Source organism: Trachypithecus francoisi, unplaced genomic scaffold (genome assembly GCF_009764315.1).
Source record: "Trachypithecus francoisi isolate TF-2019V2 unplaced genomic scaffold, Tfra_2.0 Lachesis_group10, whole genome shotgun sequence".
Taxonomy (NCBI): domain Eukaryota; kingdom Metazoa; phylum Chordata; class Mammalia; order Primates; family Cercopithecidae; genus Trachypithecus; species Trachypithecus francoisi.
The window spans coordinates 8,054,456-8,126,544 of NW_022681455.1; the positions used below are offsets into that span (position 1 = coordinate 8,054,456).

Below are 72,089 nucleotides of genomic sequence, written 5' to 3' on the forward strand. Positions count from 1 at the left end.
CAATCATGTGGTGTTGCTGGGAACTTGGGTTTTTGTTTTGCCAAAAACAGAAGCAGTGTAAGGTAGACGACATTAAATCAAAACTTTCTGGTCCTGAATTTGAATTCTATATCAATATGAACTTATGACGCTTTTATCTTAAGGAAAATGAAAAGTATTTCCTACCTAGTTCTGTTTACTTAAAAGGCCTAGAAACAAGGACAACTGAACAGCAATGAGCACCCCAGCACCTAGATTCTGGTTTCAAATACTATTTCCCACAAAAATAAATGAGGGCTTTTTGGAGATTGGCTGAATCCAGACCTGGGCAGGAGATCAGTCTGGACCACCTTGTTGTAGTAGAAAGGAAAGAAAGTATCTAAGAGTAATGAGGGGAGTCAAAGGGTAGGATCAGACCACTTGAGGGTCAATAATACTCGTTACAAGTTGAGGGTCAATAAGAATAATTGCAATGAATTGAAACATGTTGAATATGTTTAAATCTATGAGTTCATAATGATACTAAAAAAAACAAGAACAAAATCAAAATAGCCCTCATTGGTCATCTTTGGAGGATACTAGAGATCCAATTCATTATTTTGAAAAATTATAAAGAAACACATAAGAAACCAACATTTTTTTTCATGATTATTCTCAGGGAAACTAAACTCTGATGAGAAAAATGTCTTTATAGAATTCTAACTAATAAAAACAGAACAATAGAATATCACTGTTTTGCAGCTACTGATATAATAATGAATCTAGGTGACAATTATCAGTAACTATTCACATCATAAAAACAGAGACAAACAGACATAAAGTGCTTCTGAGAGAGGGGTAGATCATTGCCCAGTCTTGCCAATCGAATTGAATTTGACCAAGCCTTTTGATCTAACAGTCAATTTACGAGAAGTAATAGTGGGAAAGAGGATCATGTTAAATGAAGTCATGGAGATGCAATGAGCAAATTCTAGATCATGAAAACTATGGGACAAATGATCCAGTTTTTTCAACAAGTAAATTGCAAAGCAAAAAGAAAAGGCAGAGAGAGGTGAACCTGTAAGTTGAAAGCATTATAAAGGAACTGTCAACCAATTGCAATGTATAAATCTTTTTTTCAAGTCTGATTCCAACTAATAAACTGTTAATTTTTTTTTAAAGTGGATTGTCACGTCATGATTGTGGCCAATGTCTACTACATTTCATTTTATATACGATGGATATTGAATTACATGCCCAAATTCACATAACTAATAGATCTGTGCATGAATCATCTGGGGATTTAAAAAAAAAATCCATGTCATACTGGAGATTCTGACTCACTTTATCTGGGGTGGGACCGAGCGCTATTATTATTATTTTTTTAATCCCCAGTTGAGTCTAATATGTGGCCGGGGTTGAATATGTGGCAGATGGAGAATTTCAACTCTGCTTTCTGGCTTTTAAACCCACACCATTCTGACTTTCTAATGTCTCCTTTCTCTGTTGTTATGGTGAGCGGATACAAGCTTTACTTCACTTAACATTAGACATAAGAAAGAGGAGAAAGCTTATATTTTATTAGAAAGAATCAATAAATGTATTTTTAGATGATCTGCATATTTGATCTGGAGATATCTATATCAAGACAGCCTTACTCATAATAAAAGTAACTTGATGAATTGATTTTGTCAAATAGAACACTTCTCTAATCTGCTATTATCATAGTCAAGTTTTAAATCCACAGTACCTTAGGATATAAATTAAATGTCAAATGAAATTAATTTGGCAAGTGGAACATGAACTGGATGGCTTTTCTTTTTGGAGCATGCCTGACAGCTTTCTGTATGTCATACAGGCATCTGTTAAAATGAGCTGCATACGCCAGAAACTGTTACTGTATCAGATTGCTCTTAGCAATCCCATAATCTGCAAATTTTCAGTTTTAGAAGAGTTTAACTTTCTGTTTCAGAATATGGTAGGGTTTTAAACTTAGGTGTGAATGATATTAAATATGTGGTAAGTGAAGTGATGCAGGTGCCGTACATGCATTTTATTCTCTCTATAGATACCTCTCATATCTATGTATGTCTTGCATTTATCACACTTGTTTATTGAGGCATTACTATGCAGCAGGCACTGTACAATGCACTGGGGACCCATTGATGAACAACCCCCATCAAGCTTAGAGTATCTTGAGAGGAAAGACACTGGAAAAATGTTGTGATAAGGCAACGATCAGGAAGTGGAAGGCATGATAAGAATGCAGAGAAGGCACCCGGCCAGGTGCGGTGGCTCACGCCTGTAATCCCAGTACTTTGGGAGGCCGAGGTGGGTGGATCATGAGGTCAGGAGTCCAAGACCAGCCTGGCCAAGATGGCGAAACCCCGTCTCTACTAAAAATACAAAAATTAACCAGGTGTGGTGGTGGGCACCTGTAATCCCAGCTCCTCGGGAGGTTGAGGCAGAGAATTGCTTGAACCTGGGAGGTGGTTCAACCTCACTGGGAAGTTGCAGTGAGCCAAGGTGGTGCCACTGCACTCCAGCCCGAGTGACAGAGTGAGACTCTGTCTCAAAAAAACAAAAAAAGATTGCTTCCAGGAGGTCATGGTGTTCAAGTTGAGACTTGAAGGATGAATAAGAGTGGGTCAGGTGAGAGGTGGGGTGGAAAACTTAGGGAGAGTTCTAAGCAATGGGAATTGCATGTGCAAAGGCTGCAAAGTGGAAGAGAGCATGATTCTTTGGAGTAACTGTTCAGACTAGACAGATGAGCAGATGCTGGATCGGAAAGGTCCTTGAATGATGCCTCGCATCTGGGCATCCTTTATTTTTGGTGGTTAATTTTGTGTGTCACCCTGACTGGGCTTCAGGATGCCTGGATATCTGGTTACACATCATTTCTGGGTGTGTCTGTGACGGTGCTTCCAGAAACGATGAGCGTTTGAGTTGGTGGACTGAATGAAGAGGACCACCCTCACCAGTGTGGGTGGCCATCATCTGGTCTGTGAGGACCTGGATGAAACAAAAGAATGAAGGAAGGTGGAATTTGCTCCCGACCTGACTGCTGAGCCGGAACACTGATCTTCTCTTGCCCATAGTGCTCTTGGTTCTCAGGTCTTCATACTCAGATGGGAATCTGCACCATTGCTCTCCAGCTCTCAGGCTTTTGAATGGTACCCCCATGGATGAGTCTGTTTTCACGCTGCTCATAAAGACATACCTGAGACTGGGCAATTTACAAGAGGAAGAGGTTTATGGGACTTACAATTCTACATGGCTGGGGAGCCCTCACAATCATGGCGGAAGGTGAAAGGCACATCTCACGTGGTGGCAGACAAAAGAAGAGAGCTTGTGCAGGGAAACTCCGGTTTTTAAAACCATCAGATCTCATGAGACTTATTCACTGTCAGGAGACCAGCATGGGAAAGACACAACCCTATGATCCAATCACCTCCAACCAGGTTCCTCCCACAACATGTGGGAACTGTGAGAGTTACAATTCAAGATGAGATCTGGGTGGCGACACAGCCAAACCATATCACACCATCTTTCCCAGGTCTCTAACTTCCAGATCGCAGATCACTGGACTTCTCAGCCTCCATAATTGCGTGAGCCAATTCTTGTCTACAATCATATTATTTATATACACCTATCTCTATGTATCTATATCTTTAGGTATTGCATTCGCTGTTTGTATCTCCTATTAGTTCTGTTTCTTTGGGGGACTCTAAGGCCTCCTAGGCATCTCAGACTCATGTATGACCTGAACTATTATTTTCCCCCAAGCTGCTCCTTCTGCGCTAGTCTTGATCTTGCTAACTGACATTCAACCAGTTGCTCACATCAGAAGTCTACATGCCATCCTTGACTCTTCTCCTCCTTCATGTCCTATATGCAGGCAACAGTGAATGGACTCAAGCCCCATGACAAAGAAATCCTCCTTATCCTGCCACCCCAGCATGGAAAGACTGGCTAGAAGTCTGTACACTGGATTTGTGTTTCGGCCCAGAGCTAAGGTCCTTTATAACCTGATCTCTGTTGTCTTTTTCACGCTCACTTCTAGACATTTCCTGCCTGGCATTTTTTGCCCCAGCCCTGGCCATCTCCTCACAGTTCCTGGGAGCCCAAACTATTCTCTTGTCTCTGGGCCTTTCTGTCTCTGGTTCACTCCAGCAGGATTGCCCCCCTTCCTCTCTTAGGGCTGAATCTGAGCACTCAAAACAGCCTTGGGAATGCTCCCGATACAAGACAGACCCCAATGTGCTGAGGCTGCCTTCTTGGTGTCTGCCTGCCCTGGCTGGCACGCTGACTGAGAACACAGACCGCATCGTGTTTGTTACTGAGTTATCGCACCGGGCATCAGCCTTGGAACAGGGTGAGCACTGGATACATTCATTTGCTGAATGAATAAAGAATCATGCAAACATATGAAATGATGTTGAAAGCTAGGTCAGTGGGTCAAAACAACTAACATGCGAACTGTGAGGATATTATACAGTCTCATCTTTAAGCAAACATTAAAAACCAAAAATTAAAAAACCCTTATGTGATGGGTTGACCGGTGCAAATGAAAATGACTCAAAACTACAAGTCAGGAATGGGAAACCAATGTACTGAAAGAAAAATCGTTTTCTTTCATTAATCTCCCAAACCCTCATTCATTGATCCCCCAAACCACCTTCTTTGGGCTCAGGAAGTGCCCATTTACTACATTATCACCATCATCATCGCCAACATCCTCATTCTCCTCCCTCCCAGTATCCGGCTATCAAGCATTTATTGATCATTCCTGTGTGCTGGACTGTGTTCTAAGCTCTCGAATTAACTCATGAATTATCGCACCAGCCTTTGAAGCAGATACCATTGTTATCCCCATTTTATAGATGAGGAAATTGAGGCTCCAAGAAGGGTAAGAAAATGAATTTTCAGAGCATTACAGATAGAAAAATATCTTAGAAGAGAACAAAGTATCCCCCAGATTATGAGGCCTGTCCTGACATCCTCTCTGTAGCCTCCTAATTCTCCAACTCAGCGGTGACTCAATTTAGAACTCCAGGCTCTACTCGGGGATGCCAGTTCATCAAGGCTTGGGTGGATCTTGGCTTGAGAGCCACACTGGGGACCCTGCTGCACAGTGTCACTGAGATTGTTGCAGAGGAGGTGTGAGAGGGGAGCTGTCGGCACAGCTCCAACCACAGCCTTGGGGACAATGACAGCAGAGAGTCACAGGATTTTTAGCAGCAGAACATCTTTCCCACACTCTCTGGAGGAAGGCTCAAGGGTGGAGCATGTCCTTGGTGCCACCCTTCAGATGAAGAGTCAGTCTGGGGCCAGCAGGCTGGTGACAGGCCAATTCTTTCTGATCAAGAGCAGCACAGGCCATTGGAGGGACATGTGTCCTGAGAACTACTTCCTTTCAGACTGTGCCCAGGGTCACCTTCTCTCTGAAGACTTTCCTAATCCCTTTCTACCCTCACCCCCAACCCAGGCAGCACTGGTCATCTGTGTTGTGGGTTCTGCTGAAACCCTGTATTTGCTCCCTACAAAGAAATTTGCCATACTTCCTATTTATTCACATTTTGGACTCTTCCAAATGGACTCTAAGTCACTTGAGATGAAACTGACAGAGTAGGCATGCAATAGTATTTCTAGAATGAGTAAATGAAGGTTAAATGAATAGTAATCATTCGGGTGAAATATTAGAGGGACAGAGGAGTGTTGAAAGAGAATGGGGCTGGGTGTGGTGGCTCACGCCTGTAATCCTAGCACTTTGGGAGGCTGAGGCAGGTGGATCACTTGAGATCAGGAGTTTGAGGCCAGCCTGGCCAACACAGTAAAACCTTGTCTCCACTAAAAATACAAAAATTAGCTGGGTGTGGTGGCACATGCCTGTAATCCCAGCTACTTGGGATTACAGCTACTGTAATCCCAGCTACTTGGGATTACAGCTACTGTAATCCCAGCTACAGAAGACTGAGGCACGAGAATCACTTGAACCCGGGAGGCAGAGGTTGCAGTGAGCTGAGGTCATGCCACTGCACTCCAGCCTGGATGACAGAGTGATACTCTGTCTCAAAAAAAAAAAAAAAAAGAAAGAAAGAAAAAAAAAGAAAATGGGCTTTAGAGTGCTGCAAAGGCAGCTGGGCATGGTATCATGCACCTGTGGTCCCGGCTACTTGGGAGGCTCAGGCAGGAGCCCAGGAGATTAAGGCTGCAGTGGGCTATGGTTGTGTTGTGAATAGCCAATGCACTCTAGCCTGGCCAACAAAGCAAGACTTTGTCCTAAAAAACAAAAACCACAACAAAAAACCCAAAAAACAAAACAAACACAAAAAGAATAGAAAGGAAGAAAAAAGAAAAAGAAACAGAAACAAAGCAATACACGGGCTCAAGGACTAGCCATCCACACGCTGATGTTGAAGGGCTCCACATGTTCCCATCTGTGACAGGGACTGTTGGTTTCCTACCCCAAAGCTATTTTCCTCTCCTTTTTACCATATAATGGAGCACAGCTTGCATAATACTTCCAGGAAGTACAGGGGCAAAGCTTATAAAACAAAGGTTGATAACTTTGGTCCCAAGTCGGCAACTTATTCTTTCATGGCATTTCTCCGCTAATAATTTTTCAAATGGCTTTTAAAGAGTTACCTTAGAATCTTTTGTAAACTTCAGTTCATTTTAGACTTTTTCTTTCTCCATAACATTCATGTGTGTATTAGTTACAGTTGTCTTGATAACAAGTACTTCCACTGTTTAGGGGCTTAGCACGTAGAACACTCATGCCACAGTTCAATGTGGGTCTCTGATTGCCAGTCATTTAGGAACTCAGACTTACAGTCTAGTGATTCCATCATCCTCTAAGGCCTCAAAGTCCCTTTCTGGGCCCTAAGCTCTTGTCATTTGAACTATAGATGAGGCAAGAGGGAGACCATTGAGGACTAAGTATTATGGGCTAGGTCTGAAAATGTTGCACATCACTTCTGTCCACGTCTCATTGGCTGAAACTCAGTCAGGAAGACACACCTGGCTAAAGGGAGGCTGAGTGAAGTGATCTGATCTGTGTGTCTGCTGGTTATTCTGCACCTGCCACACAGTTTTATTCTCCATTCTCCTTGGCCCTGCTCTTTGACACAGAAGACTGACTCTGTGGATGACATTACCCAGAGTCTCCTACCTTCTGGCTTCCAGATAGGTTCAGTGTGGGAGGCACAGTTAAGAGATTGGAGAGCACGAGTTTGGAGTATTTATGCCTTTCTCCCTTCCTGCATTTGGCTGTGCAGTAGAGTCTGACTCTGTTTGTAATGTTTGACTGTTCACAGCATTTAGGCCTCCACCCACCCTTGCCCTGCCCACCATCATGCATCTGGGACTTCATGTAAGGAACCCCCCATCCCCAAGCTCCTGAGCTCTTGATGCAGTAGTATGTTTGAACCCCTCAGCTTCATCCAGCTTGCACCTGCCCTTCCCCAGAAGTCCTCCGTGTGTTAGTAATAGACTTTCTTTCTTACTCTCTTGGTGCATGAAGGAGGGTCATTAGTCTCCACATCTGATCTATTCATTGGGAAGAAGTCTGTACCCTGTTGGAGGAATGACCAGAAAACAGGCTGTGTTATCTAAGAGCAGTTGGTAATCTAGAAGTGGTAATGGCTTTCTATTCTTGCTAGTCCATGGGCACCTCAGCTTCCCGGATTGATTTTCTTAATGCTTTCCATGCTTCTGTATCTAGTACTTTCTTTAGAGTCTCTTGAAGCATCAGAGTCAGATTCTGTTTCCTGCAGGAAACCTGATGGATATGGGAAGAAGAGGAAACTGGTTTGGTGAGCATTTAGTCAATTGCTGCCACATTATGGTCAGTGCCAATTTTTAAGTTTTATCCTTGGTTTGCAGTGAATGTGGATATATATGGTCAACATCATTTGTCTTATATAAATGTACATATATATATATAAAATACATGTACTGATGAAAGTAGATGGACTTTTATGAGGAAATTTAGTAGATGAGGGTCTTTTTCATATTGAAAAATTTTACTTTCAGATGCTTTTTGACGTTAAAATGGCATTTGAACGTTGGGATGAAGACTACTTATCTGAAACTGGGCTTTAGCTAACTGGGGACAAGCATGCTTTATATAAATTTTCACTGTAGGGTCCAAAGTAATTCTTTTCTTTTTTTTTCTGAGACAGGGTCTTGCTCTGTTGCCCAGGCTGGAATGCAGTGTCGCAATCTTGGCTCACTGCAGCCTCCGCCTCCTGGGTTCAATCAATTCTTCCACCTCAGCCTCCTGAGTAGGTGGGATTACAGGGCCATGCCACCACACCAGGCTAATTTTTTCATTTTTAGTAGAGACGACGTTTCACCATGTTGGCCAGGCTGGTCTCAAACTCCTGACTTAATGTGATCCACCCCGCCACTCCTAACCTCAGCCTCCCAAAGTGTGGGATTACAGGCATGAGCCACAGCTCTCAGCCAGCCCAAAGTAATTCTTAGTGAAAGAGTACTGCTGTAAAAATGAGTCTGCAAACTAGATGCATTTCCCTCTCCAATTCATCCTGCTGAGATGCACGTAGATGTGTGTGTCTCAGAATCAGCTGTTGCTGGGAATAGGTTCCTTGTCATTAAGGAGGAAGATGCCAAGGGAGTCAGGAGGAGAGGTATGTGTTCCCACAGTGCTGCGTGGAATTCCACAGATGACCCAGCTGCTCGTGTCTTGCTGTCAGTTTCTGCAGTTAAATCAGGCAATTGTAACTGGTGTTTCTCTACTTTGTTTGATTTCATATCACGCATCCTGCAAATTGGCGGGCATTTTTCAAATTCTCTTAAAGTTTGTGAACAAGAATCTCCAAAGAGCACTTGCCATCTCTGTGCCTGATTTGTGTGTGCTCACTAGCTTGCAGCTTTTTCCAGGCTCTCTGGTGTTAAATTAATAACAAATGATGTAGAGCTGACAGGCAGGTGAAACTGGAGAGAACCATGATATTAAAAAAAAAATCTCAATCTATTATGTAGCACAATGTGCAACACTTTGTCAGATTTTGCCTGTAGGTATCTTAATTTTACTTAAATATTTTGCTCATATCTTTTTAACCCAGAGGATGGGAACATAGCCCTTAGCATCTCTCAAGCAGACTGTGTAGCATATGTTAGTGTGATACAGAATACCAAACTCTGCCAGTTATTTGGCATTCTTTGAAAAGGCACTAGATAAAATAAAAATAAAGAAGATAAAAATACTCGCATGGTGGAGGAATTGTCTGATTCTCACTCGAAGTTATAAGGGGCATATTTTGGATCAATATAAACATTATTTTCTCACAGGCAGAGCCATCCAATTATGACTGCCTCAAAGTTAGTGTACTGTTTGTCATTGGAAGTATTTAAGCAGTTGGAGATCATCTGCCAAGATTCTTTGGAAATGATTCGTTGCAAGTATGCAGAATATTGGAAGAATACTTTGTAGTTTTTAAACTACATACATTAATCTGTTTTACATATTAAATATAAACATAATCTTTTAAAAAATACTGTGGAAAATTAATATACACACAAGTAGGGATAACAATATAATGAACCCTTATTACTGATCACCCAATTTCAGCAATGAGAACATTTCTTTTAAAGAATATCGCCACTGCTGAAAACAAATTTAGAAGCTTCTGGATTGGATGATGCCTGAAGTCCCCCAAATTATATTTTAGAGGCAATATAAGGGTCAGCTTTTCTGTCTTGCAGGTCATTTTCTTAGTGTAAATTGAAAGATATTTTGATTGTTCCCCCTGTCCCCCAGAGCTGTCCTCTTGGTCAGTGGTCTTCTTAGTCTCCACTCCCAGCTTTGCTGGGGACAACTACTTGTTTCTCTGCTGGCTAATGTCTAAAAGTTCTAGATATAATTCCTGGATAAATATTGCTCTTTCTCCATGGTGACTATGGAGGGTGAAGATGGAGCAGGCGTCACACCCCTTTTCTCTCTCTCTTTTTTTTTTTTTTTTTTTGAGACGGAGTCTCGCTCTGTCCCCCAGGCTGGAGTGCAGTGGCCGGATCTCAGCTCACTGCAAGCTCCGCCTCCCGGGTTTACGCCATTCTCCTGCCTCAGCCTCCCGAGTAGCTGGGACTATAGGCGCCCGCCACCTCGCCCGGCTAATTTTTTGTATTTTTTAGTAGAGACGGGGTTTCACCAAGTTAGCCAGGATGGTCTCGATCTCCTGACCTCGTGATCCGCCCGTCTCGGCCTCCCAAAGTGCTGGGATTACAGGCTTGAGCCACCGCGCCCGGCCCCTTTTCTCTCTCTTGCTTTGTTTCCTTCCACATCACCAGGCTTTACTTTTTTTTTCTATTTGCAAATCATTTATCTGCAAAGGGTCTAGAATCCAGAATACAGACCTCTTACAACTCAATAATAATAAGACAATAACCCAACATAAAAGTGGGCAAAGGATTTGAACAGACATCACTCCAAAGAAGATATACAAAGCTGGACATGGTGGCTCACACCTGTAATCTCAACACTTTGGGAGGTTGAGGTGGGCAGATCACTTGAGGCCAGGAGTTCGAGACCAGCCTGGCCACCATGATCAAACCCCATCTCTACTACAAATATGAAAAAAAAAAACAATTAACTGGGCTTGGTGACACACCTGTAATTCCAGCTACTCAGGAGGCCGAGGCACGACAATGCTTCAACCCAGGAGGCAGAGGTTGCACTGAGCCCACATCGCACCACTGCACTCCAGTCTGGGTGACAGAGTGAGACTCTGTCTCACAAAAAAAAAAAAAAAAAGATGTACTAATGGCCAAGAAGCACATGAAAATATGCTCCACATCACTAGTTGCTTGGGAAATACAAATGAAAATCACAGGTGTACTTCACAGTAACTAGGATGGCTATGATTGTTTTAGAAAGGAAGAACCAGTATTGTTGAGGATGTGGAGAGATTGGAACACATATATACTGTTGATGGGAATGTGAAATGGGGCAGCTTCCGTGGAAAACTGTTTGGCATCTCCTCAAAAAGTAAAACATAAGATCATAAGCCCCAGCAGTTCTACTCCTGCACGTATACCCAAGAAAAACAGAAGACGTATGTCCACACAAAAACATGTACATGAATGTTAATAGCAGTATTATTCACAGTAGCCAAAAAGTGAACACCACTCAGTGTCTATCATTTGATAATGAATAAACATAGTATGTCCATACAATAAAAAAAATCCACTGGACTTTACTGAAGGGTTGAGGCAACTGCAGGGAATGACAGCAAAAGGAAAAAGCCTAAAATTTCCTTCCAAATTTGACTGTCCCTTTCACTCAAGAACTGGCCCCATCCAGAAGTTATACCTGTCCCTAGGGGTCCCCTCATGGACATTCACAGACCCTAATTTCATTTCTTCTGTCCACAGATTTGCACAATTTCATAAAGGTGCTTCTTTTTGCTAAACTTCCATGATGTGGTTGTCCATTGGTCTTTCAGAAAACCACCTCTTAAACACCCTAAGATTGATCTCTCTCTTCCAGTCAGTTCATTTCCCCAAGGCTGGTCTGACTTATTCAGTTTAGAATACCACTCCAGAAGAAGGGCTCCGGGATGACAGTCTATTTTGGCCTTGTCTTGCCAATGACATGGAGTAGTTCAAGGAGATATGACTGTTCCAAGCCCACCGTCACCAGCGGGGCCACTATCTCCCTTTATTCCCCATTTTATTCAATGAGGAACTGTTAAAACAAATATAATTACTCATTTCCTAAGGATAAACCCATGTAACTACCCATTTCCTAAGGCGGGTTTAAGCTGTATACTTGAAACTGAAGGTCACAAACTCTGTAGCCGGCAAATTGGACCTAGTATGTGGATATGTTTTGTTTATCCAGTATGATATTGGCTTATATAGTTAAAAGAAATTGGAATAGTTGGCAACCCTTAAAGTCGAGAGATTTTACATAAAAATCCAGATTTCTGGCTTTTCTTGAGGAATAGGAAAACATGGCCACTGAGCGTTCATTCCTGCTTTAGAACCAAGTGTCTGCAGGTGAGCGGGTTCTACTTCTTCTGGAAGAAGGGTGATCTCTCTGGTTCGACTTAGACCTCATTTTCTCCTTAGTATTCCCCAGAAATAAGGCAGTGAATTAGTTACTTTTTATCATCTTGCACCGGGCCATTTCTCTTTCTTACCTGGCCCCTTAGGCATTTGAATTTGTGAGCCTTGATTTAAAGCCATAAAGAAGAGCAATATTTTCCTGACTGCTCTGTTAGCACCCCAATGTTATTGTCTGCTTCTTATGCTAAGAAGTGTAGGTCCTTTTTTAAAAAATATCCTCCCCATGCATTCAAATTTGTCTTCCCCAGTTCTGCAGCTATTTTTTTTTTTTTGAAAGGCTCATTACTGAGCAAACATCTCTTTACGACCCACCTCCGTAAATCCCTAAATGAGTAACGAACTTTGAAATGACTTCATGAGGTTCTCAGCTAAAGTAAATTATCAACTGTACAATCTGGGGAGAAGAGACTAAGGGGAAAGGAGTGACTTTATTTTTTAGTAATACATGACTCAAAACCTCAGCTATTCATGATATCACCCCTACCCATGCATGGCTTGCTTCTGGGGTCTCTGAAATAGAATGAATTAATATTTCCATTTAGTTTTATTCTTGAAAGGGTGAGTTTCTCCACACGCAGCATGACTTTGTCTTCTGGACAGAGGCAGTAAATAAGCAAACAGTAAATAATTTAAATGATTCAGTAGTGATAAGTGCTGTTGAGAAAATAAAACAGACATTTATGTTAGGAGGTGGGTTCAGGAAAGGTCTCTCTAAAAAGGTGGCACTTGAAGTGAGATCTAAATGACATGAAAGAAGGTTTCTGTGGTATAGCAAGTACAAGATTCCGAAGCACAACAGATGTTGATTGAAATGTGGTTGAAGAGAACTTGGTGAATAGAGAGGGGGAGAGATAGGGGATGAGGTCAGAGTGATGCATAAGGACCAGGACATCAGGAGCCATGATGGGGTCTTTGGGTTTTATTTCAAATACACTGGGGAGCCTTCAGAAGCCTTAAGCAGGGGCATGTTGTAATTTGCTGTACACTTTTAAAGATCATACTGGTAGTCATGTGAAGAAAGGATGGTGGGGCAGAATGAATGGCTGCAGGGAAATGAATTTGCAAGCCATCCACGGGGTGCAGGTGTGGGATTACACAACTTGGTCTATCATTTGGGATTAGGATTATGATACTAATGGCTGATTATGTCATAAACTCAACTACATTGGCTTCATCAAAGGGGTTTCTCACATTAAATAACAAGTCTCTTGATGGCAGTCCATGGCAGTCTATGGTTGCTTTTCTTTGCCTTTAGAGCCCAGGCTCTTTCTGTTTTCAGCCTCTGTCATTCCAACATGTTGCTCTTGTTCTCATGGTTGACAGATGGCTGCTGTACCTCCATTGCATGTGCCTTTTTAGGCCAGGAGTGCAAACGGGAAAAGGCACTTCCCTTTTATCAGGAGAATATTGTACTGGTTATGATTATCTGCAGAAAACTGAATTTACTCCAGCAATACTACTGCAATTCTACTTGGCCCTTGTGATGTTCAAGACCAGATGCTAAAGCTTCGTCACCACTACTCCTGGAAGATCCAGATCAGACTGAGTTCCCAGCACAGCTACCTCCCCTCTTCTCTTCTTCTTCCCTAGTAATGGAAACCCTGATTCATACATGGACTCATGACTGTCCATAAGAAAGACTACATTTCCCAACTCCCATGCATCTAGGTGAGGCATATGGCTTGGTTCTGGTTAGTGGGATTTAGGCCAAAGTGTCATGTGAATGAGCCCTCCCTTGTCTGACCTTCTTCCTTTTGCTGACTGGAAAGCAGATGTGATGGCTTGAGCCGCAACAGCCATCTTGGACGATGAGGAGGAAGCCATACATGAATGTGGCGGAAAAACAAGAGAAGAAGCCTGGCTCACTCATGACTGTGGAGTTGCCACATCTTGCTTTCTTCAAGAAGTGTCTAAATGGTTTTCTTTCTAGTCTCCAGTGAGAATTCGAAAACTGCTATTGTTAGGAAAAGCCCCATCTAGAGGAAGGGCAGAAAGCAACTGAAACCTAGCTCCCCTCCTCACCCCGTCCCTGTTCCCCAGAGACTAAAGGTTGGATGGGCCTGGGTGATATGATGAAATATGCCGATCTTGATCATGTGCTAGATGACTCCATGTCAATCTTCTGGCTTCCCTGGGTCACTTTGGAAGAAGGATTGTCCTGAGCCACACATAAAGTACACTAACACTAACAAGAGCTGATGAGCTAAAAAAAGGAATTGCAAAAAAATCTCATAAGTTTTAAGAAAGTTTATGAATTTGTGTTCAGCCACATTTAATGCTGTCCCAATGCATCCTGAGGGCCGTAGGTTGGACAAGCTTTTTCTATGTAATCAAGAAATAAAATTTGTTTTGTTTATGCTATTTAGTTTTATGGGTTTTTTTTTTCTGCCACATATATAGCTAAACCTAGTCCTAATTATGTCAAAGGTTTTATTTGAATGTCTTTTGTCTACCTGGCAAAATCTTATTTGTTCTTCAACATTCAACGCAGTATAAACTCTCTAACTACTTTTTTGTCTTCTCCACGATAGAACTATTCACTCTCCTATTTCTTGTTTAAAGTATTGTTTCAGCCATCTTTTCCAGCACATATATATCTCTATTTTTTTTTCGGATGGAGTCTTACTCTGTTGTCTAGGCTGGAGTGCAGTGGCACGATCTTGGCTCACTGCAACCTCTGCCTCCTGGGTTCAAGTGATTCTCCTGCCTCAGCCTCCTGAATAGCTGGGATTACAGGTATGCACTACCATGCCCGGTTATTTTTTGTATCTTTTGAGTAGAGACAGGGTTTCACCATGTTGGCCAGGCTGGTCTTGAACTCCTGAACTCAGGTGATCCACCTGCCACGGCCTCCCAAAGTGATGGGATTACAGGCGTGAGCTACCATGCTCAACCTCCAGCACATCTTATATTATGTTATATTAATGGCTTATATCATGTCACCTTTGCCTGTCAGTGAACTACATGAGGATAGAGACAGTTATTTATCTGTGTATATCTGGTCTTGTAACAGTGCCAGATAAATGGTAGATATCCAAAGCTAACTTGAACGTTTACTTTTTTTTTTTTTTTTGAGGCAGGGTCTTGCTCTCCCCTCAGGCTACAGTGCAATGGCACCATGACGGCTCCCTGCAGCCTTGACCTTCTGGCCTCAAGTAATCCTCCCACCTGGCCTCCCAAGTAGCTTGGACTACAGGTGCATGCCACTGTGTCTGACTAATTTTTAATTTTTATTTGTAGATATGAACTCTCGCTATGTTGCCCAGGGTGGTCTTGAACCCCTGGGCTCAAGTGATCCTCCTGCCTTGGCCTGCCAAAGTGCTGGGATTATAGGTGTGAACCACTGTGCTAGGCCTGAACTTTTAATGTTTGATTTTTGTCTTTTTCACATTTCAATCATGGTTCTATGGTTTTGATTTTTTCTTTCTTCTGGTGGGGATTACTGGAGGAATCTGAAAGCATTATGCATGAGAAAAAAAGTTGCTGTTTTATATAGATCGATGACATTTTGCAAAATTTATTTGTAAAATTACCCAGAAGTGGAAGTCTTACAGTGTCATTTCTGTCACACGCTGTTCACCGAGGCTGCCCAAATTTAAAAAGAAAGGAAATAGATTCTACCTCTTGAAAGAGTGGTGGCAGCCAGATGCAGTGGCTCACGCCTGTAATCCCAGCACTTTGGGAGGCCGAGGTGGGTGAATCACTTGAGGTGAGGAGTTCGAGACCAGCCTGACTAACGTAGTGAAACCCTGTCTCTACTAAAAATACAAAATTAGCTGGGCATGGTGGCCAGCGCCTGTAATCCCAGCTACTCTCAACCAGGAGAGTTGCTTGAACTCAGAAGGCAGAGGTTGCACTGAGCTGAGATCGTGCCATTGCACTCCAGCCTGGGCAACAAGAGTGAAACTCCATCTCAAAAAAAGAAAAAAAAAAAAAAGAAAGAAAGAAAAAAAAGAAAAAAAAGAAAGAGTGGTGGCAAGATTCTGGAAGGGCACAAAGGGGCTAAAACTATTGTTGCAGCCAGTTTTGAAAAATGCAATCTGCTACCATCTACCTTCTGGCCACAACAATGCATATCCCTCACACATTCAAAATACATTTGCCCTAAAGCTTCATCCCATTTGGACTTCAGGCTGTGTCTCAAGGTCTAGACTCCCAACACCTAAATCAGGTCCAAGTGAGGATAAGGTTCTTCAAATATTGTTCCTCTCAAACAACTCCTTGAGAACTGTTCCTTTTGATTGGAAGACCTGTAACTAGAGTGACACATTATCTGGGCCTCACTTTCTCAGCGTGCAATGGTGGGATAGGTTTGGAATGGCCACTATAGATACTCCTGTTCAGAAAGCGTGAAGGGACTCCCTTTAAAAGAAGTATGTGAGTTTAGAGGGTTTATGTTTAATCCAACCTTAGCCATCTTATCTTGTTTTCTTCAGGAAACGTTTCTAACTTGCTTTTTTTTCTAACCCTCAGTTGGAATCCTAAAATCTCCATTTCCAGGGAAACTCTTGTTTAGAGCAACAGCAGAAAGTAACTAAAATCTGGCTCCTCCCGTTGCTCCATCCCATCTCCCCAAAGACTAAAGGCTGGGTCAGGTTGGGTGAAAACCAAGGGAGTGGAGGGTAGATAATTTTTTGAATTAGACTTATTTGAGGGAAGGAAATGTGCTTGTAATGCACTGGTGAAAGAGAGAACTGGCTGGGTGCAGTTCATGGCTGTAATCCCAGCACTTTGGGAGGTTGAGGCGGGTGGATCACCTGAGGTCAGGAGTTCAAGACCAGCCTAGCCAACATGGTCTCTACTGAAAATACAAAAATTAGCCGGGTGTGGTGGCACACACCTGTGGTCCCAACTACTCGGGAGGCTCAGATAGGAGAATCACTAGAACCTGGGAGGTGGCAGTTGCTGTGAGCCAAGATCATACCATTGCACACCAGCCTGGGCAACGGAGCAAGACTCCATCTCAAGAAAAAAAAAAGAGAGAGAGAGAGAACTAAAGTGAACTTTAGTCATTATGTGGCTTTAAGCTTCCTCACCAGGGAGGTAAGGTCCTAACCACATTCTTTCCAAAGCAGCTGTCTGATTTGAAGATACCGTAACATCTGTGGGCTGAAACTCACCTTTCACCTGAATGCAGAGATGTGAGGGAGGAGTTACCTTATCTCAGTGTTAGACTCAAGGAAAGTACTTCTCTGGCAGGGGAGTGAGCAGGTGTGGGGTTCTGCAGTATGGTGAGGAGACTTCACCCAGTTGGACAGTTAGTGGATCTGGATCACTTGGAAAGGATGATGAGTCTTCCTTGGGCTTACTAGCAAGACAAAAATGATGGCTGCCATGTGAAATGATGTCTTTGTGACGAAGACGTGTTGACAGCACACTATGAGGGAGACATGTTCATTATCTTGATTGTGGTGATGATTTCACAGTTGCCACTTATCAAATTGTCCAATTTAAGTACTGTAGTTTTTCTATGTCACTCACGTCAACAGAACTGTTTTCTAAAATGTAGAAAAAAAAGAAAAGAAAAAGAAAAAAAGGGTAAGGGCACACAGCAGTTATAGGCACACAATTCTGAAATCCAGCATGTGCTGCCAGCTCTGTGATTAGGGCTCAATCCTAATGTCTAGGTCGAACACTATGCTAATGTCTAGGCCTTAGGATTCACTGTGGCTCTTGGCTCCATCTTCTGAAATGCTCTTTTTTTTTCATAAAATGTGGCCCCTGTGCACACTTGAGTAATTTTCTCACTCTGTTTCCTACTCACAGAAATTTGAGGTTTTAAAAGCTTCATTTTATTTTTTTACTATCTATCCCTTTTATTTCAAGTAAGGTATTCCTTTGAAAGTGTTGTATTTTATTGTGTGAATCAATTTGTAGTTCATTCCATTAGAAAAGCCACAAATCTCTTCCCAGATATCTCTAGCTTAGACTCCCTATAAGGCATCTGAGGGACAACGACATGAAGACTCATCTTACAGGGACTTTTCTTCTGTTTGGAAGGGCAACGCCTTCTGAGACCATAACACATGGTTTTACAGTTACATCCTTGGCTTCATCTTTCGTTCATGCTTCCCTGATAGTGCCCTGGAGGTTTTTTTTTTTTTTGTTTTTTGTTTTTTTTTTGCATAGGGGAGGGTTGGGTCTGGAAGGTATTTCTTACTTTTTATATTTTTTGTATTGTTATCTGGAAAGCCAAGGAAGGAAAACAGTTTTATTTTTAAACCTAGCAAGACCTAGCTCCTTTATATTAACAATTCTTTCTTTACTTTATTTAGTTCAGTTTGTTTCTCTACTTACATTTTACTGTAAGTGGCAAATCGAGCCAGGCATCAGCCTCAGCCTCCCAAAGTGCTGGGAATACAAGCATGAGCCAGTGTGCCTACCCCAAAATCAGTTTTTAACTTGTCTATGTAGTCCGTAGCACAGCACCTGGTTATATTTGCTGTAGAATTATATTTTTCAGTTCTTTATTTTTGTTTTTTTTCACATTTTAAATGATGGGCATAGGTAGTTATGGTTATTTTCATGTTTTCGTATTAGATGGGTTCCAGTGGGGAATCTTGAAGCTTTCTGCATGAAAAGAGAGTCATAGTTTTTACAACAGATCTATGACATTTTGAAAAATTTTTCTTTTAAAACTACTTGAGCACACAATTTGAGACACTGTAATTTGTTTCTATTCCACAAGGACATTCACAGGGGCCAGGTAATAGTTTATAAAATAAACACGGAGACCAAAGTCATTTGAAATTCAGACTGATTTTCTCTCTTTTTGGGGGGAGATCACGGGAGGTTGTTGAAAAAGATAAACCTTTCATTCATTTTTATTTAGGGCCATTCTTGCTAGCAAGGGAAATTTAATCCATTCCAACCACCAAATCATTGACTGTACATTTATTCATTAAAGTAATCAATCAGTAGGAACAGGGTTTTCTTTCTTTTAATATATTAAACGGTAAAAATGATGGTTTCATAAAAGTGTCTAGGAATTTTCATTTCTTATCTTAGGTCAGCTGTCTGCAACAGTGTAATCCCAACTGTGGGACTTTGACATAGCTTGCCTGCTTTTTCAGTTGTTTTATGTGCACATGTGCCATTTGTCCATATATGTAGCTTCCTATACGCCCCGTGCAAGAGGAGAGTGCTGGCAACAGTAATTCAGATTAAGGGCACAAGAGAGAACAGAAGCATCAGAACTGGCACATATCTGGAGACAAACACGGGCACTTTAGTGTCAGCAGTTGTTGCACTTCTCCAACTGTCCCTGCAACTGCTCAGTCCTGGTGTCTATGACTGACAAGCCCTGTGGTCTGTCCTCTGTCATAGACCCTGGCAGGAACAAATCCACTCATAGTCTTTGAATTTCAAAAGCAGATCATAAATGAATGCAATCACACAATTATTTTTCTGTCATCATAAACAATTTATGAGGATGGTCTTTGATATTTTTTAAGATGGTTGATATTTTAAAGAAAATAGCACATTTGGCCAGGCGCTGTGGCTCATGCCTGTAATCCCAGCACTTTGGGAGGCTGAGGCGGGCGGATCACCTGAGGTTGGGAGTTCGAGACCAGCCTGACCAATATGCAGAAACCCTGTCTCTCCTGAAAATACAAAATTAGCCAGGCGTAGTGGGAGGCACCTGTAATGCCAGCTGCTCAGCAGGCTGAGGCAGGAGAATCGCTTAAACCCAGGAGGTGGAGGTTTCGGTGAGCTGAGATTGCGCCACTGCACTCCAGCCTGGGCAACAAGAGTGAAATTCCATCTAAAAAAAACAATAGCACATTTAAACAGTTGTTATTGCTGCAGAACTTGCACACAGAAAAGCGTGCCAGTTGTAAACATACATCTCAACATTTCACAAAGAGAACACACCTGTGTAACCAGCATCCAGATCAAAAAGCGCCCTCTCATGCACCCCTTTCTAATCCTTCTAGTTACTGATCCTAAAAGTAACCACCACCTTGACTTCAAATACCATAGATTAGTTTTGCCTGTTGCTAAAACTTTATATAAACATAGTTATATGGTAAGTAGCTTTTTTAAAGCATTTATTTTTAAAGCTTTGTTCAGGCATGATGTTGTATGATACATTCCACATATTTAAAGGATACAATTTGATGAGTTTTGACATGTGAATACACCCATGAAACTATCACCACAATCAAGATAATGACCATATCCATCACTCCCGAAGTTTCCTTATCTACCCTCTCCCTGCCCCTCCTCTACTCTCCCCAGGCCACCACTGATCTGCTTCTGTCACCATAAATCAGTTTTCATTTTCTAGAATTTGATGGAAGTGGAATCATAAGGAATGTATTCTTTTTTTGGTCTTTCGCTCCCTATAATTATTTTGAGATGTACCCATGCTATTTCGTGTATCAGTAGTTTGTATTTTTATTGCTCTTTAGTATTCTGTTGTTTGGACACACCACAATTTCTTTATCCACTCCTCTGTTAGTACTTTTTTGCATGTGGCTGCCTTTACTTAACATTATGCTTGTGAGATTCATTCTTAGTAGGACATTTACGGAAGAAAAGGGAAAGATACTGAGTAACATACCAGGGGATAAAACTCTACACCAGAAAAGACGAATCAATCTACATTTGTGAGGCTATGGCCAACTTAAGTCATTCATATATTAGTTCAAAGCATTTATTGAACATCTACTTTGTACAAGATGTGTGAGACAGTGAGTACACATCTCACTGTATAGTGGAAGGGTAGATTGTATTACTGTTCCTACTTGTTTTCTGCCTTCCCTTGTAAGGCACTGTGAAACCCCGTCTCTACTAAAAAATAGAAAAAACTAGCCGGGCGAGGTGGCGGGCGCCTGTAGTCCCAGCTACTCGGAGGCTGAGGCAGGAGAATGGCGGTAAACCCGGGAGGCGGAGCTTGCAGTGAGCTGGGATCCGGCCACTGCACTCCAGCCTGGGCGACAGAGCGAGACTCCGTCTCAAAACACACACACACACACACACACACAAACTTCTTCAATGAAGCATTCCAGAATTCCTTCACATCCTTTAATAATCTCTATTTCCCCCTGTGAATTTCCAGGCTACTGTGCACATAATTTGGATTACACAATTTAGTCTTTAATTACATATTGCATTGCAACGCTGGCTAGTTCTTTTGCGTGCTGGTATGGTTAACTGATCGAGTAGGAAGCCTCCCGCTCCTTCCTGGGGCATGTCCCGGCACCTAGCACAGTGCTGAGGATATAGTAGGTATCCAACACTTACTTGTACCAGTACAGTCACTGTATACAGTACTGCAGTTATGGACCCCAGCTTTTTAAAGTCTGAAGCTTACACAATTTGAAGGAGCCTTTTCCTTAAAGGAAAAGACTACAAGATTAAGAATACAAAATCAGGAGCCAAAGTGAATATTTAAGTGAATATATCCCTAAGGCCCCATTTTGGGGAAGACACTTTCACAGGAGAGACTCTGGAGCTCCAGCAGCCCTGAAATGGACAAATCTAGAGGTGCTTTTGGCCTTCGCAATCCACATCTGTCACATACAATCTGAACTTCAGGCCTCATTCTCTCTCCCAAAGGCGCACCTTCCCTACCTTGGTAAACCGGCAAGGACCTCCCCCGATTTAGTCTGCACCAGCTCACAGGGCTGGGTGTGTAATTGCTACGGAGGAAAACGCTGGTTGACAATTAAGGATCAACAGTGTCATTGATCTTTTGCGCAAGAGAAGAGGAGCTTGTAACAGCCAAAGTATCTACACATTTATGTATTATGTATTTATTCTATAAATGTATTTATGCCTTATATGGCATATGTCATTTAAACTGGAACAGGCAGAGTGTCAATTTATCATCTGAGCACGGTGCAGGGGGCTGAGCCATTTCCTCTCCATCTAAGCTGTTGTTTGGAAACTGACCAGCTGGTGTCACTATGGGACCGTGAATACAGGCATCTTCAGGAGCCCTTGGATCAGAAGAATTTTGGATTGGCCTTGTAGCCCTGGGAAAGACACCCTTCCTCCCACCAGGCGCCAGCTTCCGCCCGACCTCCTCTCTCCCCTGCCTGTATCGTTTGTAAAATTGAGAACTAGCTGACGGATTTAATTTTGATGGAGAATTACCTGTAGGCAAGAGGGCAATCAAACCCATACTGTTAAGGGTGGGGGGGCGGGGGCGGGGACAAAGGTAATGAATCTGTTCTGTACGTTTAGCGAATGGAGAGTGTCAGGCTAATAATCCATCAGTTCCTTTTTCCTATGCAATAAGCTTCCGTTACATCTTGTTAGGTACAATGAACTCAGCACCATCTATAAGGGGTTGATTAACCAAGCAGTGCCTTTTCCAAGCTTCTCATTTCCCGCGTCCTTTTTGCCACCTGCCCTTCATCATTTGGACCATCAAGGAGTCCCAGGTCTCTCAGTCACCAAGTGTTAGCAAATTATGGAGGTTTGATATGGGAGAAGCTTGAGAATAAAAGTAAGAAGTGCTTTGGAATTCACTGCAGGTGGAAGGCATTTCTGCCTGCGTTTCCTGTCACTACTGAGAATCATGCACAGTCTTTCATGGGCCACAGGTGATCAGATAAAGCTCTCTGAGTTTAAATTTTGTGAAAAGAAGAGTCCTGCTGACCCAGGATCATTAACTGGCATCCCCAGTTTGCCAAGGCTGCCATCGTAAAGTACCACAGACAGAGCAGCTTCAACAGCAGACATTTATTTCCTGACAGTTCTGTAGGCTGGAAGTCCAAGAGGAAGGTGCAGGCAGGGCTGGGTTCTGGTGAGGCCTCTGTCCTTGTCTTGTAGGTGGCGCCTTCTCACTCTGTCCTCATGCGGTCTTGCCTCTGTGTGCTCCCACCCCTGCTACCCCTTCCATGTCCAAATTTCCTCTTCTTATAAAGACACCAGTTAGCTTGGATTAGGGCTCACCCCAGTGGCCTCATTTAACCTAATCACCTCTTTAAAGGCTCTATCTTAAATTCATCTCATTCTGAGGTACTAGGGGTTAGGGCTTCAACATAAGAATTTGGGGGAAACATAATTTAGCCTCTACCCCTGTCCCCATCCCTTCACTGGTCTGGATTGAAGTTGACCAGTTTGAGATACTGATTCTCTGACTGAAATGTGTCTCCTCAGCTTTTATTTTGTTTTATTATTGTTTTTCAAGACAGGGTCTGGCTCTGTTGCCCAGGCTGGAGTGCAGTGATGTGATCTCAGCTCACTGTAGCCGCTACCTCTTGGGTTCAAGTGATTCTTATGCCTCAGCCTCCTGAGTAGCTGGGACCACAGGTGCACCTGGCTAACTTTTTGTAATTTTTGTAGAGATGAGGTTTTGCCATGTTGCCCAGCCTAGTCTCAAACTCCTGGGCTCAACCAATTCACCTGCCTCGGCCTCCCAAAGTGCTGGGATTCCCTTCAGCTTTTATATGCCATTTTGAGTAGCATGGTTCATACTCACCAACAGCCCATGATCCTCCTCTTCAGAACCATGAGAACATAAAGAATTTCTTCTTGATGCCCAGAGACCCTCCCTGAAGACCACAGAACCTGGGAAGACAGAGGGACCTGTTCAGGTGATAGGACCTAGGGCCTTGCCCAGGGTCCCTAAAGAGTTTTTGATTGATCTCAGGATTCCCTAGCTTGGTCTTCTTTCTTTTGTCTTCAGGTTTTTGCTGGAGTGCAGTGGTGCGATCTCAGCTCCTGCAACCTCTGCCTCCTGGGTTCAAGCAATTCTTGTGCCTCAGCCTCCCTAGTAGCTGGGATTACAAACATTTGCCACCACACCTGACTAATTTTTGTATTTTTAGTGGACATGGGGTTTCACCATGTTGGCCAGGCTTGTCTTGACCTCTTGGCCTCAAGAGATCTGCCCACCTCAGCCTCCCAATGTTCTGGGATTACAGGTGTGAGCCACCGTGACCAGTCTTCAGGCTTTAGATATGCATTTTAAAGAAATTATTCTGCCAAGATGTTGTAAAGTTAACTTATAGAAAATAGAATTGATGTAAAAATAATTGAATTCACAATGTATTTTTGCTATGCAGTACAGAAAGCTTTCACCTTTTACCACATAAAAGTAAAGCAATACGAATTAAAATAATGTGCCGATGTTATGCTGTTATCAAATTAGAAAGTAATAATGTTCATGCTAGAAAATTTAGAAAGTATAAACAAAAGGAAGAAAAATCAATTATATGCAGCTCTTAATATAGAGTTATTTATCTCTTCTTTACTTCTTTTTAGGTATAAACATATTTTACAAAAAAATATATAGAGAGAAAGATTATACTATAATACTGCTTTTCTTGGGGGGGGTTGTGGAATCTTGCTCTGTCGCCCAAACTGGAGATCAGTGGTGCCAACCTCCAACTCCCAAGTTCAAGTGATTCTCTCACCTCAGCCACCTGAGTAGCTGGGATTACAGGCACGTGCCATCACATCCAGCTAATTTTTGTATTTTTAGTGGAGACAGGGTTTTGCCAGGTTGGCCAGGATGGTCTTGAACTTCTGACCTCAGGTGATCCACCCACCTCGGCCTCTCAAAGAGCTGGGATTATAGGTGTGAGCCACTGTGCCCGGCTTATAGTACTGCTTTTTAACAAAGAGAAAAAAATTACCCCCCCCACCCAAATTAGCAACTTAATGGAATTAATGAATCCAGTCATGTATACAATAAATATTGCTTGCCTACCATACCAGCACTGTTCTAGGGCTGGAGACATGGGGGTGAACAAAATAGGCACATTCCCTGCACTCACATTCTAGTGGAGAGACGTAAACAAGTAGCAAATCAATATGTGCAGCATTTCACGGATTCCAAATGCATATACATTTTTAGAGTATGTCTGATATTGGGATGCATCTTAGGGTCACTGTTGGTCTGCAGTGGTCACTGCCTGAAAATGTATAACATCAAAAACTTCAGGATAGGTATCAAGAGCATGGAAGAAAATCCCAGAGACAATGTGGCCCACTCTCTTAGCATCTATGAACAAATGGTTCTGGGGTGGAAGTCAGGGCAGCAATGAATTAGCAGAATGTAGCAACCTCCTGGAAGTGGGAGTTGAGTTGTCCTGCACTACATCGTGTATAGCCAGCCAGGAGGCCAGCACTGGTAACTTTATGGTCTCTTATGAAGTTATTTTAAGAAATGCTGCAAAACCAATGATCTTAAGGTACCGAAGATGACATTGTTTGGCAGAACGTAAACATAAGACGGCTCTAAGTCAAAAAATGAGTCACATGAGTGGGATTCTGTGAGAAAGTTTTAGGAATATTTGTTTTTTTTTTTGTTTTTTTTTTGAGATGGAGTTTTGCTCTTGTTGCCCAGGCTGGAGTCAGTGGCATGATCTCCGCTCACTGCAACCTCCACCTCCCAGGTTCAAGCAGGTCTCCTGCCTCAGCCTCCCGAGTAGCTTGGATTATAGGCATGCACCATCACACCTGGCTAATTTTTGTATTTTTAGTAGAGATGAGTTTTGGCCATCTCTACCATGTTGGCCAGGCTGGTCTCGAACTCCTGACCTCAGGTGATCCACCCGCTTCGGCCTCCCAAAGTGCAGGGATTAGATGCGTGAGCCACTGCACCCGGACTGTTTTAGGAATATCTTAACTGATCTATTTCATGTCTTCAAAAGGCATGCACAGGGGTGATACATGATAAAATATATCCCCAGTCAGCTCTAAAAAGCTCTTTCAATGAGCGTAAAATGATTGTCTGTGTAGTAAGAAAGCACGGTGTCCTTGTAGAGTTAGTAGTGGTTTTCTCTTAGTGGAATATAAAATGTGGCTGCGTGCCGCAATCCACAGTGTCTTAGATTTTATGAAATATGGTGGTCCATTAGGCAGTAATAAGTGGATCAGATAAATTTAAGGTAAACTTGAAAGCACCCAGCTGGTCAAAGTGATTTGCATGGTGGGATGTGGAACTCAGCTTCGGGTCTGCCTGCAGAACCGGGAGCACCTGTGTTTTCGTCTTGGCTCTCCTGTGAAGTTCCTGTGTGATTCTGGGGAAATCCTTTAATTTCTCCCAGTCTCAGCTTTCCCACTGGCCAAATGATGCCATCCTGCTTATTTGGTAGGGGGTGAAATGATGGTCAGATGATTTATGGGTAACGAAGGTCACCTAAGACCATCCTGCGGGTCTGTGCTTGGCGCTGGGAGTATAGCACTGAAGAAGGCAGAGATGGTACCACTCCTTCAGGGGACAACATTTGATGACATTCCGTTCCAGTTTCCCTCACGTATCCAGGGGACTTTTTCTGGTTCTTTCTGCTTTCTCTGCCCAACTAATAAAAAGTAATGTGCTATGTGTCAGGAAGTGTGTGAGCATTTTTCATCACTCATTTAAGCCATATTTGAAAAAAATAAGTGGACACTATTAAATTGATTTTTAAGACCTGAGAATTGTTTAATTCTTTTAACATTTGTATTGGGCCTTGGCAAAAATGTAAAACTAAAGAAGTTGACCTTCAGAAGGCCAAATATCGTTTTGGATAAATTTCCTCTTAGTGTTGTGGATATAACCTTTGAAGGAACTAGTGCCTCTAATTCCTTCACCCCATCCTTTCCCTGCTCTCCTCCCATCTACACATTTGTGTTTTCTTTTTCTTTTCATTTTTTTTCTTTTTTTCTTTTTTTTTTTTGAGATAGAGTCTTGTTCTGTTGCCCAGGCTGGAGCACAATGATGTGATCTTAGCTCACTGCAAACTCTGTCTCCCAGGTTCAAGCGATTATGTGGCCTCAGCTTCCCGAGTAGCTGGAATTACGGGTGCCCACCATACTCGGCTAATTTTCACATTTTTTTTTTTAGCAGAGATGGGGTTTTACCATGTTGGCCAGGCAGGTCTCAAATTCCTGACCTCAAGTGATCTGCCTGCCTCAGCCTCCCAAAGTGCTGGCATTACAAACACGAGCCACCGTGTCAGGCCCATTTGTGTTTTCAAATTTTGCTTTTGGGAGCTAGCTTATACTAAGTGGTAAATGACTAAGAAAAGCCTTGAAGTACAACCCTTCTGAAATGTTCGCATTTTAACTGGGATCAGTGCTTTGAGGTAAAAAATATATATATATTTTACACATGGATTTCAGGTCATTATCCTTAAATGAATAACTTGATTTCCATCCTCCTCCCCCATCATCCTTCTCCCCTCCTGAGGGCTGTGTAGGGATACTTAAACCATCACAGTGATGATTGCTTACTTTGCTTTCAGTTAAGGTTGCTTCTACTAAGGAGGAAGTTTTGTTGTTCTATTTATTTCTTATTACAATTATCAAATATCTCTGAAACTCAAACACATTTTTAAGGAAAACCTCTTCCTTAACTCTTAACAGCAAAGGCCCTACGTCTAACCCCAGAGAGTTTTATTTTACATTTAATTTATTTGAGTGCTTGTTATCTACGTGTTGGAATATGCCTTGCATTTTTTTTGAAAAAGTAAAAATAATACACATGTAAAATAACATATTTTATGGATATTCCTAATTCTCACATCTGATTCATTTTATTGAAGGACAAAATATTGTGATTCCTTGATTTAACCAAAAGAGTGGCCTTGTTTTGGCTTTAAAAGAATTTCTCTCTCTTTGCTATTAACACCAACTGACAGGACTGTAGCCAACAAGCAGCGCCCGTCATCTTGAACAGTGACGGATGTTTGTTATAGCCCAGGCTTGACTAATATTATCTGTGCAACTATGTTTTTATCATCAAGTCAGCCTAATTTGATGTGAGTTTTGGGAAAGAATGTTCTCAACACTGAACAACGACCAAATAAAACCACTTTTATTTGGTTAACCGAGGTTTAATCAATAAACACATCACCATTAAATGTGCTGCACTGCCCTGCGTTGTAACGTGGTTGTTCTCTCTCTCTGGTCATGCATTTTGTCACTTACGGGATGGAAGTTCACTGCTCACAGCAGTTTTGGCACTTGGGAAACAGAGGCACATGGATAAAGGACTCTTTTTTAGCTCGAATTCTAGAGACATTTAGCCAGGTTCTGTCTCCGCTCTATGGGCTTCAGTGAAGAGCAGTGGTCAGGAGAAATAGTCCATCTGCACTCATCCTGCAGCTGAAGAGGGATGAGAGCAGGGAGAAAGGAATCAAGAACTGCCTTTCCTATGGAAACACTAACCATTTCAACAACATGAGCGTCACAACATGCAATCCGATGGAAGAAGCCATTGTGTTAACAGATCCACTTCCATTCTCTTCAAAGTGATTTCTTTTTCCTCTTGGACTCCCACTGGGGACCAAAGAGTGAAGAGCCTTCAGGTTCATTTAACGTTTACTATGCCTCAAGTGTTTCCTTTGATGTCTGCATCATTCCTCTCATTTAACAACTGAGAAAACACTAGGCTCAAAAGGGTTAAATCACTTGTCCAAGGTCACACAGATGTCAATAGAAGAACTAAGCTTTTGATTCCTAAAATATATATAATTTTAAAATTATTATATATTATATATATAATTATATATATATAATTTTCTAATACACATATTAGAAAATCACACTGCTTATTTGTATAGATAACAGTCCATATTTGTAGAACTTTAAATCTTGTAGGCTTTTTTATTTTTTTTGAGACGGAGTCTTGCTCTGTCGCCCAGGCTGGAGTGCAGTGGCCGGATCTCAGCTCACTGCAAGCTCCGCCTCCTGGGTTTACGCCATTCTCCTGCCTCAGCCTCCCGAGTAGCTGGGACTACAGGCGCCCGCCACGTCGCCCGGCTAGTTTTTTGCATTTTTTAGTAGAGACGGGGTTTCACCGTGTTAGCCAGGATGGTCTCGATCTCCTGACCTCGTGATCCGCCCGTCTCGGCCTCCCAAAGTGCTGGGATTACAGGCTTGAGCCACCACGCCCCGCCTTTTTTTTCTTTTTTGAGATAGAGTCTTGCTCTGTAGCCAGGCTGGAGTGCAGTGGTGTGATCTCTGCTCACTGCAACCTCCACCTCCAGGGTTCGAGCGATTCTTCTGCCTCAGCCTCCTGAGTAGCTGGGACTGACTACAGGTGCGCACCACCATGCCTGGCTAAATTTTGTATTTTTAGTAGAGACGGGGTTTCACCATGTTGGCCAGGATGGTCTCCATCTCTTGACCTCGTGGTCCACCCACCTCAATCCCCCAAAGTGCTGGGTTTACAGGCAGTATTATACTCTTTAAAAAAAAAAAACAAAACAAAAGAAAAACCCTTCCTGCCTTAAAGGTAGAAGCTACTGTTAGACACTTATGGAAAAGCGGAAGACGAGTGGCCTTTGTAATTAAACAGTACTGGGCTTGAAGCCCACAGCTAGGGTGTGGCCTTGTGTGACAATGCTTTTCCCTCCCCCCACCTCATGTTCTTCATTTATAACAGGAGAATGCTGCTACTGAGAAATTGTGGACACTCTATAAATGTTACCTTGGGATAGTTCTAAACATATCACACGAATTGATCACAATGAAGGAATTTTTTTAAGTATGTTGAATATTTCTTTAAGGTGTTATTTAATTAATCTCCACATTTTTATAATGTTCATGCATGATAATTTGAGCAGAGAAGTCGAGTTGATAATATGCCCTATTAATAAAACAGGGTCAAATTTAATAGACTATAATGTAAAGATGGGAACAAATTATAGTTTTCCTTATTGTTTTTACTTGAACGTGCATAACTCAGCCTCCATTCTCATAGATGACAGAAAGACACTTACATTTGACAAGTAAAGATAATTGTCTTTTTCTTTTTAAAATAGTCCCTTCCAGATAAATTGGTTCAATTAATAAACTTCAGATTCCCTCTCAGGGTCTTTTCTCCCACTCATCCTTCCCACAATGTCACCTGAATGAAAGGAGAAGCTCATGAATTTCTGGGGAGCTGAGACACCCTCTCCTTCCTGGTCACTCTGTACCCTGCACAGGGACCTGCTGAACTGTGTTAGGTCCTGTGTGGCATCCTTCTGGTGCCTACTGGGGCATTCTGTCCCCTCAGACTCTGAGATGTCTTTGGACTGACCCCAGAACTCCTCAGGCCATTGGTCCCCTCAGCACTTTCAGTTGAGAGTCTGTTGAAGGAAGCAGGGTAGCTAAACAAGCAGTGAGTACATAGCATAACAAATGCTACAATGGAGGAAGCACTCATTGCCAGGAAGTACCATTTCTATGAAAATGGAAAGTTCAAAAACAGTCATTACTTCGCTTTTGCCGGAATCCAGGTGACTTCCGGCATCAATGTAGAAATCAGGGGTGCTGAACCCAGACTCCACTTTCTGAGAAAGGCTACCTGTGAAAACTGGCTCTGGAGCTGCAAGCTGAAGGAGGTGCAGGAGGCAGCTGGCCAGACCAAGGGTTTTGAGAGCTGGGGATGGAAAGGAGGAGTGCAAGTGTCCATCAGAGACTCTAGCAGGTGAGAGGGCCCAGTGGGAGGCTTTTTTGAGAAACTGAAAGGTGGGGGCTGGTGCGGTGACTCACGCCTGTAATCCCAGCACTTTGAGAGGCCAAGGCCAGTGGACGGCTTGAGCCCAGGAGTTGGAGACCAACCTGGGCAGCATGGTGAAACTCCATCTCTATAAAAAATTTAAAAATTAGCGGGGCATGGTGGTATGTGCCAGTAGTCCCAGCTACTTGGGAGGCTGAGGTAGGACGATCACCTGAGCCAGGAAGTCAAGGCTGCGGCGAGCCACAATTGCTCCACTCCAGCCTGGGTGACAGAGCAAGACCCTGTCTCAAAAAAAAAAAAAAAAAAAGAAAGAGAAAAAAGAAAGGTGCGGCACCATGTGTGTGGGTGGAGCTGGGAGCATCACACAATCAGGCTGAAGGAGGAAGCTGGGATCAAGTTAAGACAGGCTTTGGTAACCATGGTAACATTGGTCACCATAGCCAGTCACTGTCAAGAGCACTGGGAAGCCATAGAAATCTTGGAAGCAAGGGAATGACATAATCCCCCTTGTGGGACGATGACTGAGCTGTATGTACATGATGGGTCTGAGGGCCTGTTGTAAGAGGTCTAGGGATTTATTAGAAAAAATATATGATTAGCTTAACAAAAATCTCATTTTAATGGCATGGGTTGGCATCTAAGATCGTGAAACAGAATTCCTTTTTTTTTTTCTGGAAAAGTAGAAGTCAACAACATACACTAAAATGTTATCAGAAGAGTACTCTAGTTTAACATATGGATACTTTTATATTCTATATATTCCATATAATGTATTCTATAGTCCATGGCTCTTTCTATCCACTCTCCATTGAAAATAAATTATGGAATTATTGAAAAATAAATTATGATACTAAAAATCCCAATGAATAATAACTTAAAGATAAAAATGCATACATTTAAAATCTTGTCAACTGGTCCATTACTGTAGGAGCTCTTATTAAGGTTCACATATATGCACCATCTTTCCCGGACTCAGATCATAATCTCCCGTGTTCTTGTGACACATTTTAGACAATAAAAATGATCAGAAGAGACATGTGATGCTGTAAGACACTGAGATTTGGGGGACAGTTTGCTACCCTAGCATAACCTGGTCTATCCTGGTTAATATAACTCTACTACATCATAAAATAATATACCAAATATGGAATTTTTAAGTATCTCAATCACTTACACAAATGGAAAATCTGAAAACAGTAGTTAACTTGCTTTGGCTGGCAACCAGGTCACTTCTTGATGAATGCTTCCTAGGCTTTTTTTTTTTTTTTTTTTTTTTTTTTTTTTTTTTTTGAGACGGAGTCTTGCTCTGCCGCCCAGACTGGAGTGCAGTGGCCGGCTCTCAGCTCACTGCAAGCTCCGCCTCCCGGGTTCACGCCATTCTCCTGTCTCAGCCTCCCGAGTAGCTGGGACTACAGGCGCCCGCCTCGTCGCCCGGCTAGTTTTTTGTATTTTGTAGTAGAGACGGGGTTTCACCGTATTAGCCAGGATGGTCTCGATCTCCTGACCTCGTGATCCGCCCGTCTCGGCCTCCCAAAGTGCTGGGATTACAGGCTTGAGCCACCGCACCCGGCTACTAGGCTTTTAGGTGTGCCAGCGATGGGAAAACTGAGGATGATGAGGAAACAAAGGAAAAACAGAAGAGAAGTCTTTCTCCAGACCTGACTTGGGAACTTCCCCTTATCTCATCCATCTCCCTTCCCCAGCTTCCTATCTCAACCTCATTAAGCTCAGCAGGAGACACATTGGAAGAATTTCCCTTGAAGAAATATTACTTGTTACTTTCCAATAAGTGAACTAAATGGATTTAGCACCTGGGCAGTTTGTGCTAAGATGCTTATCAGCCCGAGCTGATGTGTTCACAAGTTCTGAGCAGTGTGCAGGGGGATATCCAAATCCTGTTTACAGGTGCTTGAATGACACAACCGTGAACAATAATTTTAGTCAAAGCGTGCAAAAGTCGAGCCACCAAAATGCATCTTTTTAAAATAGTACTATATCAGTAATTTTGCCCTATTTAAATCATTAGAACACTTAAATTCTGGTATCTCATTGTATCAAAATGCTTTGGATGCCTGTTCATTAAAATTTTCTGCATGTTATTCATCAGCATCTTGTGTGAGTTAGTTCTTGGTAGTGATTTTAACATGCTTCATCCTTATTTTGTGTTCTTTTATTCCTTTCCTTGCATCCATGTGTTGCAAGGCTTTATCTCTAAAATGCTAATAGAATTGTTACTGGAGGAAGCAGCAGCTACAGAAACAGGCTCTGATCTTTTGGTACAGTTCTACTCTAGTTCCTATGCTAGCAACAACTGAAAAATTAGAAAGCAAGCTCTGCACGACTGATGGCTTGATAAGCAAAGTGCAAAGACTTGCACAGAACAGGCCAAAACATTTGCTGCTTCAAGAATAGACAAGAAAAATAATAATACAAAAAAAAAGAAAAAAAGAAAAAAAAAAAGAAAAGATGTTGGGATCAGGGGTCTTTCACCTAAGGAGAAAAGCTTTGTGTTTTCTGCAGATTTCACCTGTCACTGACATTGTACGTGAATAGTGACATTTAGTAAAAGACTAAATGAAGGGAATAAAGTTTACGGCTGCATGTTACTTATGATTATGTAGATTATAAGGGGAAGTTGGATGGTTTCCTTAGGTTCTTTGGAGGGAAGTCTACAGTCAAGTTTATGAAATGGAAATATGGTCCTCAAAGAATAACCTCTCCTACAGCCCAGGGAGGCATGTGTCCTTCTAGAAATCTGCTTCCCGTTTTCCATGTTTTTTGTCATTTTATCTAACTATTCATTTATCATGCCAAAATTATTTGAAGCAGTTTATGAGTATTTGGCTTTTAGATGAAAAAAATCCTACATGGTCATGAAATGCAAATGATTATTGAAAGTCCTAGCTTTCCAGATTCATACTTACCCTACTAAGCTTTAGCCACTCATTTTATCTACAGAGATACATTTTTATTTTATTTATTTACTTTTTGGAGACAAAGCCTCACTCTGTCACCCAGGCTGGAGTGCAATGTCATGATGTCATGATCTCAGCTCATTGCAACCTCTGCCTCCCGGGTTCGAGCCGTTCTCCTGACTCTGCCTCCCAAGTAGCTGGGACTACAGGCGTGCACTACCACGCTGGCTAATTTTTGTATTTTTAGTTGAGACCGGGTTTCACTATATTGGCCAGGCTAGTTTCAAACTCCTGGCCTCAGGAGATCCACCCGCCTCTGCCTCCCAAAGTGCTGGGATTATAGTCATGAGCCACCCTGCCCCGTCCAGAGATACATTAAATATCTCTTATTATTATCATTGGTGTTTGTCTATGGTTATCATCCACAAATGAAGCAAGCCAACCACCACCTTCAAAAGGCAGGATGTCTTACAATTAATTCATCAGAATCCCAGTTGGAGCGGCTTAAGGCTTTCGTACTTCCCTTCGTTATGTAGCATCAAAGATGAGACACTGGGCACTGCTTGAGATAAAATACCCAGGAAATGGTTATGGTTTATGCAGAGACACAAAGTGGTGTTACTTGTGCTTCTCCCGGCTGTGGGGGATCTCCAGTTCATCTTTCTGTGCTGAAGAGAAAACATAATTACTGTGTTCAGGTTTATGTTTTAAAATCTCCTTTTCTTGAGATAACTCTATGTGACTGTCAATGCTCCTAATGGAGTTTGAAGCCCGGCCATTTAAACAAGGGAGTCATCATGTTGTGCTGGCCTCCGTGAGCGCACTGTCCCTGTCCAAGCCAATGTGGCATGAGACAGCCTTCCAAGTTCTGGGCTCAAGCTTTGGATGTGCAATCATGTTTCCTTTGGAAAATAATTTTTTTTATGACTGAAATAAGATTGATTTTCCTTCTGTATGTTAGTTGCACTTGTGAAAACAGCTTTAACCGAATTTTAGGGTCATTCTAACGTAAGTCATTTCTACAATTAAAAGTGTTGTGTTAACTATTTTGCAGATGAACACTTCCTTCATCATGTGTCCTTCCCTTCCTACATAAAAACAAATAGAATCTTTTTTATTTTTTATTTTTTAGATGGAGTTTCACTCTTGCTGCCCAGGCTGGAGTGCAGTGGCACGACCTCGGCTCACTGCAACCTCCACTTCCCAGGTTAAAGTGATTCTCCTGCCTCAGCCTCCAGAGTAGCTGGGATTACAGGGCACCTGCTGCCATGCCTAGCTATTTTTTTTTTGTATTTTTAGTAGAGATGGGGTTTCATCATGTTGACCAGGCTGGTCTTGAACTTCTGACCTCAAGTGATCCTCCCGCCTTGGCCTCCCAAAGTGCTGGGATTACAGGCATGAGCCACCGTGCCTGGTTGCAAAAAGAATATTTGTATGTTCTCTGGAGAAAAGGTCAGAGGCTCTGTCTGGGTATGTGTGTGTTTTCCGGAACATTCTTTTTCATAGCAGTCTCTGCGAACTTCCAGATTTATATAGCCTGTAAAGGTGAAAGCAAATGTAAAGAACGTTGTTTGGTTTCCTTAGAAGAGAGGTGCAGAAAATTTATCTGGTTCTATTACTTGGACAATAAAATAAATCTTAGAGATTTTGAGCCATTTTTAGAACATGTTCTATGTTACTCCAGTTAGCAACTTGCTAATTTTTTATTTTTATTTATTTATTTATTTATTTATTTTTTGCAGTTTGGTACAGGAAAGTTTATCTGGTGTTAGAACAGACAAAGCAAAAATTCCCTCCTTTTTTGAGAACCAGCTCCTTAATTGAGGTAATATGAGCCACCTCACAATATTTTTGTGAGGGTTAAATGAGACAATGCATAAAAAAAAAAGCATCACATCAAACATAAAATAGTCACCCCATAAATATCTATTGCCTTTCATCTTGTTCTCTGACATTCTCTGTCCTTAAGAAAAATCTTACATTAGCCTTATAGTCAATGAGACAAAATGAATGAAGGATGGAAAAAGGAAGGGAGAAAGAAAGAGAGGAGGCCAGGTGCAGTGGTTCACACCTGTAATTCTACCACTTTGGGAGGCCGAGCTGGGTAGATCACCTGAGATTAGGAGTTCAAGACCAGTCTGGTCAACATGGCCAAACCCCATCTCTGCTAAAAATACAAAAGATTAGCAAGGCATAGTGGTGGGTGCCTGTAATCCCAGCTAGTTAGGAGGCTGAGGTAAGAGAATCGGTTGAACCCAGGAGGTGGAGGTTGCAGTGAGCCGGGATCGTGGCACTGCACTCCAACCTGGGCAACAAGAGTGAAATGCCATCTCAAAAAAAAAAAAAAAAAAAGAAAGAGCGCGCGCGAGAGAGGAATAAAGAATAAAGGAATGGTATCAACATCACATGAAAACCAGTTCAGAAGCACAATTTTAGTTAAAATGGTCACTTGGTATCATGCTAACCAAAGTAATTGATTCAGCCTTTAAAGAAAAATTGGTTGCCAGGTACTGCGTTAGGCAGTGGGTATTAAAAGGTGAGCAGTTGGGTTCCAGCCCTCTAGGAGCTCAAGTTCTATGGAGAAATAGACACAAAAATCAATAGCTCCAATACACTATGCCAAATTCTGTAACAGAGGAAAGGCTGAACATGGGTGATGTTCTTACACTGAAAGGATTACTTAGATTTAGAGCCATGAGCGCCGATTGTCTCTAGCACATTACAGATATTTTGATGCAATGCTTTTCCCTTGTGAGAACTCCTTGTCATTGGATGGACAAGTTAGGATAATTTGTTGCTTAGACTCAACTTATTTTGGCTTCTGTAAAAATTATCTGAGTAGCGAGGCAAAATGCTTGAGTATTAGGGATAACCATAGACATCAGTTTCCTCAAGGGGTAAGAAGTTTTATCATTTGCATTTTCATCTGTAGCAAAAAATACAAATGAGTAAAAGATCAGGACCCAAATGAAGCATTTCACCACCTGGGCCTCTAAAATAAGTTGGCAGCTCCAAAGAGAAGATGTAGGTTGAAAAGAGGCCCCTATCCCTCATAGCTTTAAGCAGACCTGACAGTTTCTTATTTAGAGAGAGAGTGTTCCTTAGTTGACATGAAAAGTTTTGATGACACACTGCCCTAATTATCCCCTACCCTCTGGAAGAGCTGAATCCACAACCCAATTCTGGGTGACATGTTTTTGCCCTTCTTTCTATTATCAGTCTACACTAACTGGTCATCACATCAAGTTAACCTGCAAATACAAACTCCTGAGCCGTTTAATGAGACCCTGATCTATGGCCAACTTGAGGCCTTCCTTGCCCATCTCTTCCTCCATTGAACAACATCAAATAATGCTTCCAATAAAATTGATGCATCTTTGTTAGAGATGTCAGGTTTAGGGGTGTCTGGCCTCTGAAGCTGGCTAAGGCATGAGTCCTTTTCTAGACAAGGTAGAGAGCTCACTGGAGTGATTAGAGCAATTATTCAGGGTTACCTGTCATATTTAATCAGCTCTGGCCCATGTGGTGGGAAGAGGTGACCTAGACCTGCCTTTTCACACCAACTATTGCTGTCGGATGGCATCTTTGCCTTCAGCATCTCCTTAGATATGCTCGAGTTCCAAACATCTATTGGCAAAACTTAACTTTCTTGCATTTATTTTTTTATTCTATTTTAGTAGCCCTGACTCAGAGGAGGTCAGCTGAGGCTTGTTATGATTTATTTTTCTTCTGCAATTTCTCTTTTATCCTACCTGACATATTTTATTGCTAAATTTCCCATGTGATAAAGCAAGAGTTCCTCTGAGTTACGGAAAACTTCTTATTTCCTTTCATCCCATCAAATCATCCTGAAGAGCAGATAAAAGCCTTTTAGCGAAATCTGATATTACTGAAGAAGGAAGGAAATTCTAAAACCATAGAAACATGGCTTATATCTGGTGCAGAAGTTATTGATGAAGTAGACTTTATTGTTAGCATTATGAGCCTTATCATCATTATTATTATCATCATCATCATCTTCACTGGCATTAATTCTTGCTTGCACCTCCATTAGGTACTTGTGTGTATGCGAGCAGCACTAGAAATGCCATAACAACGGAATCATATGTCCACAGTCCTACCTCTTTGAGCCATGCAATTTAAGGCAAGTAAATTCAAACATGCATTAAAAGTAACACATTACATTTTGAGTAAAGAACAAACAAGATCTTGGATTGTAAAAATAATTGAAACATTGCCTTTATGTATAACATTTTATTTTTTTAAGCGTGAGAAGTGAAGGAAAACCACAAGTGCTATGTATGGCATCCAGGAGAATGTTTTTACCCCCTGCTTTAATTTCTCGGAGGGAGAATTAGGGCAGAGATGGGACATTATATTATTAATTACTTTAGAAAAGGGACATTGATGTCTTGTGTGATAGGGCATTTCAGCCGTATTACCACCAAAATTAAAATTAGGTGTTTTGGTAATTTTTATAAAAGTGAGATGATTTTCTTTGGCTAATGATAAGATTGGGATAGCATCTCCTTGGTGATCAGAAATACCCTTGATATATGACAAAGTATGTGACTCAATCTGGGTCAGTGAAAATTTTCTCTCCCTCTGATTTCTATTCATTATAAGTAAAAACTCACTCTAGAACTCTGTGGGAACTCCTTTTATTTGTGGCCCAGAAATAACATTTAATAGTTACTTGTTATTACTCCCAAATCAACACATTTCCAAGCAGAATCAAAGCAATATCCTCTGCCAGGATGGATCCAGGAAAATGGTAACCACTCATGAAAGCCGTTGTTCCTTTTGTTCTTCTTGCCAGGGGTAGCTTTTTGGAGCACCATCATTTACTAAAACCTGCTTTCCATTCTTGTTGGACCCATGTTGCCATTGGGAAGTATTTTTTTCCAACTAAAGTTGTCTCAAGTGTTATTTGGGGCTTGGGAGGGTGGGGTGGTCCCACTGAATTCCATAGTATTTACTGCCTTACAAAACAGATATTACCTTTTATTATTATTTTTCCTTTTCTGCATGAGTTCTGTCTATGTAACCACACATTATGTCTTTTCAGACAGATGTGACCTGGTGGAAGTCATGTAATCTCACTGAGCTTCAGAGTCCTCATTTATAATGTGGGGGGTAGTAATACTATCTTCCTGATCCACTTCACAGGCTGTTTTGACACGAAGCATGAGATAATATACGTTGAATGAATGAATGAATGAAAATGTGTTGAAGAGTATAACATACTGTGCAAATTTAAGTCCACAGGTGCCTAGAATGGTAGATCTCTTCAACATGACCTAGCCCAGTGCTATTGTTTCAGAGATGAGGAAACTGGAGTCCCTGCAGGTAGTCACAGAGTGCCTTAGTGCAGCTGCACCTGTGTTCAGGTCTCTGGACTCTCAGCCTGGTGCTCTCAGTTGTCTACCATGTTGCTTCTCTCATCAAGCAGGGCCTTCCATGTGATGGGCACCAAGTAACTGTTGGATTATTACCAGACCAGAGGCAGCACAAGCAGAGGCAGCACAGCCCGGTCTCCCTTCGGGGTGTGAAAAACTGACACCTACCTCCTTTCTTGAAAGCAGAAGGTGACAGAAAGGTAATGAGAGGGTTGGTGCCTGTAGGAGGGATGGGAGAAGCAGGGCTTCGGAGGATGAAAAGGAGTACCAAAGAGGATGGCCAAGCCCTGTGGAGATGACCTTTGCTGATGTACATTTTCCAGGTTGGTTATGGGTAGCTTAAGGTGGGGAAACCTTATGGGGATTTATGCTTGAATGGAAAGCTCACTTTCCCCCTTCCGGTAGTACTCTGCCTTCCATGTGTGACCACTCGTGCCTGCTATCCAATGGGTGACTCATCTCATTTCTGATAGGAACTACCTGCAGGCCTAGGACTCAGGTTAAGAAGTTGCTTCCAAACAGCAAGGTCATTATCAGTCTCAGATCCAGTTCATGGATCTGGCACACCATAGCGGAGACAGATCAGAATTCAAAGATCTGGAGAGGTAGCCGTTTTGAACATCAAGCTTGTTGGGGGGAGATGGGAACCAGAGGGGCTACTGACAAACGAGCACAGATCTGTAACAGTCAAGATACGGACTGGGATGCAACTGGGTAAATGTGGCGGTTCTGGACCAAACTTCATACAGGTAGAGAAACTGTAGGCATTCCTTTTACATGAAGCTCGCGGTTCATTGCCAAACTGGGCTGGCTTATGGGTCGCGTTGGCATCCTATATAAAGCTTCGGTTGGTACTTGTGTTAGTCCATTTTGCGTTGCTATAAAGGAATACCTGAAGCTGGGCAATTTATTTTAAAAAAAGAGGTTTATTTGGCCCAGGGTTCTGCAGATCATACAGGAAGCATGACGCCAGCATCTGCTTCTGCCGAGGGCCTCAGGAAGCTTTCAACCATAGGGGAAGGTGAAGGGGGAGCAGGCATGATTCATGGTGAGTGGAGGAGAAAGAGAGAGAGGAGGAGGCGTGACAGACTCTATAGACCATGAACTGTTGTTCATAAACTCTCATGAACTAATAGAGCAGAAACTCATTCTTTTCTTTTTTTTTTTTAGACGGAGTTTTACTCTTATTTCCCAGGCTGGAGTGTAATGGTGCAATCTTGACTCACCACAACTCCCACCTCCAGAGTTCAAGTAATTCTCCTGCCGCAGCCTCCTGAGTAGCGGGGATTACAGGCATGTGCCACCACGCCTGGCTAATTTTGTATTTTTTGGTAGAGATGGGGTTTCCCCATGTTGGTCAGGCTGGTCTCGAACTCCTGACCTCAGATGATCTGCCCACCTCAGCCTCCCAAAGTGTTAGGATTACAGGCGTGAGCCACCACGACTGGCCAGAAACTTTCTTTACTGTAGGGATGGCACCAAGCCATTCATGAGGGATCCTCCCCCATGACCCAAATGCCACTCACCAGGCCCCACTTCCAACATTAGGGTCACATTTCGATATGAGATTTGAAGGGACAAACGTCTGAACTATATCAGCCTTTAAAAAATGCTAGGAGGAGAGGATGGAAATGCAGTCAAGCTGTGTCTACCATCTTCCCCTCAGGGTATTGCTGTAGGAAGCCAAGCCAGTGTCTCATTTCAGGGGGTTGAATCATCTACGCTCTTCACGCCTCAGTCAGAATACAGCTGCTTCTTCTTTGCCACCCACGATAAAAAGGAAAATATTTGTTTGAGCAATCAGGGCATTCAATTTCTTCCAGTGCCCTGGAAGTAACTGAAGCAATGCGATTATTCTTGAAGAAGACAAAAGAAACTGCTGCCAGACGTCTTAAATTAAAGACGCAGTGCAAAACCTTACTGTTATGTCTGAATGCTGTACTCAATGGCAAACTCACATACTAAACAGATTTAAAAACACTTATGGTAGCCAAGTCGTTTACTTCTATTCTTGATCCAGCTGTTGGTGAAGTCTTGAAGAGACAGAATTATTCTCTTCATATTTTGACACTTGTATTCAAAGTCTGTTTGAATTAGCAGGTTTTGAAAAATGACATGTTTGCCCCTGTGGTTGAAGGAAAAAAATCGAGGTCAATGATAACCTCACTTCAACCTTCTCACTTTGGCATGGGTGCGTTCCCCCTCAATGCTGATGAGCGGTCAAAGCCCTCCAGGCACACAGCCATATTCACTGCCATCACTTCCCACAGGAGCAGAATGATAACACTTGTAAATGGAGGTGTTGCGCAGGCACATGAATTAATGCTCTTACTGCCTGGCCTAATAGATTCATCAATTAGCAAAAGGATCCTACGCTACCACTCAAAACTAAGAAAACTTAGGCACAGCTGCCTCTCACCAATTCAATGTACCTGGAAACATCCCGCTTTAAGGCCTGGTGGGGGAGAACGACTCTCCTGTTTCATTAGTAGGAAGGAAATCCAAATCAAGTGTGAATGATGGAAGCAGTGCCAGTAATCTTGAGAGTGGTGTGGTTGCTCTGTGTGATATTTCAAAACCTCCTCCGAAGGGAAAAATCAAGACGATCGGGTCAGTCAGTTTCACACCAAACTGTGGCCTGGAGAATGACAGCCTTTTCATTGCCACACGGTTAGAGAATGTCTCTGTGTGATATTGATGTGGCATCTATTTTCGAACTGTAATCCAGTAGCTCTGGCATGCAGGGTTTTGTATTTCTGCAAACTCTTTTGGGCTTTGTATTTCTACAATGTTTGCCTGAGCTAACATTTCTCATGAACAGAAAATTGAAAATTTAAAAAGCAATTATAGACGGTGTGAAATATAAAGACACCAGGGATATTGTATTCAGGATTTTTCAGAGAAACAGAGCCAGCAGGGTGTGTGTGTGTGTGTGTGTGTGTGTGTGTGTGTGTGAAATAAAAATGCTTATGTGACGATGAAGGCTGACAAGACCCTAAATCCTAAGATGTGCAGTTGTCATGCTGGAGACCAGGAGAGCTGATGGTACAGTTCCCGTCTGGGTCCGAAGGCCTGAGAAAGAGACGGAGTCTCAGTTTGAGTCCACAGGCAGGAAAAAACTGATGTACCACTTTGAAGGCAGTCAGGTGGGAGGAATGCTCTCTTACCTGAGGGAGCTCAGCCTTTTTGATCTATTGAGATCTTTGACTGATTGGAGGAGGCCCAACCACATGTGGGCGGGCAGTCTACTTTTCTCAGTCTCCTGATTCAAATGTTAATCTCATCTGGAAGGGCCCTCACAGGAACATCCCGAACAATGTTTGACCAAATATCTTGGCACCCTGTGGCCCAGTGAAGTTGACACATAAAAGTAACCTGGATAGATTTTGACTGAGTTCGAAACTGGAAGCCAGTAGGTCTGTGAGGTTAGGTATTTTTTTGAAAAGCTGATGAGGAAAATTCCTGTAACGTCCCGCTATCTCTTCACCCTTCTAATCTTCTCTGTCATGGCAGGTAAGCCGCACGTCACTCAGATAATGGGCAATTGCTCAGCTGCTTTCTGGCCCTTTGGTTGTAGAGTTTGAGATCCTCGTATGCAAAGTGGTGCTTATATCACCTGCCTTTATGAACTGTAGAATTCCTTGAGGATCATATGCTGACCAGGAATCAGGCACCCTGGCTTTTAGTTTGGGTTTGGCTGCTGATGTGTGTGTGTTCATGCAAATTATCTGAGTTTCAATTTTTCTTTTCGTTTTTTTTTGAGACAGGGTCTCACTCTGTGACAGAGTGCAGTGGTGTGATCTTCGTTCACTGCAGCCTCCGCCTTTTGGGCTCAAGCAATCCTCCCACCTCAGCCTCTGGAGTAGCTAGTACCACAGGAACAAACCACCATGCTTTTTTTTTTTTTTTTTTTTTGTAGAGACAGAGTTTCACCATGCTGCCCAGGCTGGTCTCAAACTCCTGGGCTCAAGCGATCCACCTGTCTTGGCCTCCCAAAGTGTTGGGATTAAAGGCATCAGCCACCACGCCCAGCCCATTTTTCTTATTTGTAAAGTAATCCACGTGGTCTCAAAGATCCTTTCCAAGTTTCAAACTTGAAACTAATAAATGGCTTGGAAACTACACAGAGAGCTTGACTGTACATGAGTAATCTGGGGATGCGGATAAAATCTTTTATTTTGAATTCCTAGTCAAAATGTGGACCTAAAACACACAAAAGAGTAGGCTGAGAGGGAAACTTACTTCTTACTGCTCTTTATTCTTTATTTTTATTTGATTAGTGTCTTATGTTCAACGGATACTTGAGTTCTTTTAACTTTTCGATATCTAGAAATGATGAGCTTCTTATTTCCACATTTGGAATGAATTTTATTCCAGGTAATTGCTTCAAATGATTGCTTCTATTATTTTGTTTCGGTCCTCTGCCTAAAACATACCTTGAGGATTTTTCAAAAATAAGTTCATTTCTTTGCACAGCAATAAAAGTATATTTTATGGTAACACTTGACATGCTATGTGCTAATACAGATGCTCTTTGACTTATGATGAGGTTATGTCCTTGCAAACCCATTTTAAGTTGAAAATATTGAAAGTAGAAAATGCACTTAATACACCTAACCTTCTGAACATCGTAGCTCAGGCTATCCTACCTTAAATATATTCAGAACATCATTATGAGGCAGTATCATATTGCATGTCACTACAAGGGAAAATATCAAAATTAAAATTTAAAGTATGGTTTCTGCTGAAAAGCTTATTGCTTTTGCACCATGGTAAAGTCAAAAAATCCTAAGTCAAACCACCATAAATCAGGCTGGAACCCAGCCTTGTGTTTTCATCAGTCAGTTTTGAATCCAATGACAATTATGTAACAAGAAGACATTCAAAAACGTTAATTTACACTTGTGTACTTTTCTATAAAATGAAACTTAGCATAAATTACAGTTGGATTTTTAGTACATGGGATAGAAGATACACTTCCTATTGCTGTTTTCTTTTGCAGAGAAGATAAGTAGCCTACTGCCTAGTGATAAGACTGCTAACCTCGTAACTTCACATTTGAAACTCAGCCTCCATCTCTTTTAGTTCCACACCGTATGTCAACAACAGAGATGGAGGCTATTGATCAATATCCTTGTGGACCCACCCACACATTCTTCATAGAATCGTGGCTGACAAAGTGACATGCTATGTGTTTTCACAATGACATAGAGATTGAAAATGGAAAAGTTAAATATAAATCTTCATGGAAGTTTCAGTAATTTTTAATAATTTGTTCTTTTGTGGCATGCATATGTGAATGATATATTTGTCCTAGAGCAATACGAATTCATTTGCCCACATCTGTTATATCTGCAGTAAGCTAAATTAAAAATGCATTTGTACTTGTACAGTTAAATGATCATATTTAATGAAATGTCAGAGATGAATCTTAGCAAATAGTCAGGAAATTATTGCAGGGAGTGCAGCATTTCATTACTAGCAGTCAGAGAAAAGCAAAGTGATTAAACAAATGGTTTACTGCTCTAAGGTGGTGGCTGCCCAAGAAGAATAGAATGCCAGTGTGTGGAGGTGAGAGACAAATGCTGCCTTTTTTGTGTCCGCCATCTCTCTTCTCTGGTGCCCCTCTACCCCCATGGAATCCTGAGTCTGATAGTATCTCAGAGTAGGAGCTTTGGAGACTGTTTTCATGCAGTGAGGGAAATAGCCATTAGGAAATGGCTATGGTGTATGGGAATCACCTCACATGAGGTCCAGGACCAGGCTTTAGCAAGGCTTAGGCAGATGAGTTGAGCAGGAGTCCCAGATTAATTGAATGAGGACAGGAAGGAACCGGTTGAAGAACAGTGGATATGTAGGCCTCCAGATCTTTACCCACGGGGGAACAATTGGATGTGGGTGGCCAGCAACATGGAACTGGGAAGACACAGGGGATTAGTAGCTGTGCTGTGAGTAAGAACAGAGTGGAAGAGGATACGCAGTAAGTAACAGGCAGCAAGCAGGCACAGATGAGAAGGAGAATCAAGTGGATAGGAGGGAGGTTGAAGGGAGGACACTGGTCATTTGAAAGGGCAGAGTGCAGGTAGTTTGTTTGTTCCCGGGGCAAAGTCGTGCCTCACACAAATCTCACACAAGCAACTTGAATCATCAAATCATCAACTGTTTTGGTTGGTGTTCTCGGTTGGATGGTGTCCGCTATGAAGATATGTTTAAGTTCTAACTCCTAGTACCTCAGAATGTGACCTTATTTGGAAATATGGTTGCTACAGATTTAATTATTAGGTTCGTGCAAATGTAACTGAGGTTTTTGCCATTAAAAATAATGGCAAAAACTATTATTAACCTAATAGTTAGGAAGAGCTCCTACTGAGGTAGAGTAGAATCTTCATCCCGTGTGCCTGATGTCTTTAGAAGACGATGTGGCCTGGCGCGGTGGCTCACCCTTGTAATTCCAGCACGTTGGGCGGCTGAGGCGGGTGGATCACTTGAGGTCAGGCGTTCAAGACCAACCTGGCCAATATGGTGAAACTCTGTCTCTACTAAAAATACAAAATTTAGCTGGGTGTGGTGGTGCACACCTGTAGTCCTGGCTACTCGGGGGGCCAAGACAGGAGAATCACTTGAACCCAGGAAGCAGACGTTGCAGTTAGCCAAGATTGTATCACTTCACTCCAGCCTGGGGGATAGCGTGAGACTCTGTCTCCAGAAAAAAAAAAAAAAAGAGAGATGATGTGACAGAGGCAGAAGACGCAGAGAGTGGAAGTATACAAATGCAAGTCAGGGAACTCCAAAGATTGACAGCCACCAATACAAGCTGGGAAGAGACAGGAAGTCTTCCCTAGAGCCTTCAGAGAGAGCATGGCCCCGCTGACACCTCCATCTCAGACTCTTCCAGAGCTGTGAAACAATAAGCTTTGTCGTTTTAAGCCACCCAATTTGTGGTATTTTCTTACAGTAACCCTAGGAACCTAATACAGTTGGTAAAACCCAATTCTGAATGGCCAAATCAATAAGTTGTATTTCTCAGTCTTTGGAATTGTTTCTTAAGGAAATTCCATTACTTTTCATTTAAATTTTTGGTACTGTCATCCAGGGCTAGGGTGAGATGAGTTGGGCACTTACTTCAGCTGCAAAATTTAAGGAGCTGCCAAAAACCTAGGTAATTAAGAGAATATTTCAGGACAATATTTTTAAAAATTAAAATTTATGCAAAAAATGATGATGAGGAGAATATGAGCATTTAAAATACAGGATCACTATTACTGATTTTTTTCCTCTTGAGTCTGTATGGCCTGGTACCACATTGTCAACATCTAAATAAAACAAGTATGTTTAAAATACATATAGTGAAAGACATAGATGCAAACATATTCATATAAGATATATTCTATATTCCAATTTTATCTTAGGAAGACCCCCAAAAAAGATGACAAGGTAACAGCAAAGTGACTTGGATTGATTCACTTTTCCCCATGTGAGAACTCAGCTTGTATTGACAGTGAGAAGACCAGATCAGGAACATTGGGTTACAAGGAGCCCAGGTGAGCATTGTTTAAACATGAAATCTGCATAAAAAAGGCAAGCTGCTATAATCACAGTAGCAAAGGGAATTAGATTCTTTGGCCTTTACCACATGACAGTATATGACAGCATAATAAATAAAGCAAAAATGATTTCTGACTTATACTTTTCACATCATGTCCCGGAGGCACTTTGCTATTGTTACAAGTATATTAAATGTAGGTCTGATTATTTTTCAGAAGGAGCTGACAAGAGGCATAGTCTGGTACATGGAACTTGTGGAAAATATTTGGTGGTTAGTATTTACTGGCTTTATACCTCTCCTGAAGCTAAGGAGAGATCAGTGATACAACTAGGAGAGACCAAAAGTGGAATGCCTTTTCACACATGTAATTCACATTAACTTTCTTCAGTTGCTTAAAGATGTTGTTGAGTGTTTGCCTAACGTGTGAAGTTGGTTATTAGCTGTTCTCTTACCCTCTAAAAGTGCAAGTATCACTCCAGTGGCCAATGGAGAGGACTTAGATATGGATTCTATGACTGGGAGAAAATGGACAAGATGGACATAGATGAAACATGGAGATCTATGTTACTGAAAAAAAATTTTATTGACTTGTTTTTTGGTGTATATAGTTCTTTATATTTTAACACATGTATACATTCATGTAACCATCACCACAATCATATGAAAACTGTTTTATAAACCCTCAAACTCCCACATATGACTTCTTTATAGTCACATTCTCTAAAACTTTTGTCTTCTCTTTGCAGAATGCTCTGTAAATATTGATTATTTTAGAGCTTATTTTCCTTAATTCTTATGCTTTAAGATGATTCCATCTATTAAAAATTCTGCAAATTCATTTTGATTGAAATAATTCTTTTTTTTTTTTTTTTTTGAGACGGAGTCTTGCTCTGTCACCCGGCTGGAGTGCAGTGGCCGGATCTCAGCTCACTGCAAGCTCCGCCTCCCGGTTCACGCCATTCTCCTGCCTCAGCCTCCCGAGTAGCTGGGACTACAGGCGCCCGCCACCTCGCCCGGCTAGTTTTTTGTATTTTTAGTAGAGACGGGGTTTCACCGTGTTAGCCAGGATGGTCTCGATCTCCTGACCTCGTGATCCGCCCGTCTCAGCCTCCCAAAGTGCTGGGATTACAGGCTTGAGCCACCGCGCCCGGCTTGATTGAAATAATTCAATGCTGTATAGCTCTCAAGGTTTAGAATCTCTGACTCCAGGTTAATGGTTTAATAAAGGTTGTTTGATTGTGATCGTTAGAGAAATGCAGATCAAGACCACAGTGAGATACCATCTCATGCCAGTCAAAATGGTTATTATCAAAAAGTCAAAAAACAACAGATGCTGGCAAGGTGGTGGGGGGCAGGGGAAAGGAACACTTTTACACTGGTGGTGAGAGTGTAAATTAGTTCAACCATTGTGGAAGACGGTGTGGCAATTCCTTAAAGACCCAGAGGTGCAAATACCATTTGATGCAACAATCCCATTACTGGGTATATACCCAAAGGAATATCAATCATTCTATTATAAAGATACACGCATGTGTATATTCGTTGCAGCACTATTCACAATAACAAAGACATGGAATCAACCTAAATGACCATTAATAAATTACTGGATGAAGAAAATGTGGTATAAATACACCATGGAATACTATGCAGTCATAAAAAGGAAGGAGATCACGTCCCTTACAGAGACAAGGATGGAGCTGGAAGCCATCATCCTCAGCAAACTAATGCAGGAACAGAAAATCAAGTACCACATGTTCTCACTTATAAGTGGGAGCTGAATGATGCGAACACATGGACACAATGCTGGGAACAACACACACTGGGGCCTGTGGGCGGGTGGGGGACGGAAAGAGGGAGAGCACCAGGAAGAATAGCTAATGGAAGCTGGGCTTGATACACAGGTGATGGGACGATCTGTGCAAACCACCATGGCGCATGTTTACCTATGTAACAAACCTGCACATCCTGCATATATATCCCTGAACTTAAAAGTTGGAAATCAAAAAATAAATAATAAAAAAGGTGTTTGAAAAAAGGGCAAAAGTATGCAGATACGAAAAATGTGGTATGATAATTGTTTGAATAGAATGATATACTCAATAACAGTCAGCCAGTAACAGTATAAACTACTGCGTGTAAGAAATTAAGCACACATTTATCTTTTAAGGAATTGTTAATATCTATAACAAAAAACTTCTTTCAGCAGTAGTATTTTACATTCAATATTTTTGATAACGTGAAAAGCATTCAGATTTCTTGATCAGCATGGGAGTTTTGACCTGCTGCATTTCCCACTTGGCCTGGTTCACCCCTCCTTAGGCAACCTGGTGGTCCCCTGCTCCTGGGAGGTCACCATATGGATGCCAAACTTAGTGCAGACACTCCATTTGCATAGTGCACCAGCCCAGAACTCCTGGACTCAAGCGATCCTCCTGCCTCGGCCTCCCAAGTAGCTGGAGCTATAGGCACGCACCACTGCACCTGGCCACATTTCTTTCTTTCTTTTTTTGAGACGGAGTCTCCCTCTGTCGCCCAGGCTGGAGTGCGGTGGCGCCATCTCGGCTCACTGCAAGCTCCGCCTCCCGGGTTCACGCCATTCTCCTGCCTCAGCCTCCCGAGTAGCTGGGACTACAGGCGCCCGCCACCACACCCGAGTAATTTTGTTTCTGTATTTTTAGTAGAGACGGGGTTTCACTGTGTTAGCCAGGATGGTCTCGATCTCCTGACCTCGTGATCCACCCGCCTCGGCCTCCCAAAGTGCTGGGATTACAGGTGTGAGCCACCCTGCCCGGCCCAGATTTCTTAAGTTCGTTTTCTTTAAAAGCTTCCCCCGCCTTAACAACGTACAGTATAGTGACATTAAGTCCATTCACATTGTTGTGCAACCATCGTCGCCATCCATCTACAGGGCTTTTTCATCTTCCCAAACTGAAATTCTGTATCCATTAAACACTAAGTCTCCACTCCCTTCTTCCACAAAACCCTGGTCATCATCATTCTGCTTTCTGTCTCTATGAATTTTTACTACTCCAGGTGCCTCATCGGAGTAGAGTCATACAATAATTGTCTTTTTGTGACAGGATAATTTCACTTTGCAAAATATCCTGAAGGTTCATCCATGTCATAGCATATCGTGGAATTTCCTTTCTTTTAAACACTAAATCATATTCTATTGTGTGTGTATGTGTGTGTGTATGTGTGTATATATATATTTATACACACACATATACATACGTGTATACATACATATATACATATATATACATACAGTTGACCTTTGATCAACACTAGTTTAAAATGTGCAGGTCCACTTATATGTGGATTTTTTTCCAGTAAAATTTGCCCCGCGTGTGCCTGCCTCTCCTGCCTCCCCTACCAACTCCTCCCCCTCTTCTGCGTCTGCCACCCCTGAGACAGCAAGACCGTCCCCTCCTCTCCCTCCTCCTTCTCACCCTACTCAATGTGAAGATGACGAGGATGAAGACCTTTATAATTTACTTCCACTTAATGAATAGTATATATGTTTTCTCTTCCTTATGATTTTCTTAATAACATTTTTTTCCTGTAGCTTACTTTTTAAAATAAGAATACAGTGTATAATACACATAACGTATAAAATATGTGTTAATTGACTGTATTATTGATAGAGCTTCTGGTCAACAAATAGGCTATTAGTAGTTAAGTTTTTTGGGAGTCAGCAGTTATATGCACATGTTTGATGGCATGGGGGTGGGGTGGGGGAGTTGGCGCCCCTCATTGTTCAAGGGTCAACTGTAATTGTCATATCCAACGTCATGAAGCATTTCTCATATTTTCTTCTAAGAGTTTTATCATTTTAGCTCTCATGTTTAGGCATTTAATTATTTTGAGTAAATTTTTGCAGATAGTATAAAGTGAGCATCCAATTTCATTCTTTACATCTGGATATCCGTTTTCCTGGCACTATCTGTTGAAGATTGTCTTTTCACCATTAAATGGACTTGGCACCCTTGTCAAACATAACTGAACCATGTATGTGGGAGTTATTTTTCTGGGCTCTTTGTTCTGTTCCATTGGTTTATATGTCTGTCTTTACTCCAGTACTACACTGTTAGGATTTTTGTAACTTTGTAGTAGGTTTTCAAATCAGGAAGTGTGAGACTTCCAATTTTGTTCTTCCTTTTAAAGATTGCTTTGACTGTCATTCAAGGTTTCTTGAGATTCCATAAACATTTTAAAACGCAAATTTCTGTTTTTGCATAAAATATCATTGGGATTTTGATGGGGATTGTATTAAATTTATAGGTTACTTTGAGTAGTATAGACATCTTAAAATATGACTTCTATAATATAGGTTGTCTTCACTTATTTATACTTTATTTTATTTTTCATCCATGTTTTATATTTTTAGTGTATATGTTTTTTGCCTTGTTAAAGAAAAAAATATTTAACAATACTTGCTAAGGCATGGTAAAAAAAAGACTTTATTCAGGACCATCACAGTAAGCATTGGGACCAGTGCAATGAGATTTGTAGTTGGGGAGAGAAATTGTGTGCTTCTAGAAATTTTTCCACTTCATCTAGGTTATCCAGTTTGTTGGTATACAATTGTTTATAGTACAATTATAATTCTTTTTATTTCTTAAAATTGAATTAATGTCTCCTTTTCTGTTTCTTATTTTAGTTATTTGATACTCCTTTCTTACTTTTAGCCAATATAGCTAAATCTTTGTTGATTTTGTTGATCTTTTCAAAGAACAAACTCTTGGTTTTACTGATTATCTCTGTTGTTTTTCTGTCCCCTATTTTATCTATCTCTGCTCTAATCTTTATTATTACTTGGTAATGCAGGTTTTGGGTTTAATGAGATTCTTGATTTGAGATCTTCTTTTTGAGGGTAAGCATTTATAGCTATAACTTCCCTCTTGTTATTGCTTTTGCTCTATCTCATCAATTTTTATATGTTGTGTTTTCCTTTTTATTTATTTCAAGGTATTTTCCAATTTCACTTGTGATTTATTCTTTGACTCATTGCTTGCTTAAGAGTGTGTTGTTTAATTTCCACAGATTTGTGAATTTTTCAGTTTTCCTTCTGCTGTTGATTTGTAGTGTCATCGTATTGCATTGGAAAAGATAGTTCGTATGATTTCAATCTTTCACAATTTATTAAGACATATTTATGCTGTAGCACATGGTGTATCCTGAAGAATTCCCCATGTGCACCTGAGAAAAATGTGTATTTTGCTGTGTGGGGTGGAGTGCTCTGTATATCTTAGGTCTAGCTGGTGCATAGTGTTATTCAAGTTAAGGGAAGTTTAAATTTTTCCTGTGAAGGGTTAACTTGAACCTATAAAACAAACAGATAATAGAGTAACAGAAAAAAGCATACAAATGTATTAATTTGCATTTGGGCATGGAAGTCATACAAAATATGAAAACCTCAAAGAAATGGCCAGATGGTTGATGCTTTTAAACCTTCTTGAGGTTACAGAAAGAATAGGAGCTTGGAGGAAGATGGCAAAAGAGATTATGGTGCCAAGCCAGGTAATGGGAGGGAGAAAAGAGGAGGAAAGGCATGGGGCAAAGGTAATCTTATTAAGGAGATGACACGTCACAGGGATCAGCACTCAGAAAGGATGAATAGTAGCCTTGGTAATTGCTTATCAGACCTTTAAAGGTGTAAGACTCTCAGTTAATCTTTCTAGATCTGGATAAGGGGGGAGGGTCTCAGAGAAAGCTTATTTGCATCTGTTGTTTACTTCATTTTATTTCCTCTACAGATGTAACCTTTCCTGTCAACAGACAGCTTTGCAGGGCTGTTCTTGTGTTTGCAGGCCCTCTGTATAGCCTTCCCAAAATATGACAAATGGCATATTTTGAGGTAAAATATTTTCAGCTCCTTTAGATGTTTGTATTTCCTCACTGATTTTCTATCTGGCTGGTGTATTTATTACTGAAAGTGGAGTAGCAAAGTCTCCTTCTGTTATTGTAGATCTATCTGTTTCTTCCTTTAAGCTGTGAATATTTCATTCATATATTTTGGAGTTCTGATGTTTGGTGCAGACATGTTTATAATTGTTATATATTCTTGGTGAAATCACTCTTTATCATTATATAATATCCTTCATTGTCTCTTGTAACAGTGTTTGACTAAAAGTCAATATTGTTCTGATACTTGTATAGCTACTCTTGCTCTTTCTTGGTTACTCTTTGCATGGAATGTCTTTTTCATCCTTTTACTTTTAACCTGTACATGTCTTTAGATCTAAAGTGAGTATCCTATAGGGAGTTAATAGTTGAGTCCTGTTTTTTTTTTTTTTTTATTTACTCCATTCTGTTAGTTTATGTCTTCTGACTGAGGGTTTTAATCCATTTACATTTAAAGTAATTACTGACATGAAAGGACTTACATTGGCCACTTTAGTAATTGTTTTCTGCATGTGTAATAGCTTTTTTTTGTTCCTCATTTCCTGCCTTCCTTAGTGTTTAGTTAATTTTTTGTAATGACACATTTTCATTCCCTTCTCATTTTCTTTTGTGTATATTCTTTTTTAATTTTTAAAATTTTATTTATTTATTTGTTTTAGAGATAGAGTCTTACTCTGTAGCACAGGCTGGAGTGCAGTGGTGCGATCTCAGCTCACTGCAACCTCTGCTGCCTGGGTTCAAGTGATTCTCCTGCCTCAGTCTCCTGCGTAGCTGGGATTACAGGCGCCTGCCACTGCGCCTGGCTAATTTTTGTATTTTTAGTTGAGACAGGGTTTCAACATCTTGGCCAGGCTGGCCTTGAATTCCTAACCTCATAGTCCACCCGCCTCCGCCTCCCAAAGTGCTGGGATTACAGGCGTGAGCCATCACGCCCTGCCTCTTTTGTGTATATTCTGTAGATATTTTGTGTGTGGTTACCATGGAGATTACTTGTAACGTTCTAAAGTTATAACAATGTATTTTAAATTAAAATCAGTTTAACTTCAATTGTATATAAAAACTCTAGTCTCTTACAGCTCAGTTCATCAACTTTATCTTATCAATGTCATCAATTACATCTTGTATTATGTACCCATTATCATTTACAATTATTTTTATGCATTTGTTTCTAAATCCTATAGAAAACAAAAAGTGAAATTACAGACAAAATTAAAATAATACTGTTCTTATATCTGTTCAAGTATTTCCTTTTACTGGATAACTTTATATTTTGAGGCGGCTTTGATTTACTTTCTAGCATCCTTTCATTTCGATTTGAAGGACTCCCTTTGGCATTTCTTGTAGGGCTGGTCTAGTGGTAATGAATGACCTCAGCTTTTTGTTTATCTTAAAATGTCTTGATTTTTCCCTCACTTTTGGAGGACAGCTTTGCCAAATATAGAATTTTTAGTTGATGATTTCCCCCCCAGCACTTTAAATATATTGCACCACTACCTTCCGGCTTGCAAGGTTTCTCTTGAGAAATCCACCAATAATTTTATGGAGGACCTCTTATATATGATGAATCACTCTTCTTTTGCTGCTTTCAAGATTCTCTCCTTAGTATCTAAAGTTTGGTTATAATGTATCTGAGTATAGGTCTTTTTGGGTTTATCCTACTTGGAGTTTGCAGAGATTCTTTGTAACTACATGTCTTTTCTCAAATTTGGGAAGTTTTTAGCCATCGCTTCTCCAAATGATTTCTGCTTTTCTCTCTTTCTTCTCTCCTTCTGAACTTTCATACTCATCCTCTTGATGGTGTCCCGTAAGTCCTTTTGGCTCTGTTCACTTCATTCTTTTTTCTTTTTGTTCCTCAGACTCAGCAATTTCAAGTGCTTTGTCTTCAAACTTGATTCTTTATTTTGCTTGGTAAGGCCTGCTTTTGAACTTCTCTAGTGAATTTTTCGATTTAGTTATTTTAGTCAGCTTCTATTTTTTATTTTTTTTTGTTTTAAAATTTTGCTGATAAGTGTGTAGTTTAATCCTGTGCTCTGTCATGTTGGATAACCTGCTACATTGTCATCAAATGATTTTAGTAGAAAACACTTATATCACTGAAGAAGAGTTTAGGGTGCATTTTAACGTCCTGGAGAGCAGAATTGATAAACTAATATTGGCCATTAAATCTCTCAGAGGTTTATCAGTCTAAAGATCACTTTCTTTCAAAATGCTCTATATTTTAAAAAATGAGCTTTCAAAATATTCTTATACAATGGAGAAAATATTGCGCCCTGAATTTTAAAAGACAGGCACTCTCAGGTGCCAGGTTTTGTTAGAGGTTACAGAACTGGACGGGGTTAGATTTCAGGCTGGTAGTGTCTTCATCATCAGAATGTAACATTCTTCCCTTATGCAGGACACATAAATCATAATATATCTGTGAAAAACCTCACAGTTGTGTGATTCTCTATCAATGGGCTGTCTCTAAATCCTGAACAAAGTGGCAGCCAGAGTAATAATGCATTAGGTTTAGTTTCTGTTTCCCAAGACACAGACTCTTTGCATGGCAAAGAGAAAATACATTAGGGCAGGGTGCAAGCATGAGGCATCATTGACCTTACACATAACCTAGTTTATTCTTTGCATTGTCCTTAGTAAGGAGTTCACTTTTTGATTGTTTGTTTGTTTGAGATGAGGTCTGGCTCTGTTGCCCAGGCTGGAGTGCAGTGGCGTGATCTTGGCTCACTGTAACCTCTGCCTCCTGGGCTCAAGCGATCCTCTCACCTCAGCCTCCCAAGTAGCTGGAGCTACAGGCTCCTGCCATCATGCACAACTAATTTTTGTAATTTTTTTGTAGAGATAGGGTTTTGCCATGTTACCCAGACTGGTCTTGAATTCCTGAGCTCAAGTCACACACCTGCCTTGGCCTTCCAAAGTGCTGGGATTACAAGTGTAAACCACTGTGCCCGGCTAATTAGCTTTTCTAAAGTGCTAAAGATTTTTTAAAAATTAAACAAATTTTAGAGGATTTATACAGATGCATTTTCAGGAAGCTGGGTTATTTAGTTATGCTTGATGTGTCATTTATATGAACCTAAACAAATTAAAAGAGAAAAAACTTCAGTTAATTCACTAGTGTACACAAAGTCAGGTGATATTTTTGATACATTTTGCACCATCAAATTAATGAAATAACTAATTGCTTTGATTTCTGTTACACAAAGCCCCAAAGCTGTCAAATGCTAGAAAGTAGCACAATTAAAGTCATTTGCTTTTTACAGAAAATGAAGGGCCTTAAAATGTTTGGAATATTGAAAGCAAGTATTGGATACTGGGTTGGTCTATTCTCACGCTGCTATAAAGAAATAGCTGAGGCTGGGTAATTTATAATGAAAAGAGGTTTAATTGGCTCACAGTTGTACATGTTGTACAGGAATTATGATGCTGGCATCTACTTGGCTTCTGGGGAGCCCTCAGGGAACTTACAATCATGGTGCAAGGTGGATGGGGAGAAGATATGTCACATGACTAGAACAAGCGCAAGAGAGAGACTGGGGAGGTGCCGCACGCTTTTGAATGATGAGAACTCACTCACTGTTTTAAGGAAAACACCAAGGGGATGGAGCTAAACCATTAATGAGGAATCTGTCCCCAGTGTCCCCATGTATCCATCCCCAATCACCTCTCACCCGGCCTCTCCTCCAGCATTGCGGATTCCAATTCAACATGAGATTTGGTGGGGAGACAGAAACAAACCGTATTAGATACCTTCTTAAACTTGCTGGGGAACACATGCAAATTACTTTATTTACACAAATACAATAAAATGGAAGAAGACAGAGAATCTCTGGCTTAGTGCAGATAGTTAATCTAATATATTTTTTTTTGAGACGGAGTCTCGCTCTGTCGCCAGGCTGGAGTGCAGTGGTACGATTGTGGCTCACTTCAACCTCTGCTTCCTGGGTTCAAACGATTCTCCTACCTCAGTCTCCTGAGTAGCTGGGACTACAAGCATGCGTCACCACACCCAGCTAATTTTTGTATTTTTAGTAGAGATGGGGTTTCACCATGCTGGCCATGATGATCTCGATCTCTTGACCTCATGAACTGCCCGCCTTGGTCTCCCAAAGTGCTGGGATTACAGGCGTGAGCCACCGTACCCTGCCTAAATTTCTTATTTGTTAATTGAGCATAGATATTTCATATAAAATTTTCTCTGAATGCACATAATTTGTTATTGATTTATTTACTCAAAAAAAATTTTCAAGTGCTTGAGATGCACCAGGCCTGTAAGGCCCTGATTCTGAAAGAAGATACAGATGGAGACTGCACCCGTAGAAAATTTGCTTTTGGGTGGATATAGGCCTTAGAGCTGTGATGACTACAAACACAAAGTGAAGCGTTGCAAGAAGCTCAAAGACAAAGGTTAGGAAGTTCAGAAAGAGGAGTGTTGTTTTTGCTGGGCAGAAGGGTGGCTTTGTGGGAATGGTGCTGTTTAACTTCAGTCGTGAAGACTGGGTAGGATTCAGATGTTTAGGGATGGAGAACAGCACTCCAGGCAGAATGCACAGAATGAGCGCTGCCAAGGTGCGAAGGTGTAGGCTTCAAAAGGGACCCCTCGGTTTGAGGTGGAATGCAGGAGAAAAGGATGTGAGGTTTGGAATAAGGCTAGAAAAGAAAGAAAACATTTGGCTTTATTGATTACCAACTTTGCAGCATGTATTGAGAATTGTTTGCGAGAATGTCATAGTTTTCAACCCCTAAAACTACTGTCCCCAAATAAGTTTATTTCTCCCTTTTGTTATTTCCTGTTTGTAAAGTGTTATTGTTGCTTTTCTGCAGTTGGGGAAACTGAAGTGTAGAGAAGTTAAAGGACTTGTTGGAGGTTGCCTCTTACCAAGTGCCAGGACTAGCATTTAAATCTAGTTTTGACTGACTCTTAAGTACAAGCTCTTTCCAGTCTACCGCCCTGCCTTGAATGAAATCCTAATGAAATGGAAGGTGAGAAGCACTCTGAACTGAACCTCTGAGGGTTTTTTTTTTTTTTGAAAAGAAGTCTCGCTCTGTCGCCCAGGCTGGAGTGCAATGGCACAATCTCGGCTCACGGCAATCTCCACTTCCCAGGTTCAAGCGATTCTCTCACCTCTGCCTCCCGAGTGGCTGTGACTACAGGCACATGCCACCATGCCCGGCTAATTTTTGTATTTTTAGTAGAGACGGGGTTTCATCATATTGGCCAGGCTGGTCTCAAACTCCTGACCTCAGGTGATGTGACTGCCTTGGCTTTCCAAAGTGCTGGAATTACAGGCATGAGCCACCGTACCTGGCCCCTCTGAGGTTTTGAGTAGCTGAGAGGCAGTTTAGGGGTCCTTGTTTAGAAAACCAGTGGAGGCTGAAGGCTGGGCTGAAGGAAACCTGGTTTTTCAGTTTTATCCTCACTGAAGAAATGTACTGATTTGTGTTTGAAGAAAATTTAACTTAATAATACACCCTTTCCTAGATGATACTAGGCTACAGTGATCCCTGGGCAGCTGACTACAGGATTTCATTTACAAAATTCTAAAACTTTATTGAGTGTGGTATCCATTACTGTGGCCAGCGCATTAACAGACATTAAGTAACGAATAGTCAGAACAGCCTGAAGCTTGGTGTTATCATAATTTCACTGAAGGGAAAAACTGAGGCTTAGAGAGCTTAAGTCGCCTGTTCAAGGGTAAAGCTAATTAGCGGCATGTTCAAATCTAGGATTGTTTCCATAATTTTATAGTAGCCTCCTACTATTTGCCTGGAAAGGCAAAGGAATATTAACTTTAAAAATGGCTGCACCCAGTTCTGCCACCTGTGCAGGGCGCCTCCTTGTGGACTCCAGATGCCACCGTGATTACTCCATCCTGACCCACTCTTGGGGCTTCCTGACTGTCACCAACCATCCCTCCTCTTCTTTGTCTTGGTTCACTCCTAAGGGCTTCCTGTGTCATCTTTTAAGGCCACCCTAATGTAGACAAATCACTTTCACAGTGTCATGAGTATGAGGTGAGCAATTCATCAATGTCAACATACCCTTAATGAACGGTGGTTTGTCTTTGCAAGGCCCGAAAGAGTCCAGTGAATTTTTATGTGCTGTGGCTTGCTGGGGATTGAAGGGATTATGGTTGATGAGAGGTTTGAAATTCAACCAGCTTATTATTAGTGGGGGCACATGAAGTTTGAAAATCTTGGTTGTCTTGATCTATCTTTCTTCCTTTCCTTCTTCATTTACTCTTTCCCTCCCTCCCTCCCTTCCTTCCTTCCTTCCTTCCTTCCTTCCATCCCTCTTTTCTGTTTCTCACTCTCTCTTTTTAAATGTAAGGGGAAAAGGGCACACTGGTCAGAAACGCAATGAGCTAGTTGTTGATTTTTGTCACAATTATTCATTTGTCCACTTCTATTTTTTCCCACTTGATAGTTATCCCAAACATCTAGTTTTTACTGCCTTCTCAAAATACGTAATCCATTTAGGTTCAGTGTACTTATTGAGTGACTACTATGTGCAAAGCATTGGACTAGGTGTTCTAGTACTAGTGTAGAGTCACTCACATTAAAATGGAAAGATGATGACTAAGTGAATGAACAAAATTTGGGATGTCTTGCCTCTTGTGTTTTTCACATAAGTGTTGGTTACTTCAAATGACATGAACGAAGGTCCTCATGTAAAGCTGGAGAAAAACCAAAAAAGGTCAATTGCTTTAAGCTATGGTTGGTACTTGGTAATTCATAACACTAATTACGGTTGATATGAAGACTACAACAGATTTGTTACAAGCACCTATAATTCCCCTTTATCATGCTTGAATTATATTTCATGCAGCTTGGATAGCTTACAGTCGCTAAAGGCTCATGTATAATATACCTACATCTCTAGACACAACGTTCCTTTTTGTCAATCTGGGAAAGAATATAGTGAGAATTGACAATTATATTATTATGAACTCTGAGCCGTCTTTTCTCACCCTTGCCAAGTTCCTTTTTTCTACTGGCCCTAGTGGCTAGGGAAAAGTCTGAAATGATGATTTTTCGAGTCCATCTTTTGAGTTTGAAGAAGCATTGCTATTATTATAAATTTATTCTGGGAAAATTAAACAAAATAATAGCTTCACAGAAAATTAAGCTTCAGAAAATTTCCTTGTCCAATCACAGCAGGCTGAGGATTGTCTTTATTTGGTGTTGATGACTGTGTGTGAGTGTGTGGGGTTCTTTTTCCTTCCCTGGGGCTGTATCAGATTGTGGGTCCTTAGATATTTAGGCTTCTCATAAAAGGCAAGACTTCTAAAAAATATTGGTGAACTTTGGACTAGAATGAATTTCATGTTTTGGGTAACTTTGGGATTTTGGTAGAGACTGGTTTGGGATAAGACTGATTTTGGAGTTGTAAACACCTAGAATTTGTGTGTGTGTGTGTTTTTTTAAGATCAGTGACTATACTTCTTGTTTCTTGTTGCTGCTGCAGCAAATTACCAGCAACTGGGTAGCTTAACACAGCAGAAATTTATTCTATCACAGGTCTAGAGGCTAGAAGTCTGAAATCAAGAAGTCTGCATGCCCATGTTCCCTCCACAGGCTCTAGGGGAGGATCCTTCCTTGCTTCTTCCAGCATCTGGTGGCTCCAGGTATCCTTGACTTGTGTGCACACCACACCAGTCTCTGCCTCTGTGATCACATTGTTTCCTTCTCTTCAGTCTGTCTCATGTCTCCCTCTGTCTTTCTCTTATAAGGACATGTGTCATTGGATTTAGGGCTCACCGATATAACCAAGAATGATCTAGTCATCTTGAGACCCTTATCTTAATTACATCCACAGAGAGCCTTTTTCCACATGAAGTCCCATTGATAGGTTCCAGGGATTAGAATATGGACATATCATTGTGGGAGCCTCTATTCAACCTGCTTTAGTGGTTTTCAAACTTGTTTTGAATCAAAGGAAGAAGTATATTTTATTGCATAACCTAGCCCATTGTACACAGGAAAAGAAAGAATTTCACAAAACAGTGCTTTCTCTTACCGTGGGAGATGCATTCTGTTCATATTCATTCCATTCTATATTATTGCATTCGATTCCAACAAAATCTTGTTTATTAACCTCCTAAACAGATCTGCTGATCCATCAGTGATGTTGCCACCCATAGTTCTGGATCTCAGATGATCTTGGGCTGTATCAGAACATCTGAACTCTCTGCACTGGGGAGCAATACTTTAACTTGGATTCCTTAGGGCTGGACGCACTGAGTTGGCTTTGAAGGAGTGGGTGTGAGGTTGAAAGGTGTTATCAGAATGTTGCATTATTTGATGACATTTTAAATACATTAAACACAAATCACCAACATTTACTGACATATTTTCAGGCATCAGGCATTGTGTTAGATATGAGAACCAAAAAAAAAAAAAAGATGAGAACCACAAAAATGAATTACCCAAACCCACTCCTCAACATTTCCTAAATTTGTATGTTGTACCATACAAATTATTTGAGGTATACATTCTTTTTTTTTTTTTTTTTTTTTTTTGTTGAGACGGAGTCTCGCTCTGTCGCCCAGGCTGGAGTGCAGTGGCCGGATCTCAGCTCACTGCAAGCTCCGCCTCCCGGGTTGACGCCATTCTCTCGCCTCAGCCTCCCGAGTAGCTGGGACTACAGGCGCCCGCCATCTCGCCCGGCTAATTTTTTGTATTTTTTTAGTAGAGACGGGGTTTCACCGTGTTCGCCAGGATGGTCTCGATCTCCTGACCTCGTGATTCGCCCGTCTCGGCCTCCCAAAGTGCTGGGATTACAGGCTTGAGAGGTATACATTCTTAATCATCAATTTATCTGCCAAGGTAAATAGCTATAAATGTCCACTTATTAACTTTTCACTTTTACTTAAGTACTTGAAATATGGTGTCCCACAGAAGCACCTAAATTCATACCTTATAAATTGTTTTAAAAGGATTTGGAGGCAATTAGGAGAAAGCCGTTTCAGAGAAGATGCTAATCTGAATTTCTCATAATTGTGTGGACCTTTTAAACACTTTGCAAGTGAGACTATAAATGTAAAAGCAGCAACCAAAAAATTCTGCTTCATTTCAAGCAGGTGACGTAAGAGAACTAAAATCCATGATTAAGAAAAATGAAATTGTATAAATTATAGCAGAAATGCCTGTCATCACCTGCTAAAATGCCTCCAGGGGGTTAGATTAGAAAAAGAAAATTACTTATCTGTAATTCTTATTCTCTTTAGGTAGCAATTATAATAGATATACACTCTTGGGTGTAAGTCATTGGTGTGAGAACCAGGAGTAGACTCGAAGTCAGCTAAAGAATTATAACCCTCAAGGAAGGTGTACCCTGGGATGTCAAGGGCAAAATGTATGTGGAATGTCATTGCCCTCGAATATCATTCCTATCTGACCATTGAAAAGCGCAGGTGAATTTGGTCCCTCGGAAGAAAAGAGCGGCTGAGTGGATCTATTATTATTATCATCGCATATTAAATGTATAAAGGTCTAGCCGCAGGCAACATTTGTGAGTTGGGTCTACTCATTTTCTCTGTGCCTTTCTGCCTACTTCAGGAATCCAATACCCACTCACTCGCCATCTCCCTCACTCTGCTCTTAGGAAATACCTCATTCAATTTATTTACACCGAAACCAAGGCATTCACAGTAGCAAGAGCCTTGGAGAGGGAATAAGAAGCCACAGGCCTGTCTGCGACTGGCTCGGCCACCCATTTGTTCTGAGATACCAGGTGAGCCATGTTAGCTCTTCGAGTGAGCTTCTGTGTCCTCATTCATACAATGACAGGGTAGAATGAGGGAGCACAATTTCGGGGAACACTTTCATGTCCATGATTCTAGGTAAAGAAGACAGTACAATTAAAAATAGGCTAATCTTAGGGTAAACTTTTAGGCTAACTATGATACCCTTGAATCTGGCCTTTAAACTTGGGAAGAATCAACATAGAAGCCATAGAAACAAAGACTAGCTTGAGGCATCCATTGGGACCCAGGCAGGTATTTGGGGGGATCATGTTTGTTTGATCTAAACCTTTGTGGCAGCTACACAAAAACCTGAGACTGGCCCTAAGTGCACCTGCATGTAACTTGAGTTGGGACACAATTCACCTCAGAGGCCTCTGGGTGAGGGAGCACTTTCTGAAGCTGCCACTGGGGCAACATTAGTGCCGAGAAGCAATCATTCCTGAAGGGTTACTCCAATGTCTGCAAGAGCTAGGGACATTTCCAGCAGTGGCTGCATCATTGCTAAGGAGCAACTTACACATGGGAGTGTTTTTCTTTTTCTTTCTTTTTAATGTGTGCAGGAACTAGCTGCTTGTGCCTCTTTGAACATAGGGGCAGAAAAAGGAATTTCATTCTTTTCTCTCTTTCTCACACCAATCTATGCATTCCTTCTCCTCTGAGGCCATTCCAAGCCAAATGGAGGGGAGAAGTTCTGGGAGGCCTTGCCCAGGTTTTATATGGTTTTAAAAGGAATGAAAGATTTTTCTTTGGGTGGGAATGTCCAGAGGTTTGCAGGGGTATGTGCTTCTGTGACCCATCACATCCTTTGGCTTATAGTCCTAACCAGATGCACCACTAACCAATTCTCCTATCTGGGACTCTACTAGGGACAACCCTGCCCAGCCAACATAGAGGTATTTCGTATGCATGTTTGAGATTTTTTTTTTTTTTTTTTTTTTTGAGACGGAGTCTTGCTGTGCCGCCCAGGCTGGAGTGTAGTGGCGCGATCTCGGCTCACTGCAAGCTCCGCCTCCCGGGTTCCTGCCATTCTCCTGCCTCAGCCTCCGAGTAGCTGGGACTACAGGCGCCCGCCACCGCGCCCGGCTAGTTTTTTTTTTTGTATTTTTAGTAGAGACGGGGTTTCACCGTGTTAGCCAGGAGGGTCTCGATCTCCTGACCTCGTGATCCGCCCGCCTCGGCCTCCCAAAGTGCTGGGATTACAGGCTTGAGCCACCGCGCCCGGCCATGTTTGAGATTTTTTGTAGTGAGGCATGAGTGCGTATGGCTCAGCTGGGTCCCCCTGAGCTCACATCCTAAGAATTCAACATTGCTCTATGGCCTAAGGCCTGTGGACCTGGGCACAGAGGCCAGAGGAGTGCACTTACGACCCAGGGAAGTTCTGTCCTTTTCCTCCATTTATACTGCAGTTTAAGGGCCAAACACTGATAAGAGCTAAAGATTCAACAGAAAACAAGACACTGTGCTGTCTTCAAGAATTTTATTGTCTGGACTGGGCATGGTGGCTCACGTCTGTAATCCCAGCACTTTGGGAGGCTGAGGCGGGTGGATCACGAAGTCAGGAGATCAAGAGCATCCTGGCTAACACGGTGAAATCCCTTCTCTACTAAAAAAATACAAAAAAATTAGCTGGATGTGGTGGTGGGCATCTGTAGTCCCAGCTACTTGGGAGGCTGAGGCAGGAGAATGGCATGAACCCGGGAGGCGGAGTTTGCAGTGAGCTGAGATCGCACCACTGCACTCCAGTCTGGGCGACAGAGTGAGACTCCATCTTACTAAAAAAAAAAAAAAAAAAAAAAAAAAAAAAAAAAAAAAAAAAGAATTTTATTGTCTGATGGGGTGAGGACATTTCCAAATCAGAACTCTGCAAGATTTGGGGTTGACCCAAACATAAGGTCATGCCTGGCACCACACCTGCTTTTTCACTGTTTCCAATGTTCCTATTGTGACAACACACAAAGTATGGTCTTATCCAGAAAGTGGAATCATATGTAATTTTGGGAAACTCTAAAAATTTATTTAATTGTTAACATATTGTTCAGGGGAGTCAGAGCCATCCCCAGGACACAACTCTTTGGAGCAATGACCCTTGATCCTTGTGCCCTGACAGCGAAGCCACAGGAGGCAGCAGGAGATGGGACACTGAGTGAGATCAGAATACACCAGGGGCCCATGTGACATGATTTGCCTGTTTCAGTTGGCCTTTTTCTATCAATATTTTCTCACTTCAAATGACCTGGGATGCATGCATTTCTGGAGCATAGTTCACTGAAAATACACTCATGAGTTTCTTAACTGTAGGAAAACCTTCTGAGAAACGCATCGGTAGGCAGTTTTGTTGTGTGAACATCATTGAATGCACTTGTACAACCCTAGCTGGAACAGCCTACTTCCCATCTAGGCTAAATGATACAGCCTATTGCTCCTAGGTTACAAACTTGTACATCAGGTTACTGTCCTGAATACTGTAGGCAGTTATAACACAATGGTATTTATGTCAAAACATATCCAAACCTAACAAAGATAGTCAAAATACAACTTAAAAGATAAACATGGTATACCCATAGAGGGCACTTACCATGAAATGAGCTTGCAGGACTGAAAGTTGCTCTGGGTGAAACTATGAGTGATGGGTGAGTGAATGTGAAGGCCTAGGACGTGACTTCACACTACTGTAGACTTTACAAACACTGTACAGTTAGGCTGCACGAAATAATAAATTCACCTTTGCTTATTGTCGTCTTTTTACTTTATAAATGTTTTAATTTTTTTAACTTTTGACTCTTGAAATAACACTAAGCTTAAAACACAAACACATGGTACAATTGTCCAAAAATATTTCCTTTCTGTATGTTCTTATTCTTTTTTCTATTTTTAACATTTAAAAAAATTTTCCTTAATTTTTTTCTTTGTTGTTGTTGTTAAAAATGAAGACACAAACACACGTTAGCCTGAGCCTACACAGGGTCAAGATCACCACCTTCACTGTCTTCTACCTTCACACCTTGTCCCACCAGATGGCACTTGGTCAAATATCACTTTCGCCTGGAAGCTGACCCTAGCTGCTTCAGGTCTTCAGGGACAAAAACATGTGGGGAGATGTCATCTCCTGTGGTAACAGTGCCTTTTTCTGAGATCCCTCTGGAAGGAACTGCCTGAGTCTGTTCTACAGTTAACGTTTTAAAAATAAGGAAAAGAGGCCGGGAGGGGTGACTCACGCCTGTAATCCCAGCACTTTGGGAGGCCAAGGCGGGTGGACCACCTGAGGTCAGGAGTTCGAGACCAGCCTGATCAACATGGTAAAACTTTATCTCTACTAAAAATACAAAAATTAGCCGGGTGTGGTGGTGTGTGAGTTTAATTCCAGCTACTCAGGAGGCTGAGGCAGGAAAATCGCTTGAACCTGGGAGGCAGATGTTGCAATGAGCAGAGACTGTGCCATTGCACTCCAGCCTGGGCAACAAGAGCAAAACTCCATCTTAAAACAAAACAAAACAAAACAAAACAAAACAAAAACGTAAAAGTAAAAGAAGGGTAAAAGTATAGTATTGTAAATACATAAACCAGCAACATAGTTGTTTATTATCACTATCGAGTATTATGAACGGTCCATCACTGCATGAGCTAGACTTTTATATGGCTAGCAGCACAGCAGGGTTGTTGACATCAGCTTTGCCACAAACACTGAGTCATGCACTGTGCTTCAATGTTACCATGGTTATGACCTCACTAGGCAATAGGAATTTTTCAGCTCTATTATTTTATGGGACCTCAGTCATATGTGTGGGCTGTGGTTGACCAAAACATTGTCATATGGTGGCTGGGCGCAGTGGCTCACTCCTGTAATCCCAGCATTTTGGGAGGCCGAGGCGGGTGGATCACTTGAGGTCAGGAATTCGAGATCAGCCTGGCCAACATGGTGAAACCCCGTCTCTACCAAAAATACAAAAAAAAAAAAAAAAATAGCCAGGTGTGGTGGTACATGCCTATAATCCCAGCTACTCAGAGGCTGAGGCAGGAGAATCGCTTGAACCTAGGAAGAGGAGGTTGCAGTGAGCTGAGATTGCACCACTGCACTCTAGCCTGGGTGACAAGAGTGAAACTCCATCTCAAAAAACCAAAAACAAAAAACATTGTCACATGGTACATGACTGTGTCACATAAACTGAGCAAACATGGATGTCCTGTATAGGAGATGGAACTCTTCTGTAAGTGACGTGAACTCTACAGATCACTTAGAGAGGTCATGTCCTCATCTCAGCTGGAGAGCATCTGCTGTGGAGAGGACCCAGCTGCTTCCAGACCTCTCTGTCTGACCCCTGACTCTTGATGACCTGTGTCCTCAGAATGATCAGGAAGGCTTGACACTGAGCAGAATCTCTAATTCACCTGAGACTGATTTGACAGTCTCATCCTTTGTGTCACTTCAATTTGCAGATCGTTCCATTATTGGCAGCTACTTTTCTTAACTTTTTCCAAGTTGCATTTGATAAATTGTTTCATTCGTTCATTCATTCTTTCTCTCATTCGTTCGCTCAACATATATTTATTGTATACCTACTTCATGCCAGATACTCTTCTAAGTGTGGGGGATATAGCAGTGAACCAAAAAGACAAAAATCCCTGCCTTCCTGGAGCTTACCTTCCAGTGGCAGATGATAGGCAACAAACACCAGTAGGAAAGTAAATCATATTAGATGGTAGAAGTCATGAGTACCATTGGAGAATAAAAAGCAGGATAAGAGAGATGGGGAATGCAGCGGGAGGTGTAACGACTCCAGATGAAGCGGCTAGGGTCAGCTGTCATGAGAAAGTGACATTTGATCAAGTGCCAGAAGGAAGGGAGCCACGTGAATGCTGGGGGAGACCTTTGTGGACAGAGGGAGTGGCTGGAGAGGTGGGAGCCTGTGTGGTCAGTGTGAAGCGCAGACGTGTCCTGTGTCACTGGACAGAGCTCAGCAGAGGCGCAGAGGGGTGAGCTGGTGTTCGCTCGGATCATTTAAGGCTTTAGGGGTCATTGGGAAGGCTTGAGTTTTCCTCTGAGTAACACGAGGAGACCTGGGAAGATTTTGAGCAAAGGCGTGACATGTCTTGACGTGCATTTTTAAAGGATTGCTCTGAGTACTGTTCATTTTTAACCATAATTCACTGGAAAAACTTGTTGGGGTGAAAGGTGGTGGGCAGGGGCCTGGAGGGAGCCCTGCAACACTTTAGAGGCAGGTTTATGCAAAACTTCCTCAGAGAATGAGGTGCAAGAAGTCTTCACGGAAGACATATAAATTTGTCCTGAGCGTTATTTTAAATAAGACTTTGTTAATTATGAAATACAGAACACTTAAAGAGGAAGATGTGTAAGTCACAAATGCACTGCTTAATGAAATATAATAAAGCAAATACTCTTATCACCATTGCTGAGGGTCCAGAAATTGAACATTTGCACAGCCTTAGAGGCTCCCATGTGCCGCTTTCTAATCACAGTTCCCAACCTACTCCCCAAAGGCAGCTGGTGTCCAGACTCTCATGGTGGTCACTTCCTTGCTTACTTTATTTTTTGCCATCTATGTGTGGATACTGATGCTCTATATTTTTGCCTACTTTGTTGGGTGTCTGGCTTCTTTCTCTCAAGTTTATGTGTGTGACTCATCCAGGTTGTTGTTTGAGGCTGTGGTTTGTTTTCACGGCTGTACATTTCATTGTGTGACTCTCTTTCAATTTTTTTCACCTATTCTACTGTTGACAGATATTTGGGTTGCCCCCTGCTATGAATATCCTTGTACAAATCTGACATCCACAGGCAGCCTTGTCTGTTAAGCCTATAACCCAGGACTAGAGCTGCAGGGTTGTGAAGTATATATATATTCATCTTTAGTAGATTACATTTGTTTTTTTTGTTTGTTTTTTTTTTGTTGTTGTTGTTGTTTTGTTTTTTTGAGACAGAATCTTGCTCTGTCTCCTAGGCTGGAAGGCAGTAGTGCAATCATGGCTCACTGCAGCTTCAACTTCCTGGGCTCAAATGATCTCACTTCCGCCTCCCAAGCAGCTGAGTAACTGAGACTACATGTGTGGGCCACCAGGCCTGATTTTTTTTTTTTTAGAGACAGATTCTTGCTTTGTTGCCCAGGCTAGTTTCAAACTCCTGACCTCAAGGAATCCTCCCGCTGCGGCCTCCCAAAGTGTTGAGATTGCAGGTGTGAGCCACTGCATCAGGTGGCTCACTTATTATTATTAATTATTATTAGTAATAATAATTACTACTACTACTTATTATTAGTAGTGGACTATCTCTTCCAGAACGATTGTATCAATGTACACTCTTTCCAGATGTGTGAAGGAATTATCCTTGATATATATTCTTGTCTATACTTGGTCACATTACTCTTTAATTTTAGCGATTCTGCAGGGTATATAGTGACACCTCCAAAAGTGGTTTTAATTTGCATTTCCTGTGTTACAAAGGAGTTGCACACCTTTTCACATATTTATTGCCCATTTGCATGGCCTCTCTTGTGAAGTCCTTGGTAAGTCTACTGCTTATTTTCTATTGGCAGATCTTTTTCTTATTGATTTGTAGGGTTTAAAAAAATTCGAGATATGAACAGGTCATGAATGACAAGTAGCCTGTCTCACTCTCTGGCTTAGCTTTTCATTCTCTTATTGATGTCTTTTGAAGACCAAATGTTCTTAATTTTAATGTGGCCATATTTATCAATCTTTTCCTTTATGGTTTGTGCCTTTATATCCTATTTTTAAAAATCTTTCTCTTCTTTCTGTATTATCTTATAAAGTTATAAAGCCTTTCTTTTTTTTTTTTATTATACTTTAAGTTCTAGAGTACATGTGCATAATGTGCAGGTTTGTTACATATGTATACTTGTGCCATGTTGGTGTGCTGCACCCATCAACTCGTCAGCACCCATCAATTCATCATTTATATCAGGTATAACTCCCAATGCAATCCCTCCCCCCTCCCCCCTCCCCATGATAGGCCCTGGTGTGCGATGTTCCCCTTCCCGAGTCCAAGTGATCTCATTGTTCAGTTCCCACTTATGAGTGAGAACATGCGGTGTTTGGTTTTCTGTTCTTGTGATAGTTTGCTAAGAACGATGGTTTCCAGCTGCATCCATGTCCCTACAAAGGACGCAAACTCATCCTTTTTTATGGCTGCATAGTATTCCATGGTGTATATGTGCCACATTTTCTTAATCCAGTCTGTCACAGATGGACATTTGGGTTGATTCCAAGTCTTTGCTATTGTGATAGTGCCGCAATAAACATACGTGTGCATGTGTCTTTATAGCAGCATGATTTATAATCCTTTGGGTATATACCCAGTAGTGGGATGGCTGGGTCATATGGTACATCTAGTTCTAGATCCTTGAGGAATTGCCATACTGTTTTCCATAATGGTTGAACTAGTTTACAATCCCACCAACAGTATAAAAGTGTTCCTATTTCTCCACATCCTCTCCAACACCTGTTGTTTCCTGACTTTTTAATGATTGCCATTCTAACTGGTGTGAGATGGTATCTCATTGTGGTTTTGATTTGCATTTCTCTGATGGTGAGTGATGATGAGCATTTTTTCATGTGTCTGTTGGCTGTATGAATGTCTTCTTTTGAGAAATGTCTGTTCATATCCTTTGCCCACTTTTTGATGGGGTTGTTTGTTTTTTTCTTGTATATTTGTTTGAGTTCTTTGTAGATTCTGGATATTAGCCCTTTGTCAGATGAGTAGATTGCAAAACTTTTCTCCCATTCTGTAGGTTGCCTGTTCACTCTGATGGAAGTTTCTTTTGCTGTGCAGAAGCTCTTTAGTTTAATTAGATCCCATTTGTCAATTTTGGCTTTTGCTGCCGTTGCTTTTGGTGTTTTAGACATGAAGTCCTTGCCCATGCCTATGTCCTGAATGGTACTACCTAGGTTTTCTTCTAGGGTTTTTATGGTATTAGGTCTAACATTTAAGTCTCTAATCCATCTTGAATTAATCTTCATATAAGGAGTAAGGAAAGGATCCAGTTTCAGCTTTCTACTTATGGCTAGCCAATTTTCCCAGCACCATTTATTAAATAGGGAATCCTTTCCCCATTTCTTGTTTCTCTCAGGTTTGTCAAAGATCAGATGGCTGTAGATGTGTGGTATTATTTCTGAGGACTCTATTCTGTTCCATTGGTCTATATCTCTGTTTTGGTACCAGTATCATGCTGTTTTGGTTACTGTAGTCTTGTAGTATAGTTTGAAGTCAGGTAGCGTGACGCCTCCAGCTTTGTCCTTTTGACTTAGGATTGTCTTGGCAATGCGGGCTCTTTTTTGGTTCCATATGAACTTTAAAGCCGTTTTTTCCAATTGTGTGAAGAAACTCATTGGTAGCTTGATGGGGATGGCATTGAATCTATAAATAACCTTGGGCAGTATGGCCATTTTCACGATATTGATTCTTCCTTCCATGAGCATGGTATGTTCTTCCATTTGTTTGTGTCCTCTTTTATTTCACTGAGCAGTGGTTTGTAGTTCTCCTTGAAGAGGTCCTTTACATCCCTTGTAAGTTGGATTCCTAGGTATTTTATTCTCTTTGAAGCTATTGCGAATGGGAGTTCATTCATGATTTGGCTCTCTGTTTGCCTGTTACTGGTGTATAAGAATGCTTGTGATTTTTGCACATTGATTTTGTATCCTGAGACTTTGCTGAAGTTGCTTATCAGCTTAGTGAGATTTTGGGCTGAGACAATGGGGTTTTCTAAATATACAATCATGTCATCTGCAAACAGGGACAATTTGACTTCTTCTTTTCCTAACTGAATACCCTTGATTTCTTTCTCTTGCCTGATTGCCCTAGCCAGAACTTCCAACACTATATTGAATAGGAGTGGGGAGAGAGGGCATCCCTGTCTTGCGCCAGTTTTCAAAGGGAATTTTTCCAGTTTTTGCCCATTCAGTATGATATTAGCTGTGGGTTTGTCATAAATAGCTCTTATTATTTTGAGGTACATTCCATCAATACCAAATTTATTGAGCGTTTTTAGCATGAAGGGCTGTTGAATTTTGTCGAAAGCCTTTTCTGCATCTGTTGAGATAATCATGTGGTTCTTGTCTTTGGTTCTGTTTATATGCTGGATTACGTTTATTGATTTGCGAATGTTGAACCAGCCTTGCATCCCAGGGATGAAGCCCACTTGATCATGGTGGATAAGCTTTCTGATGTGCTGCTGAATCTGATTTGCCAGTATTTTATTGAGGATTTTTGCATCGATGTTCATCAGGGATATTGGTCTAAAATTCTCTTTTTTTGTTGTGTCTCTGTCAGGCTTTGGTATCAGGATGATGTTGGCCTCATAAAATGAGTTAGGGAGGATTCCCTCTTTTTCTATTGATTGGAATCGTTTCAGAAGGAATGGTACCAGCTCCTCCTTGTACCTCTGGTAGAATTCAGCTGTGAATCCATCTGGTCCTGGACTTTTTTTGGTGGGTAGGCTATTAATTATTGCCTCAATTTCAGAGCCTGCTATTGGTCTATTCAGGGATTCAACTTCTTCCTGTTTAGTCTTGGGAGAGTGTAAGTGTCCAGGAAATTATCCATTTCTTCTAGATTTTCTAGTTGATTTGCGCAGAGGTGTTTATAGTATTCTCTGATGGTAGTTTGTATTTCTGTGGGGTCAGTGGTGATATCCCCTTTATCATTTTTTATTGCGTCTATTTGATTCCTCTCTCTTTTCTTCTTTATTAGTCTTGCTAGCGGTCTGTCAATTTTGTTGATCTTTTCAAAAAACCAACTCCTGGATTCATTGATATTTTGGAGGGTTTTTTGAGTCTCTGTCTCCTTCACTTCTGCTCTGATCTTAGTTATTTCTTGTCTTCTGCTAGCTTTTGAATGTGTTTGCTCTTGCCTCTCTAGTTCTTTTAATTGTGATGTTAGAGTGTCAATTTTAGATCTTTCCTGCTTTCTCTTGTGGGCATTTAGTGCTATAAATTTCCCTCTACACACTGCTTTAAATGTGTCCCAGAGATTCTGGTATGTTGTATCTTTGTTCTCATTGGTTTCAAAGAACATCTTTATTTCTGCCTTCATTTCATTATGTACCCAGTAGTCATTCAGGAACAGGTTGTTCAGCTTCCATGTAGTTGAGTGGTTTTGAT

General features: G+C 41.5%; 1 long non-coding RNA gene across 1 annotated transcript; it reads left to right on the plus strand.

The window, feature by feature from the left end:
* Positions 1 to 18,216: 18,216 nt before the first annotated feature.
* Positions 18,217 to 39,178, plus strand: LOC117088646. Its single transcript, XR_004439259.1, has 3 exons — positions 18,217 to 18,468; positions 38,893 to 38,896; positions 39,168 to 39,178. It is a non-coding gene; the product is annotated as an uncharacterized LOC117088646 (long non-coding RNA).
* The last annotated feature ends 32,911 nt before the right edge of the window (positions 39,179 to 72,089 follow it).